This window comes from Ovis canadensis, chromosome 5 (assembly GCF_042477335.2).
Source record: "Ovis canadensis isolate MfBH-ARS-UI-01 breed Bighorn chromosome 5, ARS-UI_OviCan_v2, whole genome shotgun sequence".
NCBI classification, from domain to species: domain Eukaryota; kingdom Metazoa; phylum Chordata; class Mammalia; order Artiodactyla; family Bovidae; genus Ovis; species Ovis canadensis.
Genome location: NC_091249.1, coordinates 56,929,349 through 56,998,484, shown reverse-complemented (window position 1 = coordinate 56,998,484; position 69,136 = coordinate 56,929,349). Strand labels below are relative to the sequence as shown.

At 55.9% G+C, this 69,136-nt stretch overlaps 3 protein-coding genes across 11 annotated transcripts in view; 1 reads left to right on the top strand and 2 right to left on the bottom strand.

Moving 5' to 3' along the window:
* BTBD2 (BTB domain containing 2) overlaps nt 1-8,274 on the top strand; it is a 23,218-nt gene extending 14,944 nt beyond the window's left edge. Inside the window, exons 3-9 of the mRNA XM_069589770.1 lie at nt 2,249-2,405; nt 3,416-3,521; nt 3,606-3,803; nt 6,232-6,424; nt 6,535-6,622; nt 6,862-7,008; nt 7,276-8,274. Of these exons, the coding sequence (XP_069445871.1) occupies nt 2,249-2,405; nt 3,416-3,521; nt 3,606-3,803; nt 6,232-6,424; nt 6,535-6,622; nt 6,862-7,008; nt 7,276-7,437 (1,051 nt within the window). The 3' untranslated portion in view covers nt 7,438-8,274. The remainder of the gene's footprint in view (nt 1-2,248; nt 2,406-3,415; nt 3,522-3,605; nt 3,804-6,231; nt 6,425-6,534; nt 6,623-6,861; nt 7,009-7,275) is intronic.
* Nucleotides 8,275-20,445: 12,171 nt separating this feature from the next.
* Nucleotides 20,446-44,456, bottom strand: CSNK1G2 (casein kinase 1 gamma 2). 3 transcript variants are annotated; one of them, XM_069589768.1, is made up of 12 exons: nt 43,945-44,456; nt 29,129-29,560; nt 23,200-23,240; nt 23,005-23,074; nt 22,780-22,928; nt 22,450-22,684; nt 22,291-22,376; nt 22,121-22,205; nt 21,873-22,021; nt 21,687-21,770; nt 21,489-21,595; nt 20,446-21,360 (listed from the first exon to the last, which is right to left on the bottom strand). In XM_069589768.1, the coding sequence occupies exons 2-12, from the start codon at nt 29,310-29,312 to the stop codon at nt 21,306-21,308; spliced, it is 1,245 nt and encodes a 414-aa protein (XP_069445869.1). In that variant the 5' UTR covers nt 29,313-29,560; nt 43,945-44,456; the 3' UTR covers nt 20,446-21,305. The 3 variants fall into 3 exon arrangements, with proteins under 3 accessions (XP_069445869.1, XP_069445868.1, XP_069445870.1); XM_069589767.1 differs by having other exon boundaries at nt 21,873-22,039; nt 43,945-44,230; XM_069589769.1 differs by lacking the exon at nt 29,129-29,560 and having other exon boundaries at nt 43,945-44,220.
* A 6,026-nt stretch (nt 44,457-50,482) lies between these two features.
* LOC138440362 (secretory carrier-associated membrane protein 4) lies at nt 50,483-67,674 on the bottom strand. Of its 7 annotated transcripts, XM_069589763.1 has the most exons (8): nt 67,554-67,638; nt 62,590-63,064; nt 60,377-60,425; nt 58,679-58,807; nt 58,053-58,209; nt 56,678-56,779; nt 53,634-53,751; nt 50,483-52,013 (listed from the first exon to the last, which is right to left on the bottom strand). In XM_069589763.1, exons 3-8 carry the CDS (start codon nt 60,381-60,383, stop codon nt 51,834-51,836), a joined length of 693 nt encoding a protein of 230 aa, XP_069445864.1. In that variant the 5' UTR covers nt 60,384-60,425; nt 62,590-63,064; nt 67,554-67,638; the 3' UTR covers nt 50,483-51,833. The 7 variants fall into 7 exon arrangements, with proteins under 7 accessions (XP_069445864.1, XP_069445867.1, XP_069445860.1 ...); XM_069589766.1 differs by lacking the exon at nt 62,590-63,064 and having other exon boundaries at nt 67,554-67,674; XM_069589759.1 differs by lacking the exon at nt 67,554-67,638 and having other exon boundaries at nt 61,810-62,980.
* Nucleotides 67,675-69,136: the final 1,462 nt, after the last annotated feature.

The following is a 69,136-nucleotide window of genomic DNA, read 5'->3' as shown; positions in this document are numbered from 1 at the left end:
AACCTGGGCCCTCAGCAGTGGAAATGCAGAATCCTAACCTTTGGATGGCCAGGGAAGTTCTTTTCCCTTCTGATTATAAAAGTGGCATTGATTCACAGAAAGAGAGAGGGAGGGAGAGAAAGAGAAACGAAAAAGTGGAAGAAAATGGAGTGAACCTGTCCCTGCTCTGAGCACCACGGACAAGGCCTTGACTGGCTGGTCCCATTCATATCCAGTCCCATCTGTGTTGTGTGCTCCCAGCCCCCTGCCCCAACTGTGTCATCTTCTCCCCTCTGGTATCCACAGTTACCCTCGGATGTAAATCAGTTCCTGTTAGCTCCATCTAACCACGCTGAATTCTGTGGGCTGACACAAACACTTGGTGGAGTAATCTTACTTCCCTGTCTTTAGGCAGCTTTTCAGACCAGGGTCCACAGGCTGCCTGCGAGAAAGGGCAGAAGGTGCCGCTTCCAATGCTGCCTGCTGATCCTGCAGAAGCGGCCTGGAAGAATCTGTAAACTATAGACAGGGCTGAGTGCCAAGAAAAACTTATTTACAAACCAGGTGGTAAAATCACGGTGAACTGTCACTTCACACCCACCAGGATGGCTATTATCAATATTAAACAAGTTGTCTCAAGGACATGGAGAAATGGGGGCCCTGATGAACTTCTGGGGGAATGTGAAGTGGGGCAGCCACTGTGGGAACAGTCTGGAGGATCCTCAGAGTCTAAACATAGAGTCACCACGTGCTCAGGCAGTCCTCTGGGCACAGATCCAAAAGCAGGGGATGCAGGGACCTGAAGAGAGATTTGCACACCCACGTTCACAGCAGCAAATTCGCAACAGCCAGAAGGCGGAAACACCCCAGCTGTCGTGAACAGATGAGGGATGGATAAGGTGTGACCCATCCACATGCTGGAGTATTACTCGGCCTTTAAAAGGATTCTGACACTTGCTCCAACATAGATGGACCTTGAGGACATGATGCTCAGTGAAATAAGCCAGATGCAAAAGGACAGGTACCGTCTGATTCCACTAACAGGAGGAACTACAGGAGTCAGATCCAGAGACAGAAAGTGGATGGTGGGGCCAGGGGCTGGCGGAGGGGACGGGGAGTCAGTGTTTCATGGGGACAGAATTTCAGTTTGGGAAGTTGAGAAAGTTCTGGAGATGGATAGTGGGGATGAATGCACAATGATACGAATGTACCTAATGCTACTGATGGTCAAAATGGTAAATTTTATGTACATATTACCATAATTTTTAAAAATTAAAATAATGTCTATTTTTTTAAAAGACAAAAAAAGTGACAGATTGCAGTTAGCCAAACCCTCCCTTTAGTCTAAGCCTGGCGAGACATGGGGTGAAAGGCTGTTCTGTCTCGTCTCCATCTCTGTGTCTGTCTCGCTGTATATTTTTGCTGTTTCTCTTTCTGTCTCTGGGTTTTGATGACCGTGGCTGTTCCCGAGAGGGTGGACACTACCGCCGTTGGTATGTGAGGGGCTCTCCCATCTTCTCCCACATGTCCCGGTCTGTTCCCTTACAAGGTCCCGCTCAGCACTGCTGACACTGATGGTCATTTTGGCCCTGACCCCGCCAGATCCCCGCTGCTGCTGTGCAGGCTTCCAGTGCGTTCTGGGGGTGCTGAGTGCCAGGAGAGGGGGCACCTTCCAGGAACTTGCTCTTTGGGCTGTTCCCGGTTGGGTTGGGCTTCCACCCTTGCCCTCTTGTACTCCCGCTCTGTGCCTGTGGATGACACTCAGGTGGTTTCCTGTGCATTGTCCTGCTGTGAACACGCGTCATTTCTCCTGCACACCCAGGGCCACCCAGATGGGCCAAGGGCTGCTTTCTCACTCTCTCCCCGTGGTTTTGTAATCGACCCCACTTCTGACCCACACAAAGAGTTGGCCTGAGGACAGGTGGTCACCATGGCCACCATATCTGCAATTCCAGCTGGCACTTCCGGTCCCATCAGTGGTTGAGCTTGAGCTGGCTGTGGCTGGGCCAGAGGGTTGTTCAGAGGGTTTTGGCCCCAGGGCAAGTCCCATGCTGCCCACAGAGGAGTTGGACAGAGGCTGCCTGCTGTGTAGACACATTCCGTGGGTAACGTGTGGGTAGTTTGGCTCTGCTCCTTTTTCCTGGTAACTGCCTTTGAGGAGTCAAGTCCACAGGTCAGAGGGCAACTGGTGCTGGTTTGGATGGTTCCTTCGGCCAGTCTGGAGGGTGAGGGCAGGGAGGCTGTCCTCACCACCCCCCTCCGCCCCTAGGTTTCTTTACTCAGACGAAGTTCAGATCGGGCCCGAGACGGTCATGACCACGCTGTATACTGCCAAGAAGTACGCGGTGCCTGCTCTTGAGGCCCACTGTGTAGAGTTCCTGAAAAAGAACCTGCGGGCTGACAACGCATTCATGCTGCTGACACAGGTGCAGGGCTGGGGTGCAGGGGGCGGGGCTGTGGGGCAGGGTGAGGATGTGGGAGAGGGGAAGGCGTGGGACCCGCTGGGGCACAGGTGCGGAGTCTGGGCAGCGATATAGGTGGGTGAGGACGCCGCCGCCGGGGCTGGAGAGTTCGGGTTGGTGCATTTCTGAGTTTTAGGTGTCTGCTAAATCTTGTGGAAGGATACATTCCTCCCTCACTGTACCCTGCACCCTGCGGGTGAGTTTCCCTGGTTACTCTTGTGCTCCTTTGGACGTTTTGGTGCCCTTGTGCAGGGCTCAGGTGTGGGGAGAAAGGTATTCCGTTACTAAGTTTTCTAGAGGGGCACGTTTGAGGCTGTCTGGTCCCATTGACTGTGGCGGGGCTAGACCACTGAGAAGCCGGCTGGGATAGGGCAGCACCCAAGTGTAGTTGTGGCTCTGCAACCCCTCGCTGCTGTGGTATCTGGGCCCCAGCGCATCTGCTGAGTTGCTCTCGAGTGCTAGAGCCTGGGCTGTCATGTGGGGACTGTTCCCAACCATTTCCTGAGAGCTGCAGCCACGTGGGGCGTCCTGGCCTCCTAGCCCAGCCCTAGGCAGAGCATAATGCATAGGGGTGTGGGTTCAGGCTGCCCCACAGCTTCCCGGGCAGAAAGGAACCAGAATCTCCTCTGTCCCTGGGCCCCACCCTGTGCATGAGTTCTCGTATTAGGGGCGCATCTCTGCAGTGTCCTATGGGTCCTTCTCGGCCCTTTCCCCAAGGCTCCTGCCTGACCTGGGGAGGACTGGGCCCACCTCCAGCCTGAACCTGTTAGTGTCCTGACTTTTGAGGTGCAAGCCTGCCCTCCCCCCGCCCCCACCCCCAGACAGTGGTTACTGTGAGTCTGGGACCCTGGAGGATGATCATCTCTGGGCTGCTGCTCGGCTCCCAGGACTTGAAATCCATGCCCAGTGTGGAGCCAGGGTTCATGCAGCTGGGTGTTGACATGCTCTTCTCTTACTGCCCTCCCACTCTCCAGGCAAGACTTTTTGATGAACCACAGCTTGCCAGCCTATGTCTGGAGAACATTGACAAGAACACGGCTGACGCCATCACAGCTGAGGGCTTCACGGACATCGACCTAGGTGAGGCACACTGGTCGCCGCCCAGGGGCCATTAGACCTCATCCCCGAGGTGGGGCCGCACCTGCTGACAGCCCCTCCCTGCAGACACACTGGTGGCGGTGCTGGAACGGGACACGCTGGGCATCCGAGAGGTGCGCCTGTTCACAGCCGTCGTCCGTTGGTCCGAGGCTGAATGTCAGCGGCAGCAGCTGCAGGTGACGCCCGAGAACAAACGGAAGGTTTTGGGCAAGGCGCTGGCCCTCATCCGCTTCCCACTGATGACCATTGAGGAGTTTGCTGCAGGTAACAGGGGCACCGAGAAGGAGTGTGACCCTGAGTGTGAGTCCCATGACCCTCAGCCTGGCCACAGTGGGTCAGGCGCCAGCCATGTCCGTGTGAGAACAGGACTGGGCTCGAGACCCTGTTGTTGGAATGACCCCCAGAGGCCAACCATCCTGAGTCCCCACATCTCAGGTGTCTACACGCATGTGTCTTGAGTGTTGCAGATCCCCAACGGGGGCTCACGTCTGGGGGATGGGCTGTGGCGTCCAGGTCTTCCATGAGCTGTGAAGGGCTGAGAGGTGTCCGGAGCCATGCTGCAGGGCTTGGGTTGGCACTCAGGACCAGGCGGGGTTGGCCCTGACCCTGCCTCCCGCCCCGTGGGGACCCTCCAATCCTTTGGACCATGTGGCAGTAGCTGCCAACTTGGCACCCTCCCCCAGGAGGCTGGGCCTCCCCTTTGGGTCATTTTCGTGGCTGATGCCAGCCTTGGTCCTGGAGCCACACTGGCCTGGGAGGTTCTGGATGGGGCTCTAGCCGACAGCAGGTGCGCCACGTCCGGTCTTTCCCAGGTCCATGCTGCTCCTGTTCCTGCTCTGGTTCAGGGTTGCCAGATCGAACAGCGACAGCAGACAGATCGTTTTTCAGTGTGTCTGCCATGCAGTGGCCAGGAGACACTTCTTTTATGGGTCAGCTCTCTATGATCAGAGTTTGACTTGACCCGTGTTTTATCTGGCAGTCCCTGGTGGCACGGCAGAACTTGGGTACAGCCTCAGAGGCTATCTCCGGTGCTGTGGGGCTCACTTATCCATCAAATATTTAGCACTTCCTCATACCAGACCCTGGCAGCACCACAGTGATGGGGCCATCCTGGGCACTGTGGGGTGTGGAGCAGCCTCCCTAGCCCCACTCCCTCGATCCCAAGAGCCCCGCTTGTCTTTTTTTAAAATTTTAATTATTTGGCTGCGTTGTGTCTTAGTTGAGGGACATAGGATCTTGCATTTCGGAGCATGGACTCTGGTTGTGGTGCATAGGCTTGGTTGCCCTGTGGCATGTGGAACTTAGTTCCCTGACCAGGGATTGAACCAGAGTCCCCTGCGTTGCACGGTGGGTTCTTAACCATTGGGCTGCTAGGGAAGTCCCACCCTTATCTTGATGATCACGTATGTCACAAACATTGCCCAGTGTTCCCTGGGGAGCTGGGACCTCCAGGTGAGAGCCCTCAGCTGTAGTGTTGAGCTGTCCCAACCCAAGATGCCTATGTGAGCCTTGCAGGATCCCTCTTTCTCCAACCCCGCTTGTCATCCTGAAATAGCTCTCCTCCTGGTCCCTCAGCCCACCTGGTTGCCAGAGCCCCCCAGGGTCTCAGGTCTCCTGGAAGTACCACCCTCCAGCCTTCCTTGGCCCCCTTGCCCCTCCTCCCATGAGGGTCCCCGGGCTGGAGCACTCTCCCCCCACATGCAAGCTCTTGAGGGTATGTGCCAGATCTGGGCCTTGTCCTTCTGCTATGGGTGGGACCTCTGGGGCTTTGGCTGTTTGTCACTCAACTGTGTTTTGGAGAATTTTCCTGCCCCTTCTATTCCCCTTGAAAATGAAAGTAGAGAGAAGGTTGGGAAAAAGTCCCCCAAAGACTACCTTGGCTGTGTGTGTCAGGACTGAGGTCAGAGCTGGTTTTCGTTCTGTTTTCTGTGCAGAGATTTAAAGAGTGATTCCTGTCTGTGTTCAGTCTTGTGTCTTACTGATACAAGACATCTTATCATACACGGACATCTCTCCCCTGTTGCTGCAATCTGCGCACATGGGGCTACTGGGTCTGTGAGCCAGGCCATGGCTGACCTGCCCCAGAAACGAGCCCAAAGCTGGTGAATGAGCGATTCCTGTAAAGGAGGGCAGTGACTTCTAGGCCTGTCGCAGGCACCTTGTCCTGCCACAGGTGGTGGGCAGGGGCGGGTGTAATCCTCCTGCCCTGGGGCCCAGGTGACCCCAGCAGGGTGATCTTCCCCACCAGAAACTCCTCTGATCTCTTGGGTTGCTGCATCTAGGCTCCCACCTCCAGAGTCTTCCCCAGCTCCAGGCCTGTCTTGGGGCCAGCACCCCCGCATCTGTAGGTGCCTGGGGTGGACAGGCAGGGGCCCTGAGCTCTGTGGACCCATGGTGTTCCCCTAGGTGGTCCCTGAGGAAGTCAGGAGACCCGAGTAGCTGAAAGGGATTTTGCCCCGTTAGCCAGCAAATTGGAGCATTGGCCCCATGTCAACCTGGGACCGCTCCCCAAACGCTCTTGGAAGGGCCATTTCCCCCTCACTAACACCCACCCCCCACTCCCCCGCCCGGGGGCTGCTTGGACCCATGACAGTTTGCAGAGAAGAGAGGCTGGGTCTTATGTCTTGCCTTCTGGTGTCTTTGTGCGCTCACGGTTTGCCCCATCCTTCCCAACTCGCTCCTGTGCCCACAGGGCCCGCGCAGTCGGGGATCCTGGTGGACCGTGAGGTGGTCAGCCTCTTCCTGCACTTCACCGTCAACCCCAAGCCGCGTGTGGACTTCATTGATCGGCCGCGCTGCTGCCTCCGCGGGAAGGAATGCAGCATCAACCGCTTCCAGCAGGTGGAGAGCCGCTGGGGCTACAGCGGCACGAGCGACCGCATCAGGTGGGCGGGGCAAGTTGCAGGGACGGGGCCTGATTGGGGCCTCCCCATTGGGAGGGGCGGGGCCTGGTTGATCGAGGTCACTCAGCATCTCCTTCCTCCGATGCCCTCAGGTTCTCGGTCAACAAACGCATCTTCGTGGTCGGCTTCGGGCTCTACGGCTCTATCCACGGGCCCACAGATTACCAAGTGAACATCCAGGTCCTGCCCCTACCTCCGGGCCCTGTCCCTCCAGATCACCCCTTCCTCTCCTCTCCCCTTCTTCACATCCCACCCCTCTCCCCTAGCCAAGGGGGACCCAGGACCATGCCTCTCTACCCCCACCATTGGCCTCCTCCTTTCAGGTTAGCTCAGTCCTTGGATCTAGGCTCTGTGGGGTCCTGTGGGTGGGCACCAGGTTGTGGGCACCGGGGTGAGCTGTGCCCGGCTCTGGCCCTTAGATCATCCACACGGACAGTAACACAGTCCTGGGCCAGAACGACACGGGCTTCAGCTGTGATGGCTCTGCCAGCACCTTCAGAGTCATGTTCAAGGAGCCGGTGGAGGTGCTGCCCAACGTCAACTACACGGCCTGCGCCACACTCAAGGTGTGCCTGACCCCACCCCACCCAGGCCCCTGACCCCAGAAACCTACCCAGGACTCCAACCCTGAACCTGACCCCCAGCCCAGACTCAGGGTCTTTGAGCCCCACCCAGGACCTCGCCTCCCAGTTTACTGCCCACCTCGAAGGATGTAAGGCTGGGAGGGCACAACCTTGTGTCCTCCTTTGGAGGCCTGCTGCGCACACTGGGTGGGCCCTGAGCTTTGTTCTCATGCAGCACATCCTTGCTGACCTGCTGGGTCCTCCCTGCAGGGCCCGGACTCCCACTATGGCACCAAGGGCCTGCGCAAGGTGACCCACGAGTCGCCCACAACAGGGGCCAAGACCTGCTTCACCTTCTGCTATGCGGCCGGGAACAACAATGGCACGTCGGTGGAGGACGGCCAGATTCCAGAAGTCATCTTCTACACCTAGGCCACTGGCCTGGCGCCCCCCAGCCCAGGCAGGCCACCTGGCCCCCCTGCTGTGCCTGCCGCCCACGCCGCTGCCCCCTACAGGGCCAGGAGGGCTCCTCTCTGCGTGCGGTGAGCTGGCTGCCTATTCCAAGGTGATGGAGGGGTGGGCGGGGCGGCAGAGACAATCCCCCTCAGGACTTGGGAGGCAGGGTCAGCCTAACCCCGCCCTGAGCAGAGGGTCTGCCCGCCCACCACCCCTGCAGCCCCACTCAGGGTTGGTGCAGGGTGTTGGCTCCTGTTTGTTTCAGCTGCACATGGCAATGCATCCTGAATTCCCGGTTTCTCTGGTAGGAGAGCACGTGCGGGGCCCTAGCTGGGATGCGGGGCTTGTGTGCCTCTGCTCTGTTCACTGGGGAGGCTCAGGCCCCCCAGCCTGCCTGAGGATGAGGGCTCAAGCCCTCCCAAGGTCCTGCAGGCCGGCTTCCTGCCAGGCCCAGGCCCTGCCCCTGGGCCCAGTAAAGGACCATCTGTGTCCAGCCTCCCTGGATGCCCCTCCCCGCCCCTGCAGCTGTGGACGCAGGCGGCAGACTGGGTCTGCCTGGGAGGGGCGATGTTGTGGGCCAGCCATGGTGGCCACGTCCCCGCTGGCCCACCTGCCCACCCTGTAGCCCCACTCCCAGCCCCCAGCAAGTACTCTGCCCAAGGTGCTGGAGGGTGCAGCCCCCATCCCACCCCATGCTTCCGTCTGGAGCCTGTGTCCTCCCCGAAGCCATGGAAGGTGTGTCTGCACACCACACCCCAAATGTTTTTGTTTTTTTTTTTTTTTAAATAAAGGAAAGAAACGTATAAGCCCTGAGACATGTGTTGCTTCCAGTGTAATCGGGTCCTGGCAGTGGAGCCAGAGACTTCTCACCTTCAGCGCATCCAGATCACATGGGGGCTTGCCCTGGGCTCCTCCTGGAGCAGCCAAGAGTGTCAGGAGCCCCGCCCCGCACCAAGAATCTTGTTGGCAGGGATGCAACCCAGAATGGCCCTGCTGGCTCTGCCCAGGGGGGTGTCCTCCTGCTTCCACAACCCATCCTGGCCCCTCCTGTCCAGTGAGGACTCTTAGGGATGACCCGGACCCAGGACCGGGCTGGCTGCAGAGACTCCGAGCCCCTGAGCTCCAGCCCTTGGGCTCCTTGTCACTTCCTGAGACCTGCCACACTGTAGGCAGACCCCAAGTGAGGGGTCCATGGGGTGGGGGACCAGGCCTCCCACTGTAGCCCCCAGAGCAGCCTGTCCTGGGGTCACTACAGTTCAGGACAGAAGGACAGATGGTGTCAGCCTGGGGCACCCACAGGGTGTGGGCATGCCAGGAGTAAAGGCCAGGCAACAAGCCGGTGGGCTCATTAGAAGGGCTCCCGAGACGGCTGTGCCCCACTCCCAGAGCCTGCGGCTATTCAGGGTCCCAGTGAGCTGCTATGACTGTCTCCTGCCAATGGAACATGTGACCTGCCCTCTGGAGAAGGACAGCATTGCGAGCTTCCACCAGCATCATTACAGTATGCTACAGCAGTGCACAGATTATGAAGCAAGAGAGAAAACGAAACAGACAGATCTACATTTACTTCAGAAGCTGGAGTTATCAACATTCCTTGACATAATAAAGGCCATATATGACAAGTCCATTTCCTCTAAGATCAGGAACAAGACAAGGATTCCCTTATTCAAGAAGGTTTTGGAAGTCCTAGCCACAGCAATCAGAGAAGAAGAAATGAGAGGGATTCATATTGGAAAAGTGAAGTAAAACTATCACTATTTGCAGGTAACCTGACACTATGCATACATTACCAGAAAACTACTAAAGCTCATCAATGAATTTGGTAAAGTTGCAGGATACAAAATTATGAAAGCTGTTGCATTTCTCTAACAATGAAATATCATAAATTAAGGAAACAGTCCCATTTACCACTGCACCAAAGACAAAATACCTAGGAATAAACCTACCTAAGGAAGCAAAGACCTGTAGGCCAAAAATAATGAGATCCTGATGAAAGAAAATGAACACAGAAACATGCAAAAATATAGCATGTTCTTGGACTGGAATAATCAATAGTTAAAATGTCCATACCACCCAAGGCAACCTACAAATTCAGTGCAATCTCTTATCAAATAACCAATTGCATTTTTCATAGAACCAGAACAAAAAATGTTTAAATTCATATGGAAACAATCCTAAATAGCCAAAACAATCTTGAGAAAAAAGAACAGTAGAAGTTCAAACCCACTCATAACTTCACATCCTACTACAGAATACAGTCATCAAAACAGCACAGTACTGACACAAAAAGACATGGAGCAATAGAACAAGCTAGAAAGACCAGAGAGAAACCCATGCACTTACTGTCAATGAATCTATGAGGCAAATGGACTTCCTTGGCAGTCCAGTGGTTAAGACTCTACAATTCCACTGCAGAGGGTATGGATTCAATCCCTGGTTGGGGACCTAAGATCCTGGATGCCATGCAGTGAGACTAAAAAATAAAATATGCTTCCCAGGTGGATCTAGTGGTAAAGAACCTGCCTGCCAATGCAAGAGACTTAAAGAGACACGGGTTCAGTCCCCAGGTCAGGAAGATCCACTGGAGGAAGGCATGGCAACTCACTCTACTATTCTTGCCTGGAGAATCCCATGGACAGAGGAGCCTGGTGGGATACAGTCCATAGAGTTGCAAAGAATCAGATGTGACTGAAGCTACTTAGCATGGATGCATATATATATATATATATATGTATGTATATATATGTATGTAAGGCGAGGATATACAGTGGAGAAAAGACAGTCTCTTCACTAAGTAGTGATGCAAATACCTGACAGCTAAATTTAAAAGAGTGAAATTAGAACTTTCTCTAACATCATATACAAAATAAACTCAAAATGGATTAAAGACCTAAATGTAAGACTGGATACTATAAAATCCCTAGAGGAAAACATAGGAATAACACTGATATAAATTGCAGCAATAGCTCTTTTGGCTTCCCCTCTTAGAGTAATGGAAACAGAAGTAAAAATAAACAGATGGAAACTAAACTTAAAGGTTTAGAAAGAAAGTTAGTCACTCTGTCATGTCTGCCTCTTTGTGACCCCATAGTCTGTCCGTCTAGTCAAGGCTGTGATTTTGCCAGTAGCCACGTATGGATGTGAGAGTTGGACTATAAAGAAAGCTGAGTGCTGAAGAATTGATGCTTTGGAACTGTGGTGTTGGAGACGACTCTTGAGAGTCCCTTGGACAGCAAGGAGATCCAACCAGTCCATCCTAAAGGAAATGAGTCCTGAATATTCATTGGAAGGACTGATGCTGAAGCTGAAACTCCAATACTTTGGCCACCTGATGCAAAGAACTGACTCATTTGAAAAGACCCTGATGGTGGGAAAGACTGAGGGCAGGAGGAGAAGGGGCTGACAGAGGATGAGATGGTTGGATGGCATCACCAGCTCAATGGACATGAGTTTGAGTAAACTCCAGGAGTTGGTGATGGACAGGGAGGCCTGGCATGCTGCAATCCATTGAGTCACAAAGAGACATGACTGAACTGAAGTCTGTAGCCCACCAGGATCTTCTATCCATGGAATTCTCGAGGCAAGAATGCTGGAGTGGGTTGCCATTTCATTCTCCAGGTTAAAAGCTTTAGTATAGCAAAAGAAACCTTGAACAAAATGAATAGGCTGTCCAGCCTATGGATTGAGAGAAAACATTTGCAAACAAGTGACATATAGGGATTAATTTCAAAAATATGCAAACAGCTCATACAACTCAGTATAAAAGAAAAAAAAGGCCCAATTAAAAAATGGGCAGATTTAAATAGACATTTCTCCAAAGAAGACATACATATGGCAAAGGGCACATGAAAAGATGCTCAACATCACTAGTTATTAATACTAGGGAAATGAAGATCAAAACTATGAGGTATCACATCTCTGATCAGAATGGCCATCATCAAAAAGTCTACAAACAATAAATGCTGGAGGGTGTGGAGAAAAGGGAACCCTCCTACACTGTTGGTGGGAATGTAAACTGTTGCAGCCACTATGGAGAACAATATGGAGAGTCTTCAGAAAACTAAAAACAGACAATCCCACTCCTGGTCATCTATCCAGATAACACCATGCACCCCTCTGTTCATAGCAGCACTATTCACAATAGCCATATGTCCATCAACAGGTGAGTGGTTAAAGAAAACGTGGTACATGTATACAATGGAACATCACTCAGCCATAAGAATGAAATAATGTCACTTGCAGCAAGGATGGACCTAGAGATTATCATACTAAGTGAAGTAAGAAAGAAAGTCAAATATCATTTCACTTATATGTGAAATCTAAAAAATAAGACAAATGAACACATTTACAAAAGAGAAACAGACTCACAGATGTAGAGAACAAACTTATAGTTACCAAGGGTAAGGATGAGGGGTAGGGATAAATTGGGAGTATGGGATTACCTACTTAAAAGACAGGAAACTATCTAATATCTGTAATCTGTAATAAGAGAATAATCTGAAAAAGAACATAAATGTAACTGAATCACTTTGCTGTACATCTGAAACAATTACAACACTGTAAGTCAACTGTACTTCAAGAATAATTTATCTCCTGCAAAGCATGGTCTCTGGCTAAAGTGGAATCACACTGGAATCAATCACAGGATAGAAACAAGAAATCCCCAGATGTTTGTTAACCAACTCCTTGACATAAACATAGGCTGAAACAGAAACTATATGGAAATAAGGAGCTATTTTGAACTGAATGATACTGTGATTATAACATACCACAATTTGATGACCCCACTAAAGCAGAATTGAGAGGGACACTTGTACTTTATGCATAGACTGGAAAAGAAGGCTTATTGTTACTATTGTTGTTTGGTTGCACTGTGTTACCTGTAACTGTTGTTTGGTTGCACTGTGTTACCTGTAACGTCTCAGTTCCCTGACTAGGGACTGAAACCAGGCCCTGGTAGTGAGAGGGCTGAGTCCTGACCACTGAACCAACTGGGAACTCCCAAGAATAAAAGTTTAAAATTCACAGTCTAAGCTTTCATTTTAAGACACTAGAGAGTTAATAGCAAGTTCAATTCAAAACAGGAGAAATAACAAAATAATGAGACCGAAAATGAAGCAGAAAATGAATGAAATACAAACCATCAGTTGGTTCTTTGACAAAAACACAAGAAAATGTTTCTGTTTGTTCATTTGTTTAAAGAGAGACAACAACAAAAAATAAATAAAAAATAAAAACAAATAAAGAGAGACAACACATGACTAATATCAAGTGAGAAAGGGCCACCGTGACAGATCCTACAGACATTCAGTAGATAGTAGAAGGGGTTCAATTTCTGGACAGGATATAGACTGATGTGGCAGACCACAGCTTTAGCTGGTTATAAGAAAAGTAGAAAAAGAACAGATTCACTACAGGAATCATATATACATACAGCCACGGTGGAAAAAAGCATAGAGGTTCCTCAAAAAATTTGAAACAGAATTACATACTTTGGCCACCTGATGCGAAGAGCTGATTCATTGGAAAAGACCCTGATGCTGGGGAAGACTGAAGGCAAGAGGAGAAGGAGGTGACAGAGGATGAGATGGTTGGATGGCATAACTGACTCAATGGACATGAATTTGAACAAACTCTGGGAGATAGTGAAGGATAGGGGAGCCTGGTGTGCTGCAGTCCATGGGGTTGCAAAGAGTTGGACACGACTAAAGTGACTAAATACCAACCAGCAATCCCAATTCTGGGTATTTATCCAAAGGAAATAAAATCAGTTGTATTAAAGAGACACTTGCACCCCATGTTCACTGCAGCACTATTTATAACAGCCGAGACATGGAAACAACCTCAGAAACAAAGAAAATATGATATATATGTTGTGAATACATTATAATCACAACATTAGTTAGTTAGAAATCATTCTTAATTTGCATACAGTAGAAATACACAGATACACATTTTTCAGCCTTAAAAAGAAGGAAGTCTTGCAGTTTGCAACTTGGATGAACTTGGATGACATTGAGTGAAAACACAGAAAGATTAACTACCATCTGATCTCGCTTATGTGTGGGACATAATATTAAAGGTGAGATCACAGAGTTCAGTTCAGTTGCTCAGTCGTGTCCGACTCTGTGACCCCATGAACTGCAGCATGCCAGGCCTCCCTGTCTATCACCAATTCCCGGAGTTCACCCAAACCCATTTCCATCGAGTCAGTGATGCCATCCAGCCATCTCATCCTCTGTCAGCCCCTTCTCCTGCTCTCAATCTTTCAGGGTCTTTTCAAATGAGTCAGCTCTTCGCATGAGGTGGCCAAAGTACTGGAGTTTCAGCTTCAACATCAGTCCTTCCAATGAACACCCAGGCCTGATCTCCTTTAGAATGGACTGGTTGGATCTCCTTGCAGTCCAAGGGACTCTCAAGAGTCTTCTCCAACACCACAGTTCAAAAGCACCAATTCTTCAGCACTCAGCTTTCTTTACAGTCCAACTCTCACATCCATACATGACCACAGGAAAAACCATAGCCTTGACTAGACAGACCTTTGTTGGCAAAGTAATGGCTCTGCTTTTGAATATGCTGTCTAGGTTGGTCATAACTTTCCTTCAAAGCAGTAAGCGTCTTAATTTCATGGCTGCAGTCACCATCTGCAGTGATTTTGGAGCCCAGAGAAACAGCCACTGTTTCCACTGTTTCCCCATCTATTTGCCATGAAGTGATGGGACTGGATGCCATGATCTTCGTTTTCTGAATGTTGAGCTTTAAGCCAACTTCTTCATTCCTCTTTCACTTTCACAGAGGCAGACTGTAAAACAGTGATTGCCAAGGGCTGGGCTATGGAAGAGGGAGATGCCGGTCAAATGACACAAACTTTCAGTCATAAAATGAGTAAGTTCCAGGGATCTAAACTACAGCATGACAACTGCCGTTGATGATACTGTATTTTACACTTGAAATTGGCCCAGAAAGTAGATCTCTCATCACACACACACAAAAGTAACCATGTGAATTGGATGTGGTAATTACCTTGACTGTATGCGTCTGTATATTAGATCATCGCATTGTCTACCCTATATTATAATAATTACATATAACTTAAAATATATTGATGAAACATGGATGCTAAGAAATCAAGAGGGACTAGATTCCAGTGAGGAAAGAGCCCCTTCCAGGTGAGTAGCCCCCAGCAGCCTCGGAGGGACTGGGCACTGCTGGGGCCGCGTGGGCTGGCGGAACAGCCCAGACCCCAGAAGGGCTAGAAGCACCGCCCAGGTTGTCTCCTACGGGGATCTTGCCTTGCGCTGGGTGGGGAGTGCGTGGGGGTGAAGAGGCAGAGTGAAAAAAATGTTCTTTTCCTGCTATAATGCAGGCATCGCAGGTCAAGACAGTGAACTGACGTCAGGACGCCTGGACTAGAAACGGAGGCTAACGTGGGGAAATGCAGCCAGCCAGCCAGCTCGACTCCTGTAAGGGACCTGCCCCCTCTGCTGCTCTCTGGTGCAGGTCATCCTCTCACAGTGCATGGGATGTGATAAAAATTTAGATACACATGAAGAAGGAAAATGTTATCTGAGATGAAGAAGGAACAACAGCTGGTAGGAACAGACCTACAGGGGACCCAGATGTTGAAGTCAGTTGTCAGGGATTTTAAAAATTACTGTAATGAATCTGTTAAAGAATATAGAGGAAAACGGCAGGAGGTTGAAAAGATGGAGGATTTCAACAGAGAAATGGAAACTTAACAAAGAAAGAAACAAAAGGAGGTTCTGGGACTAGACAATACTTAAGATTTAGAGGATGTGGGCAGCATACAGGCAGACACAACAGAAGGGGGATGGATGTCTCTCAAGACAGGTCAAAATTACCCAAATGGAATCCCAGAGGGAAAAATCAGGGGAAACAGGCAGAGTGCAAGAGATCTGTGGGATCACATGAAAGTCCTACATATAGCCAACTGGATTACTGGCGGGGGTGGGGGGGGGGGTGGAAATAGAGAACATGAGCAAAACAAGTATCTGGTGAAATAATCACAGGAAATTTCCCCAAACTGATGAAAAATATCAACCCGCAGATCTAAGAAGCTCACCAAATGGTCAGAAGGATAAATAGAAAACTTGTCATACAGATCAATAAAAAGCACACAACCCAATACAAAAATGGGCAGGAAAAAAAGACCTATGACATTTCTCCAAAGACAACATACAGATGGTCAACAAGCACATGAAAAAATGCTCAAGATTTCTAAGCATTCAGTTCAGCTCAGTCGCTCAGTCATGTCCAACTCTGCGACCCCATGAATTGCAGCACACCAGGCCTCCCTGTCCATCACCAACTCCCAGAGTTCACTCAAACTCACGTCCATCGAGTTGGTGATGCCATCTAGCCATCTCATCCGCTGTCGTCCCCTTCTCCTCCTGCCCCCAATCCCTCCCAGCATCAGAGTCTTTCCCAATGAGTCAACTCTTCGCATGAGGTGGCCAAAGTACTGGAGTTTCAGCTTCAGCATCAGACCTTCCATTGAACACCCAGGACTGATCTCCTTGCAGTCCAAGGGACTCTAAGAGTCTTCTCTAACACCACAGTTCAAAAGCATCAGTTGTTCGGCACTCAGCTTTCTTCACAGTCCAACTGTCACATCCATACATGACCACAGGAAAAACCATAGCCTTGACTAGATGCACCTTTGTTGGCAAAGTAATGTCTCTGCTTTTGAATATGCTATCTAGGTTGGTCATAACTTTCCTTCCAAGGAGTAACTGTCTTTTAATTTCATGGCTGCACTCACCATCTGTAGTGATTTTGGAGCCCAGAAAAATAAACTCAACCACTGTTTCCACATCTATTTCCCATGAAGTGATGGGACCAGATGCCATGATCTTAGTTTTCTGAATGTTGAACTTTAAGCCAACTTTTTCACTCTTTCACTTTCATCAAGAGGCTTTTTAGTTCCTCTTCACTTTCTGCCTTAAAGGTGGTGTCATCTGCATATCTGAGGTGATTGATATTTCTCCCGACAATCTTGATACCAGCTTGTGCTTCCTCCAGCCCAGCGTTAATAAGCAGGGTGACAATATACAGCCTTGACATACTCCTTTTCCTATTTGAACCAGTCTGTTGGTTCCATGTCCAGTTCTAACTGTTGCTTCCTGACCTGCATACAGGTTTCTCAAGAGGCAGGTCAGGTGGTCCGGTATTCCCATCTCTTTCAGAATTCTCCACAGTTTATTATGATCCACACAGTCAAAGGCTTTGGCATAGTCAATAAAGCAGAAATAGATGTTTTTCTGGAACTCTCTTGCTTTTTCGATGATCTAGCAGACGTTGGCAATTTGATCTCTAGAGAAACCCAAATCAAAACTACAATGAGGTACCATCTCATACTAGTCAGAATAACTATCATGGAAATGTCTACAAATAACAAATGATAAAAAGGGTGTGGGAACCCTCCTATACTGTTTCTGGGAATGCACATTGGTGCAGCCACTGTGGAGAGCAGTTTGGAAGTTTCTTAAAAAGAGAACTTCCCTGGCTGTCTAGTGGTTGGGAATCTACACACCAGTGCAGGGGACACTGGTTCGATCCCTGGGAGGATCAAACATGCCAAGGGGCAGCTAAGCCCAAGCACCACAAGTACCAAGTTCAAGCTCGAGAGCCCATGCTCTACAACCAGAGAGTCCACTGCACCACAACCAGAGAGCAGCGCCCACTCCCACAGCTAGAGACACATGCGCAGCCCCACACGGCCAATTAAAACCTGAGACAGGAGCTGCCATTAGATCCAGCAAGTCCACTGCTGGGCATACATCCAGACAAAACTCCAATCTGAAAGGGTACATGTACCCCAGTGATCATAGCAGAACTATATAATAGCCAAGCCATGGAAGCAACCTAAACATCCACTGAGAGAGCAACGGATAAATAAGATGTGGTACAACTGGCTGTACCTGAATACAAAAAAGTTTTTTGTGTTAAAAAAAATAAAGAATAAAGATGCTATAAAAATAAAGATGTGGTACATACATATAGTGGAATACTACTCAGCCATAAAAAGGAATGAAATAATGCCATTTGCAGCAATATGGGTAGACCTAGAGATTATCATAATAATTGAAATAAGTCAGAGAAAGACAAATACTGTAAGATATTACATATACGTGGAATCTAAAATATGACACTGATGAACTTATTTATAAAACAGAAATAGACTCAGAAAACAAACTATGGTCATCAAAGGGGATGGAGACTGATGGAGAAATAAATTAGGAATTTAGGATTAACAGATACACAGTGGTATATATGAAATAGATAACAAGGACCTACAGTATAACACAGGCAACTATATTCAGTATCTTGTAGTAAACTATAATGGAAAAGAATCTGAAAAAGAATACTTATGTTTATATATATATATATATATATATATACACACACATACATATAACTGAATCACTTTGCTGTACATCTGAAACTAACACTAAATCAACTATTCTTTAATAAAAAATAAAACAACAAACCTTACATCTGAATCAAATAAATTTAAAACTAAGATAAAACGCACAAAGGACAAGAAAGGACACATTCCTTTGAAGGAGACAGCGCCCACTCAACTCTCATTGGGAACGATGGAGCAGTATTTTCAAAACGCTGAGGCAACAAAGTCACACCCAAGCCACTTGGCGACCCAAAGTTCCACTCCCACCAAAAATACCTTCTGCTGATGCAGGTGAAATAAAGGTATTATCAGGCCACCAAAAGGTGGGAGAATTTGCTGCCAATGAACTCACACCATGGGCGTTTTATAGGAAGCTCTTCAGGATCTCAGACAGAACCTCTGATAGATCTGCAGGAAGACTGACCATGTGGGTAAACACACAAAACTCTAAAAAATGTGACTGAAAGACTTGACCATATAAAGCAAGTATGACAACAGGGGAATCATGGGCTTATATGTCAGAAGTACAATAAATGGCAAACAGCACAGATACACAGTGGTATATATGAAAGTGGGTGTAAGTGGGAATGGGCCAGCAGCATACAGGTGGTCCTCTGTTCTGCACTTGTTCCCTGTTTATAACAAAAACTGCCCTGTGAACCAATGCCTCTAGGGCTCCACCACCACAGGGCTGGGCTGGCCTCCTCTGCCTGCCCTCCCGACAGCACCATTTCCACTTCCCCATGACACAGATGGCCTCCATCACCCCACTCCCCCATGCCTGGTCCGGCAGAGCTGACCTTCTGAGGCCTCAGGGCTGAAGAGACGCCTAGGACACATGTGGAAGCCTCGGCTCAGGGTTGTTTCACCAGCTTCCAAAAAGGCTGCAATGCCAGATCTTCCGGCCTAGACGATGCTACCACTTTGCCCTCAGGCATGACTAGTCATCACCTTTAAAACCCAGCTGTCTTGCGAGGACATGTCTTGTGGGTGAGTGTCCTCTAACTCACGGTGGAGACTCCAGGCTCTACCTGGAAAAGTTCCCTTCAGCAGCAGTTTTTTTAATTCATTTTTATTTTCAGCGGTCTTGGGTCTTCACTGCCTTGCGAGGGCTTTCTATAGCTGCGGTGCATGGGTGCTTTGCAGCGCAGTGTCTTCTCTTTTGTTGCGGAGCGTGAGCTCCAGGGCGCATAGGCTTCAGCAGTCCCGGCTCCTGGGCTCTAGAGCGCAGGCTTAGTAAGTGTGCTTAGTTTGCAGCACACAGGCTTAGTTGCTCCAGGGCATGTGGGATCTTCCTGGAGCAGGTATGGAACCTGAGTCCCCTGCATTGGCAGGCAGTTTTCTAACCACTGGACAGCCAGGGAAGTGCCAGCAGCAGCTTTAAGTTCCTACTCTGACATTTTTCGCTGACTCTGGTCCAACACTGCCCCCACTGCCATCTCCTGTATCCGTCTCTGGCTACTCACCGCCAGCATTGCCTCTTCACGCCCTGTTCTCCCCAAGCCTTTTCTCTGATCTTCCTTGGAGCCTCACGCACCTTAACAGTTTACTCTTCGTTTCTAAATAAAAATTTCACTTATTTTTACCTTTGCTTCCCAAATCTGATTGGCTGGCTCTGGGTCCGGTTTTTGAGTCTGTCCTTCATGTTTGAATTTCTGATCCCAGGTGGTTTCACACCTTCCACTGCTGGGAGAGTCTCGTCCGTTTCAGGGCCCATGTTACATTCTGGGGAGTCTAGGCCTCCTGGCTGTGGGGTTGGGGGACCTCTACCCACCTTGGCTGGCTGCCCCCAAGGCCCAGCAGGGGTGGGCGGGAGCCAGGCTCCTGGAGGAGCTGCGCACATTATTTCATGGGCAGGACACTGCATGCTGCAGGCCTTCCTCTTGCTGTCAGTGACTTGGGGTCCCTGTGAAGCTGCTCCAGGAGCCACTACGATCTTGGTCAGGCCAGAGTCAGAGGGCAGCATGGCCGGATCCTAGTGAGGGCCCACCTCCTGGCCTGCAGATGGCCGCCTTCCTGTTGCGTTCTCCAGAGCAGTGGTCACTCTTCCTCTCTGTATAGGGACCCTGGCCCCATCCTGGGGGCCCAATCTCGTAAGACCGACCCAACTGAGGGTTTGGCGCAAACTCTAGGCCCCCAGGAAGGCATTTCCTCAGCCATTCCAGGGCTCCTTGCTTTGCTGTGGGGTTCACTCGAGACCCAGCCATCCAGACACAGCTGAGGCCCTTCTGCTCCTGGAAGGGAATCCGTCTGAGTGGGGGTTTCAAGTGGACTTGCGTAAACTGGGGCAAAGTTCCCCATCCTTTACGTTTGTATTTGTGGCTCCTCTGTTCTCACTGTGATGTAGTTAACTGATTTTCCACTTGCCCCCAATAAACCAACCCGGTTATCTCACTGCAGTTCTCTTACCTTCTTTCCCACCTCCACTTCTCCTGAGCAGGGGGTTGCTACTCCCTGGCTCCCTCCCCACGGCGTGTGCCTCCCTTCCAGACCCCCAGTGGTGCGTGTCCTTTCCCAGACACACCCCTTTGACAGACTGGACACCACGCTGGGAATTGGTTTCATTTTTCTTTATTTTTTTTAAAAAAGCCCCTAAGTTCTATGGCTTCCAGGAAGCATCAGAGAAACGGAAGTGCCATTTCTGTACACTTTGTAAAGCCAGACCTAGACGCACGCACCGCGAAGACGCCCAAGCTGCTCTGCCCGCAGCTCGCAGCCCCAGGGGACCACTGGGACGGCACTGACGGGGCTGCCCGCTCCACACACACCTGCGGGGCTCGGACGGGCTTTAAGGCGCTTGTCTCCAGGCTCGGCCGGCAGCGCGGAGCGACACAAAAAGCCCGCACACGCGCCGCCCACGGGCCTCGAGGTGGCTGCCCCCAGCCCAAGTTGAGGCCGGCGGCTCCACCGACAGGTGCCAGGACCCCTGAGGGCCGCGCCTGCCAGCCCAGGCTTTGGTGCAGCATTTTGGTTGGGGGCCGCCCCCACCCCGCCTTCCCCTCCAGTCTGGGGAGGCCCAGGGTGGGCTCACCCCCGGCAGCAACGCCCCGCAGCGCCCCCTCGAGAAAACGGCCTTTGGATCGAGGGAGACAAGCTGGACTTTATGACACTAACGGGCGGGCGGTGGTGCCGGCGGCCGCTCTACTCACTCAGCAGACGCGGGCGGGGGCGCAGGGCAGGGCAGCCGCTGTGGTTTCTCTTTTCCTTGTTTTAAATAGTTAATGCTCTCGGAGGGGAGGACTAGACACAGGTGTAGAAATCTCGGCCCAAGTCTTATGTGAGGGTCGTGACCCCGCGCGGGGGGCGGCAGCGCTGCCGGCCTGCAGTCTGCGTCCGGCTGTGGCCAACGAGGCCGTGGACAAGCTGGCCCCGGGGGGCTGCAGCGGGAGGATTCGGGGATCACTGCCCTGGGGGGTCACTTGTGTCGCTGTAGCGATTTTCTCTTTCTCCTTTTGAAGAAACAGCAGCACCTGGAAGGGGGACGCAAGCTGAAAGGGGGCACAAGCTGCGGAAGGGGTGAGGGTGGAGGAGGTGGAGCAAGGGTACGAGGGGGCAGACCCAGGACATCCCTGCTTCCCGACCCAGCTGCGGGCCTTACTTTGTGTCGTCAGCCACCTCCACCTCTGCAGGGGCTGTGATGGGGGCGTTGGAGTGCCCGGCGGTGGGGTCGTCGGCATTCAGCTCCCCGTTGGTGGAGTTAAGTGCCTGCGGGGGGCGGGGGCGGGGAGTCAGGTGGGCCCCGCCTGACACCCCCCCAACACACACACTTTGGTGCGGTCCTTGGCCTGGCACTCACCTGGTTTTTGCTGTAGAGCAAGGCTTTCTCTCGAACCTGAGGCTGCGCGGGCAGGTCAGAGTGAGCCGTGCCGATGGGCGTGGGCTGCAAGGGAGCGAGAGGCAGCTTAGGCTCAGCTGGGGGCCCCTGCCAGCCACCCTCACCTACCAGGGGCCCCTCCCGTGCCAGCCCCCTCCCTCCACGTACCAGGGGCTTCCCGGCCCAGTCGTACTCGTAGTCAAACACGAAGCCGCTGCGGTCAAAGAGATCGGTGAAGAGCTTGCGCAGGTAGTCGTAGTCCGGCTTCTCAAAGAAGTCTAGGCGCCGCACGTAGCGCAGATAGGTGGCCATCTCCTCTGCAGACACCAACAGGGCTAGTGGAGGCTCGGGGCAAGGGCACTGGGCAGGGGTATGCAGAGCAAGGGGGCGGGGGTACATGGGGAGACGACTCTCACCTGGGAAGCTCTCACAAAGCACCTCGATGGGCGTGGCCCGCTTGGTGTCCCCGATCTTCTGGTAGCGTTCCTTGAGCGTGTCGGCCTGCAGGGGAGTGGAGTCAGCACTTTGGCCGGCCTGCCCACCCGCGGGAGACCTCCGGCCTGCCCACTCGGCCTGGCCCACCCACCTTGAGCCCCTGCCAGGGCAGGCTGCCGCGCAGAAAGTACATGAACATGTGGCCCAGCGCCTCCAGGTCATCACGGCGACTCTGCTCTGCGGGGGACAGCAGGTCAGCACAGCCCTCCCAACCACCATCCCCTGCCCGGCCCACACACCACTCACTCACCCTTGCCCAGGTGCGTGTTGATGCTCATGTAGCGTGCCGTGCCTGTCAGGCTCTTGTGCTCGCGGTACGGGATGTGCTTCTTGGTCTCGGGGTCGATGTACTCCTTGGCCAAGCCGAAGTCGATGATGTGGATGGCGTGCTGCCGCTTCGTGCCCGGCCGCCCCACTAGGAAGTTCTCCGGCTTCACATCGCGATAGATGAGGCTCTTGGTGTGCACATACTCCATGCGCGTGATCTGCCGGTGCGCGGGCGGTAGGTAGGCCTCAGCCCGCTCTCTGCGCCTCCCACTTCCGCCCCACCCCGCCCCTTCCGCCCCAGCCCGGCCCGCACCAGCTGGATGGCTATCATGAGCACCGTCTTGAGCGTGAACGTGCGGTCGCACAAGTCGAACAGGTCCTCTAGGCTAGGCCCGAGCAGCTCCAGCACCATGGCGTTGTACTTCCCACACGGGCCAAAGTAGTAGACCTGAGGGACGCCCTCTGCGGATGGAGGACACAGACTAGCGCGGTGCCCAGGCGGGCTCCCCCAGCTCCCCCACGCCCGGCCCTGGGGTACCTGCGGCGCTGAGCTGCTTGTAGAAGCGGTACTCCAGGTGCAGCTGCGGTGCCCGGGACTTGATGGGCTCCTGGGAGGGACGAGAGGACGCGTGGGCGGCACGCAGGGTGCAGTCCTGCCCTCCTCCCGCCCCGACCCTGGCCAAGCCCATCGGGACAGCTGCCGCTTGGGGCTAGGGGCAGGTTTTGGACTCACCAATTTGATAGCTACGTATTCATTTGTATAGAGATTCTTTCCTGTGGGAGAAGCAGCACATCAGGCCCGTGGGACTTCCAGCCCATGAGCCCGCGCATCTCCTGTTCCCCTCACAGCCCCCCTTGCGCTGGTCCCCTCCTTCCCAGTCTGGGAGGGAAAAGGATGCCCGCAAGGGGCTCCCCCCGGCTGTGAGCACCCTCACCCATCACCATCCCTAGGCCAACCCTGCCTCCGCCCACTGGGGGCTGCTCCCCTGTCCTCAGCGGGATCCTTCCCGCCAGCACGCCCATGCACTCCAATTTCTCCCACCTAGAAGAGTGAACACAGAACAGAGTCCTGGTGACCCCAAGGCCCTTCTTCAGCTCCGGAGACCTGGAGGAGACATCCACACCACCCTACAACCCGTCTCTGTCCCCAGATGCTCTCTGAGCCCCCATCCATCAAGCCATTTGACCAGCACTCTCCCCTCTCAGTTCTAGGGACCCTCGAGGGAGGCCCCCAACCCACGCCCTGCCTGTAAGTCCAGACAGTTAAGTTGTGAACATCTGCTGGACAAGGCCCACCCCCCCACCCCAACCCCCCCTATCCCCTGCGGTGGAGTAAGGGCCCCAGGGCCAAGAGCCCCTTCCCCAGCCTGAGGCTTCCTGCACAAAGCCCATCGGGAGGAAAGTAAACCTGCATCCTAGGCTTAGAAACTGACATGCCTGGGGCAAGAGGTCTCCCCTAGCCCCTCACCAGCCACCTGGACCTCCAGGTGTGCATTGAGAACCAGCTATACTGCTCAACCTCATAAAACTGCAAACACAAAAGCTCCAGAACCCCTGCCCAGGCCAGCTTTTCACCTGCTAGTTCCCACCCTTGGCTGAACCCCAGATAGCACCCGGGGGTGGTGGCCTGTGTGCATACCCAGCAAGCTGCTGCACCCTCTCTGCCCCTCCCAGCACCACCCGGCCACCCTCTGGGGCCTGAGTGCCAGCAGGCCCCATGGTGTGCTGTGCTCCTAGAAGACCTCATGCTGAATCACCCCGCTGCTCCATCTTGCTTCTGAGAGGGTCCAGCATGGGAAGAGGCCTCAGCTAACCCTCCATCCCCCTGCAGTGGGACAGTATGAATGCCCAAGGTGCTGGGCCCACTTGCCCCACCCATGGGATGGCTGAGACACCAGTGTGTAGAACCACACAGGCGGAGGCCAGGGCCCACATGCCTGTCAGTCAGCTCCCTCCTCCCTCAATCCTGGGTCTCTCATCACTGTGGCCCCCGCCTGGGGTCTTCAGCTCAGCCCCTGCTCCTCCAGGGCCTCTGTTTCCCCTGTGGTGCACAGTCAGCTGGTCAATTTCCCCAGAGACCTGACAACATGGCCCCCAGTTCTGCAGAGGAATCGCGTGTTGGGAATTAACTTCACAAACGCAGGACTCTGTTCTGCGTTTAGTGCTCAGCGTAGTGCGCATACCACCTTCCTTAGGTTTATCCTGGAGGCACCTGGAGGGTAGATTTTTAAATGTTTCTTTTCCAACTGTTGCTCCAACGGAGAAATACAGCTGATTCACGCTGGTACACCCAGCAGCCTTACTAAACTCACTCCCTCCTGTTTACTGAGCAGCTACTCTGGCCTCCGCACATGGACAGTCAGGCTGTCTGGACGGGTCACGGCGTGTTTCTTCCTGTCCCATCTTTCCACATTTGGTCCGTTCACTGCCGCTGTCAGGAAAGGGTACCCTCTGGGACCCCTCCTGCAGCCTCTATTCTTCCATTCTGATAAGTAAAAGACACCCATGGGCAAGGAGAGAAAGCCTCCATCTAGTCCTGGTTGTTAGGTTTTGAGTAAAAAACAGGCAGGCCTCATGTCCCCCAACATTTTATTATGAAAGCTTCAGATACAGCGAACGGGAGAGCTGGGTGCACAAACCCTGCGCCCTCGCCGCCAGGCGCGACAGCTCGCGGTCTGCTCCGCTCTGCCGCCCAGATGCACGGTTGTCACCTGTTCTCTCAGATTTGTCTCAAAGTTGTAGACCTCAGTCCCCTGTTCCCTAAGTACTCCACCCTACAGACCACCTTTAGTCTGTACTTAGTCCCTGTCTTTCCCTTGGGAAGCGATTTATCATTGAAGAGCCCTGCATCTGATAAGCTCTGTGCCACCCCACCCCGTGAGGACAGAGCGCATCCCACTCACCTCCCAGAAGAGGCCTTCCTTCAGCAGCGCATCACTTCCTGGCCAGGTCTGCTGGCTTGCCCTGCCCTCCACACCCCCAGTCGCCTGGCCGCTGGCTCCTGCGAGGTGTCTGTCTGGATCTCTCGCCCGGTTTTAATCACACCGCCTGTCTTCTGACTGAGCTATACCCTTTTCCTGTGCTGCGGACACTGGCATCTTGTCCAGGGGTGCTCTGCAAACAGTACCTCCCAGTATGCAGCTCACCTGCTCCTGCTCTTAATAACACTTCTGGATGTTTAAACTTCGATGATGTCTAACTGGTCCCTTCCAGTAAATGGTGATCTTACTCTATGTCTTGTGGTAGAAACCTCATGTTTTGCCATTTGCGAGCTCTGGGGTTCAGCTGAGTTGAAGGTGAATGTGTGGTCCGTGCACACGCACACGTGCATGCGGGCATCTAAAGTCCGTGGTTAGAGTCTCCTCGTGGACCTCAGGTGTTCTGGGCTCGGCAGAGGGTGTGAAGAGCAACAGTCTGCGAGGCATGGTGAAGAACAACTCAGGGGGGACACTGTGAGCAGAAGGGAGATGCCAGGGGCTGCCCAGGGCAGGAACGGTACAGGCACTGCATCCAGGGCATGGAGACTCCCAGAGCTCCCCTGCATTCGGCGGGAAACCCAGAGCACCCATATATTGGGAGGGGGTGACTCCAGCCCCTAAATAATGTCTGCTCTTGGGCCAGCCTATCAAAGTTGCAAGGCAGCCCCTCATGGGTTCAAGATGAGTCCCTAGGATGAAGCATAATCCAGACCTCACGGGTGCTACCCACACTGTCCAACACATCAAACATCAGTACACATGTGAAAAACGGAACAGAACCGTAAGAAGGAAAAACAGAATCAAAGGGACCATAGACCCTGGCGTTTAAAATAGACACTGCAGACGGGAACCTCCTACACTGCTGGTGGAAATGGAAGGTCGCGCGGCTACTGTGGAGAGCAGTATGCAGGTTCTTCAGAAATCTAAAAACAGAGCTGCCATATGATCCTCCAATTGGGCGTATGTCTGGTGAAAACTCTAAATTCAAAAAGACACATGCACCCCAATGTTCACAGTGGCACTGTTCACAGTAGCCGTGACAGGACATGGAAGCAACCTAAATGTCCACAGACAGATGAGTGGATACAGATGTGGTACATGGATACAGTGGAATACTATTCAGCCATAGAAAAGAATGGAATAATGTCATTTCCTGGCGGTACAGTCAATAAAAATCCACCTGCCAATGCAGGGAACACCAGTTCCATCCCCGAGCCACAGCTACGGAAACCATCCGCAATGAGACGCCACCACAATGAGAAGCCGGTGCACCGCCAAGAAGAGCCCCTGCTAGCCTCAACCAGAGAAAGCCTGAGCACAGCAAGAAGACCCCACAGAGCCAAAAATAGATTTTTTAAAAAGATGAAAAAAAAAAGGTCTATATATGTGTAACTAAATCACTCTGCTGTATGGTAGAAATTAACACAACATTATAAATCAACTATACGCCAATTAAAAAATGGCTACTTTAAGTATATTCAAGAATTAAAGGAAAAGATGGGCAAAATTAACAAACAGATGGAAAAATCTCAACAGAAAAAATAAGAGGAATCAAATGGAAGTGAAAAATACCATTGTATGAAATGAAAATGTCAGTGGATGCGCCTATTATAGATGCTGCAGAAGAGAAAAAAAAAGGGTGACCATACAATAAAGAAATGCAAGCTCTCCAGATTGAAGAAAGAAAACAGGCTGGGAAAAAACTTGAACTTGAGGGACCTGTGGGCTAGCATCAAACACTCCTGACAGGCTTCTCAGGTGGCTCAGTGGTAAAGAATCTGCCTGCCAATGCAGACCCCTGGTCCAGGAGGGTCCCACATGCCACAGAGCAACTGAGCTGAAACCCCAACTGCTGAAAAGCGTGCACCCTGGAGCCCGTGCTCTGCAATAGGAGAAGCCGCTCAAAGAGAAGCTCACACACCGCAACCAGAGTGTAGTCCCAACTCAGGACAGATACAGAAAAGCCCACACCGCAAGAAGACCCAACACAACCAAAAAGAAACAAACACCACACCACCACCACCACCACCCTCCTGACCATGTGTGACTGGAGTATGAGAACGAGAAGAGACTAAACAAAGGTAGAAAAAATATTTGGGGAAATAATGGCAATCCTTTCTCAAATTTAATGAAGAAGTGTGCAGATCCTACAAACTCAATGAACCCCAAGCAGGATAAACAGAAGACCATACCCAAACAAGGCAGAATCAAAACCGGAAGCCAAAGATGAAAAGAAATCTTTGCAGGCGTCCCTGGTGGTCCCTGGGGATTCCACTCTGCAATGCCGGGGATACCAGTAGATCCCTGGTCAGGGAAGATCCCACATGCCATGGGGCGACTAAACCTATGTGCCACAACCACTGAACCCACGATCTCAAGCCTGAGAGTTGCAAATTCTGAACCCTGCACACTCTAGAGCTTGTGCTCTGCAACAAGAAGTCACTGCAACGAGATGCCCATGCACTGCAACTAGAGTAGCCCCTGGTGCAGGAAGAGAGGGCCTGTGCCCAGCTTTCTGAACACCCAGCGCAGCACCCCGAAAAAAGAAGAAAAATCTTTGAAAACAACCAGAAAACAAGACAAACGATACACAGAACAAGGCTCGACATTAGTCATTGCAGAAAAGCAAATAAATTCCACATTAGGCACCATTTCACACCCACCGACACGCTAGGCAACCCGAAGTGCAGGGGCGGCTGCAGGACAGCCAGCGCCCTCCCCGCGCAGCCTGCAGGGTTTAAACAGGTTCCCCGGCTCCGGAAACCAGTCTGGTGGTCCCTCATAAGCACTTACACTCTAGAAGAGCGCCCCGGGGCGGTTTTATTCATAATAGGACGAAAGAAGAGAGGAACCCAGAGTCAATTAGGCAGGCGCAGGCAACCACGTGACTGAGCAGCAGGGGCGGGCGGGGGTGGGCCCGGGAGCAGCATCGACAGGGCTGGTGCTCCAGTCCCGACCAAGCTTTACACACGAATGGTGCAACACCCAACACAGCGGTGTTCTGTATCTGGGTTTCGGAGCAACAACCGAACCTGGATTCTTAAAAGGCATTTTCTGCTGAAATGACCCAGACCTGTGAGATTCAGGCTGCCGCCCCAAATGCCAAGGGCAGGAGCCGGGGATGCGAGTGCGTGCGCGTGTCCGTGAGAGCAGGAGCAGACGCTTAACTGGGCAGCAGGGCTGGGTTTCAGCCCCTGACGGGCAGTGGGCAGTGCAGGCCAGGCTGGAGGGAACCCAAAGGAAGGGAGGGTCTGTGTCTCCCGCCCACACCCCTGCCATCAGCAGCCTGGCCCCGCCCTTGAACCTGGAGCCCTAGAGCCTGGCGGCGAGGCGCCGGCCCCACTCCAGTGCCCTCGCAATCTGCCAAGGTGCAGACTCTGGCCGGGCCTCTCCACCCAGTCCCATGGGCCGCCGGACACATTTGACACTGGCAACAACAGCCACGAGCTGGGCAATGACCACCAGACAGGGACTCGGGATCGCCCAGAGCTCAACCACCAACGGCTGTGTAGGATATGCCCCTTATCCTCCGCTCTGCCCCGTCGGGTACCATGGGGCCAGGAGCCCCCAGCACAACTGCTCCTTCCCCGGGTCGGGGGGCAGAAGCCCCACGCACTTACCTGTGTCCCGTCCCTACGACTCCCACCGCCCCCGGGGCCCCAGACGTGATCGCGCGGGGCTCACCTAGCCGGAGCTCCCCGAAGTTGCCACAGCCTATCTTCTTCCCGACCCGGAAGTTGGGGCCCACCATCAGGACCCCCGAGCTGGTCCCCGAGCTGCGGACGCTGTGGCTGGCCCGACCGGCGGCCTTGGACATTCTCCGGCCCTCCTCCGACTCCCCTTTCCCTCCTTTCTTGTCAAAATCCATAAGTTTGTGGTACCCTGGCCTCTCCACGGTGACTCAGCTGCCGTGCAAATCCGGCTCCACGGAGACCTGCGGTCGCGGCGGCTCTTCGGGGCTAAAACCCCATGGCGCCCAGCGCGCTCCGGCTAGTGGGACACGGGCGCGCGCGAGGGCCCGGCCGCAGCGCTCATCTCGGTGGCCTCCGGGTCACACACGGGGGGAGGACTCATGCTGCTGACGGGTCCCGGGGGCTCAAATCTCGTGGCTCTCGGCTGGAGGAGAAACAGAGGCCCGGGTTAGGAGGACACGCGCCTCCCCGCCACGCATCCCGAGGTCCAGAGCACAGCCTGGCCGGACCTGGGACTGGGCGTTCACTGCTGGTGGAACCTCCTTCTGGAAAGATCTCTGACGCACTGGTGCAACCTGGAGCCTTCTGGGGGCTGAGGGATGGGAGGTTCAGGCCTCTTGAGAATCCCCCGTGTTGCCTGCTGCCTGCCCCCTGCCCCGCCAAGGGCTGTAGGATGGCTGTACCGGCAGGGGAGATGCCCAAACGAGTGACCAAGGCGCCGCGCCCCCCCCCCCGCCCCACCCGTGGCACTGAGCCCTAAGAAGAGGACAGATGCAGAACAGTACATGCAGAGGCCTCAGAGACAGGCCCCACCACTGACATGGGGTCTCCAGAGACGCCCCTCCCTTCCCCACCCAATGTCCAGGGGACATCGAGGTCCCTGGGTCTCGTTCCAGGAGCTCGTGACCCTGTGGTTAGGTGAGTGACCCGCTGCTGCGGGACAGAAAGCAGGCAAGGAGGGGCTACAGAAGCCAACACCAGCCTGGCTTCATTTGGCCCAGCAGCCCCCTGCCTTGACAGGGCTGGCTGGGCAGTTGTAGCTGGGGTGAGTCCGGCCTGGCCTCGCCAGTACAAAGCTGGGGTTGTGGGTGGGATGGCAGGCACCCCCAAAGTCCCCCAGGTTGCAGGAGAAGCAGCCCAAGCCAGGGGGTGCGGACACACAGGGCAGGTGCCCTGAAGCAACCCAGGCTGTGTCTGTGGTGTGGGCTCCTACCTTCCCCACCCCTCCCTACACCCTGTGCAGACCAGTCACCCTGTGTCTCAAGAGGAGGGTCTCCCCTGCCAGCCATCCTCTTTTCTCAGCCACAGTAACTGCACCCTCCAACAGGCCCTCACCGCCTCCTGTTCTCTCACACCAAAGTCACAAGAATCTCTCCAGAAAGAAAACACTAGCATCCTCTTCTAACACCTCCCTAGCCCGCCTCGGCCCAGACTGGCCACTGTGAGGCTGACACCTGTGCCCCTCCCTACCAGGCACTCAAGGGCTGGCACCTGGTGAAGGCCACGCCCGCTTAACAGCCAAGGGGAGGGGAGGCGAGGCCAGAGCGTACCAACACCAGGGCCCTAAGGCTTCAGCAGGATCAGCTCTGTAGAGCCTGGTGCCCCAGCCCCTAAATGGGTGTTCACACAGCCTCCAGCACTGATGGACGGAAGGGCCAGGCAGCCCCATTGTGTCACTGATGGCACAGGTGCCAAGAACAGGCCCCAAAGAGGGGACCCCCTGGCTACGTGCCCAAAGGCAGGACCACAAGCTGGTAGGACTGAAGCTGGGGTGCTCACACACACGTGTACACACCAGTCCCCACTCGGGCACAGCCCAGGAGAGTCCCAGACAGGCAGGAGCCCGGGCTTCAGGCCAAACCTCACTGCTTACAGACGGCAGCGCCCACGCTTCCCAAACACATGAACGGCGTGTACAGACAATCCGACCCCAGCCAAGACCCGCGCACCCAACTCCACCGCTGCTGGGGTTCCTGGCGGCCACATCCACCCCCGTGCTAGGGCCCAGCCTGGGGCCGTGTGAATGCGGCTCTTACCAGCAGCAGCAAGTGCCCCCGCCTGAGACCAGCGCCCTGGCACCTGTAGACAACACACCCATCACTGGGCTCAGGGGTGCTGGCCTGGCCAAGTAGCTGCTGCTCCGCCTTGACCTCCCATCTCCATTGGTTGCTCTTGTGGGAGACTGGCCGGAACCACTGCGAAGCCAAGGGGGCACCAGACAGCCCGGCAGGAGTGACCGGAGGGAGGGAGGAGCCTGACCGAGGAGTTGGGGCCTCAGGACAGAGCAGGCTGCCCACCCCCCTGCTCCATGGGCTGGCCTCCACCTCCAGGGGCCACGCTGAGCCCCATCTGCCCACAGTTCTCTGTGGGGGAGGCTGTTCAACCTCAAGGATTTGGGAGTTAACTGTGAACAGCTGCTACAAATTTACAAGGAAATAACTATATTAAAAACATTAATATGTAATAGAGAGCAAATGACTAATAGGGACCTACAGTAGAGCACAGAGAACTCTACTCAATACTCTTCAATGACCTATATGGGAAAAGAATCTGAAGAAGAGCGGATATGTGTAAACCTGTAAGCGGTTCACTTTACCATATACCTAAAACTAACACAACATTGTCGATCAACTCTACTCCAATACAATTTAAAAGCAGACAAAACAGCCAGCAAGCCTACTGGGGTGGAGACTGCATGCCTGGTTCTGAGCCCCTGGGACATCTTTATTCACATCTGGAGAGATGACCACAGGGCTTACAACCCCTTCCAGAGAGGAAGATCAAAGGCTCCTACTAGACCTTGGTTTATGCTTGCAAAGTTGTGCTACAATCACCTCTGGTTCCAGAATGTTCCATCCCCCAAAAGCGAAGCCTGTTCCCATCAGCAGTCACCTGCCTCAGCCCCTGACAACCAGGAACCCACTCTCTGTGTCCGTGGATCAGCCTGTTCTGGACGTTTCCCACCAGTGGAATCACACCCCGCATGTCCTGTGTCTGGTTCTCTCCTGAGCATCGTGTTCTCAGGGTCTGGCCCCATGGTAGCGAGTGTCAGGGCTTCTCTTCTTTCCATGGCTGAGGGATGCTCCTGCGTGTGGAGGGACACACTCACCCACGGAAGGACACCCAGCTGTGTCCACTCTTGGGACCCGGTGAACAAAGTGTCTACAGTGCTTCTGCACTGTCCCCCTCCCGGGCACTACCCACGGCTAGAATGGCAGGGCTGAGGGAGGCTCTAGCTTAACTGCTGGAGGAACTGGAGGCTGCCTCCCATCAACTGGCCCGCTCCTGGAGCCCCCCGCTGCCTCGGGGGGGTTCTGACCTGCATTTCCCCAATGGTCTCGCTCCACCTCCAGACACACGCCTTTCCTACACACACTCCCTACACACTTTCCTACTTTCCTACACACTCCCTCCCTGCACCCAGCACCAGACACACTCCTGTGAATCACTCACTGCCTGTGGGAACAGCACCCACAGGGGATGCGCCGAAGGGCTGAGGGTCTTCACAGGGAGGCAGGACAAGGGCCTTCCCACCTTGGGAGGAGGTGAGCCCGGAGCCAGAGTGCAGCCTGGCTCAGAGCAGCTGGACACCTGACTTCATGGGAGTTTGTGGCCCATGACTCAGTAACACGCCAGTGTGGGATTCCTGCAGAGCGAGCCCATGCCCTGCAAACACCTGGGTACCTCCTGCTCCCAGACAACACACCTGCACAGGTGACCCTCCTTTCTCTGAAATCCTGCCAGATTCCACAACAAGTGGATACCGAAAGCCCCTTACCCCCAGATGGACACTCATGGTTTCCTGCCAGATTTTCTTTCCTGTCAGAAATTAACTAAAACACAGGTCCGTGCATGCAACCCCACCCACAAAGGTGCACCAGAGGGGGCGGTAGAGCCCACGGGAAGCTCAGAGACAGCAAGGAGACGCCGGCATTCTCCTGTCTCCTTGCCCGAGGACACTGTGGGCACTGCCGCCAGGTGCCCCTGCCCACAAGCGGCAGAGGGGAGCGTACAGCCGGGGCAGGACACTGCAGGCCCTCACCCAGGGGACGGAGGAGCCATGCAGGGAGGTCTGGAGGGACAGCGGCCCAACCAGGAAGACCAAACATGGGAACAAAGTAGGGGAAGGGACGGCTGGACATTGGGCTTGACTTCCTGGCAAACAAGATATGGGTGCGTCCACATCGATGGAGGAATGCTGGGCAGGGGCCTTGCAGTTCCCCATGCCGCTGCTATGACCTACTCATCCCACACAGGCAGGGACTGAGGTCTGGGTCCCACTTTGTGCAAACAGCTTTTATGGGGCAGCATCACCAAAAATCACTCTGCCCCAACAACACACACAAGGAACCCTCCAGGAGACCTCACTTCCCTGTACTCCAACCCCCAACTCTCCCGGAGGCCCTCCCCAGTCAGCAGCACAGGGCGCCCACCCCCGGGGTCCTGCCCTGACTCCATTCTGAGCCATGACCCCTGCTCTCAGCCCCATCCCGAGATCCACAGCAGCCTCGTCACCTGTCTGGCCTCCAGCTGCAAACCTTTCTGAGCCCGCAGAGCTGCCTTCTGAAAGCCGCAAAGCCAGGAGACTTGCACCCTCCAGCTGGCTGGGAGGTCACCAGGGTGCAGGATGTGAGGCCCAGGGTGGGAACTCTACCCCCGCAGCCCCTCCTCCAGCGCTGCCTCTGGGTAATGCCCAGTGCCTACTCTAAGTGAGCCTTTGCGCCAGGAGCGCCATGCTGGCCCCAATGCCGTGTCCCTGGGGTCCTGGTGTGCAGCACAGGGACAGCAACCAGGCCTGAAACTAGAAGCTGTGGCGGGTGTGCTGCCCCTGCCCGGCCCCCCAGCCCACATGGCCCTGACGAGACACCAGAGGCCCGCCTCATCCGTCAGCCCCTGGACAACAAGGCAAGCGTATGGCCACCATGAGGTCACCGCCTGCAGGGGACAGTGGACACCAGGAGATGGGTGAGGAGTCCAGACCCTGACCCTCCAGCGATAGGACGCCAGTGCCCACTCACCCCACGAACAGCAGCTACCACCCGCCATGCCACAGGGGTCTTCCTGGGTCCTCTCTTGGGACCTCAGAGGGGGGCAGCCAGAGCGAGTCACCCACTGGCCTGTGGGGCGCAGGAACGAGACAGTGGACACAGGACTAAAAGCAGAGCAAACGCTGCCAGGAGCTGGAAGCTACCAGGTGCCCCGGCCCACCTGGTAAACCAGGGAGCGGGTATGTGTAATGTCAGCACAGGCGCTAAAACTCATGGGGGATGGAGGGACCCAGCCCTACACCCGACCCGAAAGCAAGCCAGTCTCACCCCACCAGCATGGCCCCCAGTTCCTCCCAAGGGCACCCAGACTCACTCCTCACTCAGGGAAGGCCCCCCAGGGACACCTGACTCTGCTCAGGCCCTCGTGGTCAACTTAAGCCCCAGGCAGGCAGGGCTCCCAGCCCACCCCCAACCCCCCCAGTGACCCCTGGCCTGCCTTCTAGCTCAGGGGGCTTACCTGCTGCGTTCTCCTGGGGGTCCTCCATCTTGTCAGGGCCAGGGCCAGGCCCCCTGCCAGGGGCCCCAGGAACCCCCTTCTCTGACCGTCTCCACCCAGTGATGTCACAGTCCCCGCTGACATCACGGGCACAGCCCTGGGCCAGAGTCAGGATGCATCTGGAGGGGTGGCAGCAGCTTCCCTCCTGGGGGTGGCCCCACCACACACTGCAGGCTCTGCCGGGGAAGCCACCTGGGAAGCGCAGGGCTCTAGGGTGATTCTGGCCACAGCCCCCCTCAGGCACCTCCAGACACACACGTCCCCCTCTTCAGGCTGAGCCTACTGACTTGTGTAGGCAGGGCCTCCCTCCAGGAGTCACCCAGGTCCTGGGCTCCAGCAGCCACGGGTACCCCACGTGCCAGGTCGTGGCATCTACGCACCACTCCCTGAAAGGGACCCAGGCTCTGGAGATGCGCCAGCCCAGGGGCCGCAGCCTGGAAGCCTGAGGTCACCGACAGGTAGTGTTACAGCAGAGAGAAAGGGAGTGGGCCGAGAACGGGGACCAGACCCCAGGACGAGGCCAGCGTCCAAACGATATCAAGCAGAAACAGCTCACGATACAGGGATTTACAGACAGCGGAACACAAGCCTGGATGAATGGGAAAGGAGGGGGCATCGCTGGGCAGGGGCTGCAGCAACCCTGAGGGAAAGGCCCTGTTCGAGGACATGCAGGGTTCATTGAGAAAGGCAAGGAAGACGGTCAGAGCTCACACTCGGGGTCATGAAGGTGTGGGCAGATGCGCAGGTTCAGCCAAGTTACAGATGAGCCCAGAAGGATGTGGGACGCAGCACTTTCCCTGCAGCTTTCCACGGACTTAAACACATGCATGACAAACCCCTCGGCCCCAGCCTAGCACGCAGCAGGTGCTTCCATGGGGTGGGGGGGTTTGCTGGATATCAGGAATGGGTGGGGTCAGGCCATGGGCTTGCTGGAGTGACCACCCGCTCACTCCCTGGGCACACTTGAAAACCCCACGACTGAGAGCTAAGAGAGAGATGCAGAGAAGAGGGATCAGGGAGGGACACAAAAGGTGTTCAAACCCCACATAACGCCTGGTGAGAAGGGACAACTGAAGGCACGGAGCCGGGGCTAGGCGGCCACACTGGCCACAGGTGAGAAGGCAGGTACACATACAGAAATGGCTGTACCCCCACAGGAGAGCCGGGACTGGCAGAGCCCGGGGGCCTGGGGCAGAGAGGATGGGGGAAGCACCGGCCCTGGCTGAGGACGATGCACCAGCACCGGCCCATCAGCTGCGACACGAGCGACACTCAACTGAGGTGTGACCCACAGGGACCCCAAACTGATCCACAGACTCGCTATAAGCCTAACACCGCTCTGAAACAAGAGTCTATTTAAAAAAACAACCCCCACCACCTCTGGCAGCACCCCCTCAGACCCCCTCTCCCTCTACATGGTGCCAGGTGGGCACACTCCTGCCCAGGACCTTTGCACCTGCAGCCCAGCACCCGCCCAGCCCCTCGGCCTCCACCACAGCACTCGCCATGCCGCCAGTCCAGCAAGCACCCGTCCCAGGGACACAGTGGGCGCCAGGCAGAAGCACGGCTGCTCCTTGGGGTCCACAATCCCCAGAGCAGAGCAGGGAGGCCAGGCGAGGCCCTGGCCAGTCAGAGAGAAAGATGGAGCCCCAGCTGAGCACGGGGCAGGGGCACGAGCCCTGAAAATGATGGAAACATGGGCTCTGGGGCCAGATGAGGGGGAGAAGCCTGATGACCTGCAGGGCAGCCTCCACGGTGCCCTGTGCCTGCCCCATGCCCACTGGAATCCTGGCTGGCCTCTGCTAGCAGGTGCATACTCTCCTAAGCTCAGAACAGTGCGGAGGGGGATGGAGAGCTGGGCCGCACCACCCTCCAGGGTGTGTGGCCTCAGCCCAGGGCAAGGGGCTGTGCGGGCAGACACGTGAAAGACATTAACGGGCCAGAGCACCTGCGGACCCACCAGAAAACCACATGCCCTGCCTCCCTGTCTTACTGGAGCTGGCCGAGCATCACTCACCCACCAGCTCCCCTGCTGGGGGAGATGCCTGCTTTAGTCTGGACGGGTCCTCAGAGATTGGCACATCCTAGACAAGGACCCAGCCCCTCTGCTCGAGACTGGCGGTGGGGGGAGGACTAGCACCCGCCCACCACGTGGGATCCCGTGTCCCAACTGGAGCCTCCCCAGACCTGGTGCAGCAGCGGGAGGGCCAGGCCAAGGCACAGGAGCACATGCCCCCGGGAGGATGGCTTCACTCCTGTAGGCGCAGCTGGAATGGTCTCTCTCCCCAAGAAAGAGGAGACCCACAGCCATTCCCAAGGGGGAGCGGAGTGGAGCACAGCGAGCAGCCAGACCTGCGTGTAACACACCCATGGTGTGTGGGGGTTTGGAAGTACGTCACTGATGCGTGAACAGTGCCCACCGCCTAGATTCTGAGTGAGTTCTCAAAACTTTCCCACGCTTGGCCAAAACACCCATTTTCCTCAATGTGTGCGTGTCTTTTGCCCCTGAAAAACACCTACGACAGGATGGGATCTACGGCAACACGCGGCCAAGGCACCTGGCCTGTGGGGCTGCAGTCCCTCCCGGCACCCAACACACCTGCTCAGAGAGGCACCAGGATGGAAGACCACGGGCCGGCCTGAGGGTCCGAGACATCAAGGGGCAGGGCCACCCTGGCCCATGTCCTCTGAAGGGCTGGCGCTCCAGAAAGTGCAGGGCAGCGGGAAGACGGTCTTCCAGAAAACGGCCAGGGTTCCCAGGCTCGGAGGAGGCAGAGACACCGCGACCCAGGGTCAGACCCTAACCCAGGACAGGACACAGAACCTGGAGAGGGAGCCTGCGAGGACAGAGATCAACAGGACCCTCCTCCACAGGGCACAGAAGATGAAGCAACCACCATGGAAAACGGCAATTCCTCACAAGAGTCACCACTCGATCTACTCAGTATACACCCGGGAGAACTGAGAACACATCCACACAGACCCGTGTGCCCAGCACACAGGCATCCACAGCTGCTAGACTCATGACGGCTACGAGGCCCACACAACCCAGGGAACACACGTGTCCCTCTACACGGGAGTGTCCTTCAACCAAGAAAAGGGGTGAAGCCCTGACACTCATTACCACGTGGAGGGACCCTGAGAACATGATGCTCAGTGAGAGCGGCAGACACAGAAGGACCCACAGGGTGTGATTCCGCTGACGGGAAACGTCCAGAACAGGCCGAGGGGCTGTGGTTCTTGAATTGATTTTGGTGATAGTTGCACAATTTGTGAATATACTAAAACCACCGAGGTCTCCTCTCCAGTGAACTTTATGGTCGGTGAAGTGTATCTTAATTAAAGCCAGTGTAGTGTGTGGCATCACAATAAAGCTGTTAGGAAGGGCGTGGGGCTGGGCGGGCGGCCCAAAGGAGGGCTCCTCTGTCCAGTTGTGGGTCAAAGTCCCACCCCCAGGCCAGAGCCACACCTCCCACTCCTGTGACAGATGCAGTAACCATTTCAGACAGGAATCAAGAGGTGTGCACCCACAGGAAGAGAAGCCAGGGAGAAGGCGGGGAGGGGAGGAAAGAGAGCTTGGTCTTCCCCAGCAGCGCTGGCCCAGGCTGAGGGGACACAGAACTCACCCACTGCTCGCCCCGCGCTCTTCAAACCAGCCAGGGCGGCCACCCGGCTCATGCTTACCCGCACCACCCTGGGCTGCCCTCCCCACCCGAGCCACCCGGCTGGCCTCTGGCCTGTCTCTATCCATGAGCTGGCAGCACTCCAACCTTGGTCCCCCAGATTGGCCATGAGCTGGGGAAAAACCCCTGGTCGAGAGGCTGCATCACAATCACCAGGTGCCCCACCTGCCCCCAGATGCTGGCTGGAAGGACCACCACCTGATCGCAGAGGTTCCACTCCAACCCGCCAGCGCCAGTGCGGCCCTGAGCCCCAGACGGACGGGAAGAGGACGCCAGCCGGGGGTGGCCAGACGCACATTAACCACCAGACGCCCAGCAGACAACAGAAGGTCAGATAAGCAACGAGTTAACCTTTACTGCAAGTGTGTCCCACACACCACCCGAGGCACGTTTATGCCAGGCAACTTTTGACCGTTTGTAGGAACTACAATTGCGCCTGGCGCCCCACGCTTTATCAGCAATATCTGGCTACGCCTGACAGCAGCACCGACCTCCCGGCAGGACTCAGTCCCCAGGGCCCTGATGTTTTTCTACTCAAGCTCTGTATTTGTTAAAATAGAGTGTTTCCAATGAAAACTTAAGCTTCCAAATGGTGATAAGCCACACACCCCCAAATGTGAAGGATGTAAACTATCTCAACAGTAACCTCTCACACCAACTATGTGTTTGGCTGTATCTCAGATACCCCAAACTAAAGGAGATAAACCTGTTTCTTTCTGCTCTCTCACCAGTACACTGTCCACCATCCATGTAGCTCTCATCCTGTCCGTATCGGGGGCAGGGGCTGTGGGTCTTGACAGATATGTGTGCCCCCAAAAGACTCGGAAACACTTGCCCCCAGGGCACCAGCATGACCATTTCTGACTGGGAAGTCGAGGCCAGGGCGTGAGGCGCCAGGCATGCCCTACAGCCTGCCTGGGTTGGGGGCACAAGTCGGGAGCACAAGCCAGGGGCATGTGGGGACTAGCCAGGCTGGAGCTTTTGGGCCAAGGGTCTCATCATAGACTCTCCCTGGGCTGGCCACACAGGAAGCGCCAAAAGCCCAGCCACAGCCTGGAGACCAGAAAGAAACCAGGAGGGATCCTGCGGGTCACCCTTGGATCCACCGGAGAGCGGCCTGAGGCAAGAACGGGGGACACTGCCCTGTGGGGGGACCTCAGCCACCACATCCGGTCCACAGGAGCAGTGTCCCTTCTGACCTGCTTCCACAGACTTCCTGCTCCCGAGGGCGAAGGCAGGGGGCCTGTGGAAGCCCAGAGACAGGCGCAGGGAGGCCCTGAAATGGGTACCTGCAAGCCCCCCAGCTGCAGCTCACTGTGCACAGCAGGCTGGTGGGAAACCCCAAGGTGGGCACTCACTGGACCCGACTGCCTTGACACCGGGCAATGCCTGGACATTGTCCCGATGTGGTGGCCCTAAAGAATGACCTGCTCCAGCGCCCACAGGGCGGAGGGGACAGACCCGGCCTAGAGAGCATGTCCCTGCCTATAGCTTCAGAGGAAACAAGCCCATGTCCCGGGGCTGGCAGGTAGAGGGAGGACTAGGCCTGGGCAAAGAGCCCCACAACTGCTCCCTGCTGGTGTGAGAGCAGAGGCCGAGGCAGCGCACTGATGGAGGGCACAAGGGGTCCTGGAATCTGCCAGTGCCGCAGGTGAAGCCAAACAAGCAAAGGGCTGCCAGTGGGTCTCTGTGGGCGACTCCTGGGAAGGTGTGGCCTAGTACACGGTGTGATCTGGTTCCTAAAAGATGCCAGGCTCCCAGTGTGGGCCCTGGAAGGGAGCCCTCAGGGCTCTGCACTCTAGGCACCAACCCCATCCCTCTGTTGCACCCTTCTTCTCTCTCAAAGCCCTTGGTCTTCCCAGCATTATCTCCCTTGGATTCTTCATCTCAGCCTACTCCCCATCCAGCTGCCCCGCACGCAGCCCCACATGCAGCCCCACTGGGTCACCCACCAGGCTCCCAGAGAGCCCTGCCACGTGCCCATCAGCTGGGCCCTGGGACTGCAGTGAGCACGAGGGTTACTGCAAACACTCATCAAGGTCCCATGGAAGCTGCAGGTCCCACAGTGAGCGACGCTGCCCTGCAACCTGGGGTGGGGACAGCCGGACCTCCAAAATGGGGATCATGCTGGAGCACACCGGGGGTGATGTTTTAAGTACAACTTTTTAACATTCTGAGGTGTGTCATGAACCAACATGAAGTCGTGACGCATGAGGTGTATCTGTCCTTTGAACAGTGATGCCGTGACCCAGGATGACACAGGACACGGTCTGCACCCGGGCGCCCCTGGCTGCCACCTGCAGGAGAGGCTTCTGTTGCCTTTTCGCTCCTGCAGAGGCACTGCGGGCGGGGGCGCTGGCGAGAGCAGCCCTGCCTGTGGCTTAGGCGCAGGGACACCTGGCTGGCGCCCCGACGCATGCACTCACGCACACACGTGCACATGTGTTCTGCAGGCTGGATCTGTGCAGCGAGGGGAAGGGCTCGCCCTCCTTAAACTACCTGGCTTCTGCCACTCACTGAAAGGGACTTACAGGAAAGCTCCAGACAGCTGGGCAAGCCAGATCAGTGGACCATCCTGGGTGCTGAGGGGACACGCAGGGTTCTGAGAAGGAAACGCCGCCATAACCCCTGCCTGAGAGTCCCACCGGCCATCTGTATGGACCCCCATATCACAAGGGGATGTAGGTTCTGCCAGGGGCTTGGCGGAAAATGGGCTGGACCGAGGGGCCGAGGCCAGAGGAGCCGGTCTTCCCACCCCCAGCCTCCTGCTCAGGCTGCATCCAGTGGGCAGAGATGGTCCTGAGGAGCACCTTAGCAGAGTGAAGGTCCTCCTCCTGGAGGTCACTTGGGCCTCGCTTACTCATATGTAGAAAGGGAGCTTGGGGACTTGCACAACAAGCCCCCGAAGTGCCCAAACAGGGTGGGGCAGGTGCAGAACTGCTCAAGGTTGGACTTTCTGCACCACCAGGCCTCGTTCCCTGACCAGGCAACAGAAAGAATCCTGACTTGTGGCTAGAGCCCACCTGCTGCCTAGATCACAACAGCAAGGGCCCCATTCAGGTATGACAACCCCAGAAAACACCAGACACTGACGATGACCACGACCCAACCCACATACGCATCTCCTTTACAAAAGCCCTTTCCAGGGAAACCAAAAGTGCCCCCCACCACACTGACCTGCCCAACGCCCCCCAGCCCTGCTGCCAGCTCCCTCCCCAGACTAAAAGCTTGTAAAGCCTCCCTGTAAGGCCTCTGTGGTCCTGGGGGGTGAAGGGGGGAGGTCTAGAAATTTTTTAAGACAGAGACCAAGCCCCACAACAGCCCTGGAGAGAAACACTGCACCTCTGAGGCAGCCATGCCAAGCCCATCCGACGAGGCTTTCCTGGTGTCCCAGGCTGTCCAGGGGACATACCCTGTCCCCAGGCACTGCCTTGTGGGGGCTGGGCCCTCCCTGAGCGCTACCCACCAGTAAATCCCCAAGGCTCAGGCGGCCCCGCGGCTGTCCGGAACACCTCTCAGCTGGCTGGCTTCCCCGGAGCTGGGATGAGCAGATAGGACGCTTTCAGTTTATTAAAAAAAAAAAAAAAAAAAAAACCTCACCTACTTCCTCTTGCAACCCAGAGGTAATTACTAGGTAGTCAGGAGGAGGAGGAGGTTCAGATGGAATCAGAAGCCACAGTTCAGAGGAGTCTGTGCTCATAGGACCTGCTGTCACAGTTCAGAGCCAGATGATTAGATGTCTGTCCCCAACCCACCTCAGAGAAATGAGAGGGACCCAGAATCAGATGAGAAGGCCTGACAGCAGTGGGGTAAAAAACCAGAGGCTTGCAACACCCGCTGCAGACCTTGGGGTCTTGCCTATAGCTGGGGTGGAGGTCCAGCCAGCTCCTTCCAGATCTCCTTCCCTCTCTCCACTGCCAGATGCAGCAGACACAACTGGCCCCCAAATCTGGGAGCTGCCCCCACCAGCTAGATTCCCGGCCCACACTCACCACCCCCATTCCATTCCTCAGAGGCTGGGCCCCAGATACCACCGCAGGGGTTGAACTAAACATCTGGGGCTCCAGAGACAATAAGATGGGCCAGTAAAGTCTTGTCTAGCCCTGTGTGTGCTGCTGAGGGTGCTACAGTCAGCCTGCCCTCGCACCCCGACCCCAACCTCTGCCTGCAGAGCCCAGAGCAGGCCACAATTCGGTTGAAACACAGCAGACAAAAACAAACTCCTGTTAACAACCACAAACTTCCCCCAGCAGCTCAGTCTGTTCCCTTTGGGGGCCACATCCAGCCCCCCAGCGGCCACCCCCTTCCCTATCAGAGCCATCCTCCCCTTCAGATTCGTGTTTCCCCACTCATCTCTCACACCCTGAGCCAAAGGAGCCCCTGGGGGGTCAGGAAACACCTATGTCCCTCAGGGCAGGGACGAAGGTGCCCAGAAACCCCTCAGGATGGACGTGTGGACACCCCGGGAGCTCCAGACACTGGCCCAGCCTGGGGCTCCCTATGGAGGGGGCTGGGGAGAGAATGCTAGACTCCACCTACGTGCACGGAACCCTCCAGGCCGTTTCCTGCAAACAATGCCATCCGGAGGCCAAGGGAATAACCCAGCTGCCCAAAGCCGGCCCAGGACGACGCCCCGGACGTCAGGGCAGGGCTTTCTCTCAGGCCCCCAGCCCGGTCCTGAACGCCTCCCCTGAGAAAACTGGGGCAGAGGGAGCAGGGGAAGCGCAGGACAGGGAGGGGGTGGTGTGGCTGCCGGGCACGCAGACGACGGCCCCCCTCCTTCATCTGAAGTGTTTCCGGAAAACAAAGCCGGTGGCGAGGGCGGAAGGGGGAGGCGCAGCCCGGCGAGCGCCGGGAGTTCCTGAGCGCCCCACAACAGGTCCCCCAGCCCAGACCCCTCCTGCTGTTCCCCTTTCCTGACCCCAGCTCCCCCGACAAATCTGCAGGGCTACAAAGGGGCGAGTGTGCGCGCCAGCGTGGGGAGGAGCGACGGGCCTAGCGGAGAGGGCTGGAGGGGTGGGAGGCCAGGGGGAGTGGGCAGTGGGCTTGAGCACTGGGGGTGGGGGTGGGGGCAGTGAAGGAGGGAGGTGGGGTGGGGCTGAGGGACGGACAGGCCAGCAGTCAGGAGTGACGAATCCGTGGAGAACACTGAGGTCTGGAGTGAGGGAACAGTAGGGTCTGGAGTGAGAAACGGAGGAGGGGAATAGTGAGGTCAGTAGTGTGAGGATCTGTAGGGAGTGAGAACTGGCAGGACCTGAGTTTGGGAGTCACTGGCAACGACAAGGTCTGGAGTGCAAGGGGGTGGGAATGAAGAGCTGCGTTGACAGTGTGGGGGTCACTGGGTTGTAGGGGCAGTTGGGGTCGCCGTGAGGGGTGCAGTCGGGAGTGCAGGGCGTCACAGGAGCAGGTCCACACTGTGGGCGTCTGCGAGGTCCAGGGGTCCGAACTGCGAGGTGTAGGAGGTGCGGGGTCTGAGGAGTCTTCGAGACATATGAGTAGAGGGTCTGGGGGTTCGTGGGGGTGGGGCAGCAGGGCCAGGACGCGCGTCCGCCGCCGCGAGCGAGGGCGCGCGCGTCGTTACCTGACAGCCTCCGCCGCGGCCGTGGCCCCGCGGCCGGACTGGGCGGCTCGGGCTCCCTCAGCAGCGCTGCGCGGACCCCCGCTCCGGACCCTGTTCGCGCTCCGGCTCTGGCTCCGGCGCCCGCTTGGGTCCCCGCTCCCGCTCCCGCGCCGCCGCCGGCCTCCGCATGTTGGGCGCGGGCCGTCCCCGCCGCGCGGGCGCCCGGCTCGCCCCGGTCTCGCAGCGTCGCCCGCGGCCCGCGCTTACGCCGCCAGCGTCGCGGGGGAGGGCCCGGCGCCCACTGCGCAGCCGCGGGCGGCCTTGGGGCGCGCACGAGACGTCACCGAGGGCGGGGCCGGGGCGGAGCGCCCGCCGCTTTGCGGCAGCGGGTGACGCCGCGCGACAACCGCCGCGCTTTGCGGCCGCTCCAGGGTGGCCGGGCCACAGCCCGCGTGACTACCGGAGGCCCGCGGCTGTGAGGACACCCAGGGGCTGGGAATGAACCGGGCCCGAGAAAGACCCGAACCGAGTCCACCCTCCCGGGGTGCGGGGCTCCCGCCGCCGACCCTGGCCCACCCCGCCGTTGCCATGGCGACGCGTGGCCGGTCGCCCCGACACCGCCCCACCGCGCTTCTGTGACGTCAAGGTCTCGCCACTTGACGTCACGGCCGGGCGGCTCCGCGGGGCGTGATCAGCGCGTGGACCCGCCGACTTCCGGGGCGGGCGGCTGGAGTCGGGTTGGGTGGGGCTGGGAGCAGTGAGGGCTGTAGGTGATGGGCGGGCGGCGGGGCGGCGCTTCTCTGCGTCGTAAGAAGCGGTGACATCAATGAGGAGCCAAGGAGGGGGTCACCCAAGGTACTGGTTCAGCTGGGCCTTCCGGCCGAGCTAGGGCCCTGGCACGCAAGCTGGCACTCAACAAGTGTGGTCTGCAGAGTGCTAGCTCATGCACCATGTCAGTCGGGGGTGACTGGCAAGGGGCCCGCAGTGAGACCCTGCTCCACCTGGAGGCTCTTCCTGCGGGGAATTTTTACGGTGGAGGGAGACTCATCCACTCTAGTCTTTATTAAGTGCCTGCTAGCGGCTCTGAGAATAGAATGGTGAACTAGACTGTTGCCTTGGCTTCCCAGCGAGAACTCAGTCCTGAGCCCGGGGGATAGACAGGACAGAGACTAAATAGACAGGACAGTTTCAGGTGGTGTTATAAGGTGGCTTGGAGCAGAATGACCGAAGGGCAGACCCTAAAGCCAAAAGCTAGATGTGGCACATGGAAGGAAGATTTCCGTGGTCTCTGATTATCGTCCTGCTGTCCAGCAGCCAAAAACGGGGAAGAAGTAAACCTGAGGGGAAAGGCGGAATGGCAGAGCTTTAGAGCTGGTTCTGCCGCACTTCTCTTCAGCCCCCTTGTAATTGACACCTCCAGGAAGCCCAAGGCACGTGCCCGTGTTGTCCTTTCTCAATTGCTTCTCACCCTCTCCAACCTGACCCTTACCTTCGTTTCAAATCCACCTCCTCTACCAGCCATGCCAGACCAGGGACCAGATTTCTTGCTCACTGCTGTGCCCACACACAGTATAAACTCAGTCTGTGTGGTCACCATGTGTGGTTCATTTGTTATGAATGAAACAACCGACGACTCTAAGGTCCTTCCAGATTCTGGAGAGCTGGGAATTGTATTTCCTCAGACTTCCTGGCCCCATCTGTCCTCTTCACACTTGACGTTCAAAAAAAAAAAAAAAAATCTGCTCTCCAGTGCTCAACTCCCAGAAGAGTAGGGGGCATGGTAGCCTCTCCTCCAGAGGTGTTTGAGCCTTAAACTTGAGCGCCAGCCTTGCCTCTGTAAAATACAGGGTGGCTGGTGCAGATGAAAGACTGCAGAAAAAGCCACAACTGGGGTTGGGCCAGCCAGAGGCTATCTGACTATGGGTAGGTAACTGACCCCTTCTGGTCCTCTGCATCTTCCTTTGTAAATTGTAACTAATGATACCCCATGCCGGTACATCATGGGAATCCATGGGTTAGTGAATAAAGAATTCCCAGCATAGGACCTTCTGCCTCACATGGACATATTTCTAATCACCTAGGATCTGTGAAAAAGCAAACAGGTTTCAAAGCTTCCTCTTTTTTTAACCTGCTTCAAATGCAGCCCACATGTTCCTGCTTCGTTTCAGCTTTGATCATGGACACCATTTGGGAAAGTTGGGATAGGGAAAAAAAAAATACCCTTAGGGGCTCTGACAAAATAATAACATTGTAAAGAGGACGAGCTTGTCTCCCCATTGCCCCCATCCATCAAGGGTAAGTCAAACAACATCCCGGCTTTCTAATAAATCCTGAACAGCTGCTGATTTCAGCAAGAAACAAACAGGAAGTACTCTCTTCTGTTCCTTTTACTCATGAAAGAGGCAGGTCCATGGAAACCTCCCAGGACAGGTTCAGGGCTGCATCCTGGTTGTCCAGCTCCAGCACACAAACACAAGTTGGGGGGCCATGTGCTTTTGTTGAACTGAATGGAAATACCTCTCCCTATGGCCAGGTTTTTCCCCCAATGGGGCAGGGACTTGGACACAGATATTCTCATTGTTGAAATGTGGAAAGTGAGGCTTACGGAGCCCAGGTAAAGTGCCCAGTGTCTCCCAGAACTGACCTCCAATTCAGCTGCCCTCCAGCAGAGGGTAGAGGGTGGGCCCAGCACCGCAACCCCAATCCCAGTGGCTGCAGGCGCGGTTTGGCAACATAAGCTAACCAGTGATTGGTATTGTGAGCCACGTAGCACAAAGCAAGGTCAGAAGACAAGAGGCTGTGTGGAGCAGCCATGAAAACTCTGTGCTTCCACTGCAGGGGGCACTGTTCTGCCCCTGGTCAGGGAATGCTGCATGGTGCAGCCAAAAAAAGAGAAAAACCAAGGCCTCAAGGATACAGAAGCTCCTGGGGCACTTCACTCCAGGGGTCTACCCATCATCCTCTGAGAACAGCCCCAAGCAATCAGGTCTGTACCATGTGACTGCCCCACCATATCTGATTGGCTCATGAGCCAATCAGCGTCTCCTCTAGGAACTGGTCAGGAAATGGAGGCCAACGGATCTGATTTGTGTGAAATATGTCCCAGACAATGGCCTTTTGCCACTGCAGGGTCGCCATTGTTGAGATACAGTGTAGGCTGACCAAGCATCTCAACTTCCCTGGGTCTCCTGGGACCCTGACTTCTCATTGCTAAGACCTGAAATCCCACCAAACTAGAACTGTTTAGTCCCCTGAGCACAGGATATACAGTGTCCTACTTGTCCCCAAGGAGTCCCCATGAGGAACTCCTTTGCCCCACTCTTAGGAGCCGAGGTCTGGGCAGATAAAGGCTTGAATTTATTGTTTAGTCGCTAAGTCATGCCCGACCCATTTTAGCACCCCCAAAATTCATATTCCACCTGAAACCTCAGAAGGTGACTTTGCTTGGAAATAGTGTTTGCTGATGTCATCAGTTAAGATGAGGTCATGTTGGATCATGCCTCTTGATGAGGGTCAAAGAGAAAAGTGAAAAAGCTGACTTAAAACTCATTCAAAAAACTAAGATCATGGCATCCAATCCCATCACTTAATGGCAAATAGATGAAGAAAAGGTGGAAACAGTCACAGATTTTATTTTCTTGGGCTCCAAAATCACTGCAGATGGTGACTGCAGCCATGAAATTAAAAGATGCTTGCTCCCTGGAAGAAAAGCTATGACAAACCTAGATAGCATATTAAAAAGCAGAGACGTTACTTTGCTAACAAAGGTCGGTCTAATAAAAACTACGGTTTTTCCAGTAGTCCTGTACGGATATAAGAGTTGAACCATAAAGAAGGCTGAGCCCCAAAGAACTGATGCTTTCAAATTGTGGTGCTGGAGAAGGCTGTTGAGAGTCCCTTGGACAGCAAGATGAAATAGTCAGTCCTAAAGGAAATTAACCCTGAATATTCATTGGAAGAACTCATGCTGAAGCTTCAATACTTTGGCCACCTGATGTGAAGAACTGACTCACTGGAAAAGACTGATGTTGGGAAAGATTGAGGGCAGGAGAAGGGGGCGGCAGAGGATAGCATCATTAACTCAATGGACAGGAGTTTGAGCAAACTCAGAGATCGTGAAGGACAGAGAAGCCTGGCATGCTGCAGTCCACGGGGTCACAAAGACACCTGAGGCCAGCTCACTCCAGGGGCCAGGCTGTGGTCCTGCCCTCTCACCACGCAGGATGCTTCAGAAGATAGTGTCCTGTTAGTATCTCTTGGTCCTTACAGCAACCTTCACTCACACCTGAACAGGGTCTGACTCATGGTCCCCAGTCACCCACCAATGCCACGGGCGTCAGCCAAGTTTCCGCAAATGAATTTACTCTGAAGAATCAACTCCAGTGACCTCCTGGCTGCCTCAAGAGAGGCGCCCAGCTGACCCACTGGGTGAGCAGAAGCCATGAGGCAGTGGGGAAGACATTTTGGGTCTGGTTGGCGATAGCTTAGGTCATAGGAACAGAGATGAAGACTGACCAGGCGAGCAGGCGTGTCTAGGGGTGGCCAGAACAAAGCACCCTGAATGGATGGCTTCAACAACAGAGATTTACTCTCCCCTTTTTCTGGAAGCCAGAAGTTCAAGGTTGAGGCGTCTCAGTGGTGTTCCCTCTGAAGGCGGGAATGAAGGCCCTTTGAGCATCTGATAGTTCTCTGACCCTGGCTGCATCACCCCCTCTCGAGCAGCGTTCTCCCAGCCTCGGTGTCTGGGTTCACATTTCCCCTTGGATAAGAACACCAGCCATCCATCCTGTGTTGGGGCCATCCCACCCCAGTCCCATCTGAACTAACCCCATGTGCACTCAAGGTGACCTGTCCACATCCTGGTCAAGGGCAGCCCCTCCCCTCAGGGGTCCTGCTGACGATGCTCTTAGCACAGCCTCCCCTGTGGGAAGCCCTTCCTCCCCAATGGTGTCCACCACCATCATGAACATGGCTCTCATCCACCCAGGGCCCTGTCCCCCATGGCCTGACCCCTCACTGCAGCCTCAACTCTTCCTGCTCTGAAAGTCGGGGTTTTCCTGGACAGGCTGAGCAGTGGCCCCACATCCTAAAACCTGGGACCTTCCCTGGAATCAGGGTCTTTTCAGACATATTAAAGCTGATGCAGCTGAGGTCGTGCTGCTGTGGGGTGCACCCCAAATCCAAGGATGGTTATAAGGTAAATAAAAACCACTTTTATTTTTTCTGGCCATGCTAATCTTATTTCCCTAACTACAGACCAAACCTGTATTCCCTGTACCCCTGCAATGGACTTCCCACCAGGGAAGTCCCCAGGGATAGTGTCCTTGTAAGAGAGAGAAGTTTGTGAGGACGGGCAAAGCCTGGAGCCACTGGGGGCTGGGAAAGGCTGGAAGGCTGCTGCCCTGGGGCCCGAAATGCAGCTGGCCACACCTGGATCCAGAACCAGGAGGGATCAATCCTTCATTTAGGCCCCAGGTCAGTAGTCCCACCCCAGCAGACAAGCTACCTTCTCGACCTGGCCTCCATCCCCTCACCTCCACGCCATCCTGTGGCTCCTATATCACCTCTGAGTTCAGGTTGCAGATCCCCTCCCCTGGGCCCACCTGGGCCACCCATCCTATCTCCAGCAGACACTGTTCATCCTCCAGGTGCTCCTGCCCACCAACCTGTGTCCCCCACAGCCTCCTTGTCTCACTTGTGGATACTCAGGGCAGCTGTGACGGAGCATGGCGGACTACACCCACCCGTGTATCCCCTCCAGTTTGGGAGGGCAGAGGCTGCGATCTTGTGTCCCAGGCTGGCTCTTGCCAAGGGACCACCTGCCAACCTGCAGCTTTTGGAGATCGCAGCCAACCTGGGCTTATAGAGGCCTCACCCCAATTCTTCCTCCACTTTAATGCAGCCCCTCCCCACATGTCTGTGTCCAAACATCCCCCCTTGTGAGGCCCAGTCCTGCTGTGTCAGGATCACCTGCTCCCGCACGATGCTCCCTTAACTAACCAGGCAAGTCCTGCTCTGACATGTAGGGTCAGAACCTCACATGAACTTTGGTTTCAGGATGCAAAAGCCCCTATCACTTACTTTGGGTCCTCTCTCTCGGCGTCCACTGCCCTCCCCCAGTGTTTGCGGAGTGACAGACGCACTGCCTCTGTCTTGCGTCTACATGGGGTGTCCACTCTGCCACCAGGGCCCCCCGAGAGTCAGGTGAGGGCCCCTGCAGACCAAGCTGCTCCTACTCCAGCCACTTCTGTCCTTGTGTCTTCTTCACAGCAAGTGGTGCTGGTATTTCATTTTCTGCAAATTTCCTTTTTCAAGTGAAAGCTGTTGACCGTGAAGAGAACATGACTGAAAGCAAACAAGGGAATGACCCCAAGGTGCAAGGATATGGCCGCCAGCTTCTCTGTGGTGGGTCAGGGCAGGGTCCCCAGGCAGGGCGGCTGGCAGCATGGATGGGACTCGGCCTAGGTGCACAGCATGGTCCTGGTTTATCCCTCTCGAGGCCACAGGCACCAGGATCCATGGGAGGAAGGCCCTCAGAAAGCTCTCTTGGAGGCTCACCTGATGCACAAAGCATGTCTTTATTTCCCGGATAGTTTCACGTAACAAAAACCACAATGCACAATGAGGAGCGGGGGTGGGGTGGGTGATGTGGGTGCAACCTACTACCTGCTCAGCGCCCATCAAGAGAAGCACCCCAGACACGGGAGGCTTGGCCCCACCGGGAGCGCGATGCTTGCCTCATCACAGGAAGTGGCCTTGGGGACGTGAGGGGACCTGGTTTCCCATCTGGGCCCCAGACCCTGGTGCTCTCGCAGCCGTGGCCACTTTCAGGCACCACAGGGCATTCAGCAGGAGCAGCCAAGCAAGCAGGCATAGGGGGCGGCCTCAGGGAGAGACCTGGTGGCCAGTGGGACAGGAAATACAGCTTGTCCTGAGCGGCCAGGCGGCTGGGAGCCAAGGGGCAGTGTCAGGGCACCTGAAGCCTAGCCCACGAGGGCCGAGAGGACACTGGGAGGCGTCTCTGCCCCTTCCCCTCACAGAAGTGCTGGCTGCTTATGTGGGAAGGAGGGCAGGGATTCAGATTCCTAATAAGGCACAGACTTATTGAGTCTCCCTCGTTCTTGTCCTTCAGGTTGGCGACTCCAGCTCCTACCCCACAGCAGGGGAAGGGCTCCTCTCTCAAGATGCACCTGTGTGCCATCTGTTTCCAGTGAGGCGGGCTGGCGGCTCCCTCCCCCTCCACCGCAGGCTCTAATGAGGCTCTGCCTGAAGGTCCCAGTTCTGAGACCCCTCCATGGGACAAGCGTGGCCCCAGACAGGGAGGCTGGAGGCAAGCTGCCAATGGACAACAGACAGACAGAAGGGGAGCAGTAGTTCCTATCATGAGACGGAGGAGGTGAATCAGCCTCTGGGCCTCCCCGTGGGCTTGCCCACTAGAGGAACAGCCACCACCCAGGCTCTCAGCCTCCCACCAGACACAGAACCCTGGTGCCTGAACAGTTTCCCTCTTCAAGTCACTGGGCCAGGAGTGACTGCCTGGAAGGAGGCTGTGGGGGTGGACCTGGGCTGGGCCCTTCTCCACGTCATCAGTTCTGAGAGGGGCAGCCCGGTCAGCCCTCCACAACCCCGAGGGAGAGGGTGCGGCTGCAGCACAGTGGATGTCGCCATGACAAACGGCGCTCCAGACTATGGGGGGCGTCCTGCCGGATGGCAGTGGCCAGACAGCTTCCGGGCAGAGCTGCCGAGGAGCCCTGCCTCAAGAGTGAGATGAATGTGGGCTCGGGCTGCCAAGAGCCCCTGAGCTGCCCTCTCAGCTGCGGGGGGGGCCTCACCAAACCCAAGGTGGTGGGAGTGGACGGTGAGGGCCAGGTGGGCCAGCAGCCAGTTGGCAGCAGGGCTGCTGGCTCCCTCTAAGGCCACTGGCCACCACTGGCCGGGTAACTGGGCACGGTAGGGTACTCGGGCAGGCTGTTCCCTGAGAAGTTGTTGAACTGGGCCTCCCTGGACGGTGGGTTCCTCCAGGTGCCCGTGCTCCACTCCGTCTGTGCCTTCTGGAAGCTCCCACCAGCCCCTCGGTAGATGCTGTGCACCTGCAGGGGTGAGGATGATGGTGGGGAGGACACTCAGCTTGCGTGCAAGGAGGGGCTTTTCTTAACCGATCGTGACTAACATGACAACACTTGCAAGAACTTTAGAAAACGTGCAGAAGCTGAGGCGGTGGGGCTCTGAGGGCCATGCCTACACCGTGACTGCTGCCGGCTTGTCCCCAAGGGTCTCCACTGTCCCAGCCAAGCCCAAAACTCGGCCAAATGCTGCTTCCAGGGGAGGGGCTCTTCTGGGGCAGGTCTGAGGCCTGGCCACCGCCTGGTGACTCCTCCCTCAGCCATGTCAGACCCGGGACCCCCAGGTCACCAAGGGGGTGACATCATTCTCTTCAATGATGTCCTCAGTAGAGGCCTAGGTGGATAGGCCACTGCCCCTGCACCGTCCAGGAAGGCCAGGCTCCTCAGATGTGGGGCTAGGCTGTTTCTGGAAGTCTGGCAAATCCCATAACTGAATTCATTTAACTTGAGGCTCCTGACCAGCAAAGCTGACAGTACTGTCCTTTCCCACCAGAATGTCTTTCTTTCTTCCCAGTGAACTCCCAAACCTGGGGTGGTGCAAGGGACCCCAATGGGGTGGCCCTACTCTGGGGGGCTTGCTTGGCTTGAAAGCCCCTCCCTTCTGCCGTGACACGTCCCTGCCGAAACCACAGCCACCCTGTGTGGTCTTCATCCTGGCCTCTGGCCAAGTCTTTCAGGGTCTGTTCTGCATGGGTTATCCCCCAACCCCCTTCACATCGTCCACACAGTCAGGGGGCTTTGGAGGCAAACATAGGGGGAGCAAGTACCCCTCTGTCCTCCCAGACAGTCCCAGGACCAGCTGAACAGCCCAGGCCTGGAAACCTGAGAAACAGCTGGGACCCTGCAACAAGGAGGCTGGACGGACCCGAAACCCAGGCTTCAGGAGTTGCTAGCCAGGCTGCAGCACAGGGCAGGTCCAGCCTCACCAAGCAGGCTACCGGGCACATGGCCAAGAAGGTCACCTCAGGAAGGCCGGGCAGGTGCACTGTCAGCCATCAGTCTGTATGTGGTCCCAGGACAACCCTCGTGTGGCCAATGCCCCAGACTACCGTGCACACGTTCCCACTGGTGCCTCAAGGCACCTGGAGCAGGGCCAGGGAGTGGCCATGATGGTGGAGACAGTCGGGGCCAGCCTTTCAAAGCCTGAGCGCTCAGTACGAGGGCAAGTGCGATGGATGTGAATTTTCAGTTTTAGGTAATTTTACTTAATTTGGGTTTAACTGTAACTAGCAGCACATGGCCGGTGGTGGCTGAATCAGCAGTGTGAACAACCCTCCGGGACACACATGCCGGGGACTCCAGCAAACACCCAACCGCCCCAGTGTGGAAGTGGTCACCCTTGGCCACACGGCGCTGTCTGCCCTCCTCCCTGGAAGGCTACGTGGGCAGGAAGGAAGGCAGTCAAAGGCCCAGATCGCAGAAAGTCTGCCCTGCTGTCAGCACTCACTTCACTTGCCAGCGCTCACTTCACTTGCCAGCGCTTGGCCTCTTGCTCCTAAAACGAGCCAGGACGAGTCCCAGGGCTGGGAGATCAGAGAACAGGATATGAAGGAGGAAATGGAACATCCTGGGAGCTGGAGGACTCACCTTCATGATCATGATGGCCATCATGGCAGCCGACATGGAGAACATGATGGCCGGGAGCAGCATGACCACAGCCGCCCCGACGCTGGTCTGGAAGAAGCCAATGGCTGCCAGCCAACCACTGCAAGAGACAAGAACATGTGTGGGAGCCAGCAGGACCGTCAGACGGGCCCACTACCTCTCATATGTAAAGAGCTCCAGCAAATCAATAAGAAAAAGGTAACCCGCCAGCAGAGACATGGGATTCCCATGAGGACTACCACAGGGCCAGTATACTTAGGGAGTGATGCTCAACCCCACCCACGAAGATGTGCAAGTCAGACAGAGTTGTCGTTCTCACACCACTTTTCTGACACATGTTGTGCAGAGGACAGAGAAACAAACCCTACTCTGTCAGTTTGGGCTGTGCCTTTTCTGGAGCACAATGGGGTCTGACCCATAACAAGGCTTAAACATTCATTTCCTTCTCGCCCAACTGTTTCACTCATCCAGTGTCTGTAATGAGGACAATCTGAGGATGATCTAAACATCCATTGGTTGGGCAAAGCATGAACGTCAGTTATACTAAGGAGATGTGAAAACAAGAAAAAGTTGAAGATCTGGGATAGACCCTGAGCCTGCACGTGGAAGAACATGAATCTGGTGTCCAGGCAGACCAGGGGTGGGGTGGGGGGGAGGCAGGAAATAGGGTACTTTTGAGAATGTTTTTTCTTAGTGAGTAACAAAACCACACAGTTCAGGAAGCTTAGAAAAACACATAATAGACGCCTCTCTCCTGTCAATGCCACTCCCCAGCCCAGAGGGAACTGGAATCCCTCATCTGCTAGCTCACTTCCAGAGAGAGTTGACAGAAACGTGTGCAGGGGATTCCCTGGGTTCGAGGGGTTAGGACTCTGTGCTCTCACTACCAGGACCCAGGTTCAATCCCCTGTTGAGGAACTAAGATCACACCAGTCACACAGCAAAAAAAAGATAAAGTATGTGTGTGTACGCACACATGTGCACAGGCATACAACCTGCTAGACACGCACACACACATACACGTGGACAGGCCTCACCCCTCTGTGAAGCCAGGAGGGACATCCTCGCGTACAAATGCACACTGCTCTGCACTTTGAAGGAGTGTAAGCCCACCTGGGGATCTGGGAAGATGACAGACCTGGAGATAAGGGGGATGGGATGCGGGTATAAGGTGTTCCCCCAGGGCCACTCAGCCAGGAGCTCAAGGGGGCCAGAGCCAGGGAGATGGGGATGCAGCCTGCAAAGGCCAGGGGAGGGTCTGGCAGCTCTGATGAAGGTTCAAGAGTTACCACGTGGCCCAGAAATTCCACAGCCAGGCATCCACCAGAGAGAACTGAGAACACTTGTCTGTTTGGACATGTGTACACAATGCACAGAAGAACTACCAGCAACAGCAGAAGAGCAGAGAGCCCAAGAGTCCACCCATGACAAATGACACACACACCGCATCCCACCAACTCGGCCACCAGAAGGGGCAAAGCCCTGACACTCGCTACCATGTGGACAGACCCTAACAATCCACTTGCTCAGTGAGAGAAGCAGACACAGGACACACAGGGTGTGATTCCACTGATGGCAAACGTCCAGAACAGGCCGATCCACACACACAGAGAGCGGGTTCCTGGGTGTTAGTGGATGGGCAAGGGACTGCTCACGGGGGTGGGGCTTCACTTTGGGGTGGTGGGATGTTCTGAAACTGGAGAGAGTGATGAACCTCCACCCTTGTAAACACACAGAACCACTGAGTTGTGCACCTAAGTGGCTGCCTTTCTGGGCTGGGAAGGCACCTCAAGGAAGCCCCAACTGTGGAAAGGACAGGCGGTGGGGGCCCCAGTCACGGAGGGTGCACACCCCACCCCACCTGGAGTCCAATGTGGACCAACCACAAAGGCCAACTGTTAACAAGCCGCAGGGACCCCAAGGGGAAGGCCTGACATGGTAGTGCTGTGGGTGAGGGCATTGTGCCCACCACATCCGGTGGAGGCGAGGGCGTCAGACAGGTAGGGAGGCAGCTCAGGGTGGACGCTCTACCCCAGATCCACAAACCGCGAAGAAGACCCATGTGAAAAGGTCACAAGCCAGCAGGGCGGACAGGTCTGAGCCTCTGTGGTCACTGTTGCTTCCTAGTGTGAAGCAGCACTGTGGTCTTTTACACATAAGACGTCTCACAGGTTTTAAAAGGCCTTCTGAATGGACTGACAGGGAAGCGTTCATCCAGCGGATGGTGAAAGTCTGGGGCCAGCAGGGAGGGATGGATACCCAGGGCCCAGGACTGGCCAGGTGTCCCTGTAGCTCCACAGCAACCGTGGACCCCCCATGCTGTCCACTGCCCCCTGGAGGGGACTTCTGGGACTGCAGCCAGCCAGACTGGAGCAGGTGGCTCTCTGGAAGGACCAGCCCTGCCAACCTGTGGGTTACATGAATTCTGACCCCCGGGACTTAAAATGAAAAGTTTGTTTCAAATCACTGAACATTAATAATTCACTATAGCAGCAGCAGACACCTCATGTGTTAACGAGTGCTAAGTCACTTCAGTCATGTCTCTTTGTGACCCTATGGACTGCAGCCACCAGGCTCCCCCATCCATGGCATTCTCCAGGCAAGGATACTGGAGTGGGTTTCCATGTCTTCCTCCAGGGGATCTTCCCAACCCGGGGTTCGAATCCACCTCTTTTATGTCTCCTGCATGGGCAGACAGGTTCTTTACCACTAGCTCCACCTAGGAAGTAATGGAAAATGCCTCTCCCAGACGGTGGGGCATGGCCCTCCCAGTTGCTCTCTGACCCCGGGGACACACAGCTGGACATGCCTGCCAGGTTCTCTGGGGGGCCAGGTGACTGGCAGGAGAACCACTGTGCACAGGCTGCCAACCTGGCACCTCCCAGGGTAGGGGGTTTACAAGAGCGAGGAGCAGACTTCACTCTCGTCCAGCCATTGGCATTTTGGTGTCCTGGCCAGTGTTCAGCCTGAGCTCATGTCTGTCCTGCACGTGACACATGTCCCCATGGCTGACCCCGCAAGCTTACCACGCACCCCATCCCGAGAACCCGACGGCCTGGATGACGGTCAAAATGAACTGGGCTCCGAAGATGAAGAAAAACGCCATGAAGTTGAAGGAGCTGTCGGATCTGGAGGGAAGCCAACAGCTTTGTTACCAATGCTGGAGGACAGGGCGGGGTGGAGGCAGTGAAGAGGCAGAGCCGAGGAAGGGCCTGGGCCAACTGGGCAGGACAGCCCTGACCCACCGCACCTCCAGTTCCCGCCCCAGGAGGAGGACAACCCTGACACGCTCCTCACTGGAAGGGGATTTAGGAGGCCCCACTACACCCAAGGACCTGCCGGTACCCTAAGGTCAATTTGATAGGTTCCTGGTGGGTTTGCGATGCCCTGCTGCCCTGGATAAAAGAGGCTGCAAGGGGCTCACATAGGGCAAGCAAGGAGAGACCCGGAATGGAGGAGGGGCAGGGACCTCGAGGCACAGGGCTGCTCCCGGGCTGCCCCCGAAGCTCTTAGGGGAGAGGGTCCCCATTCTTGCACACAGTTGCTGGAATCAGCTTGGGACCTGAAGCCACAGCGCCCCTTTTGCTTCAGCACAAGTGGACAGGTTTCTGGTTCTTGTCTCCAAAGGGCCCCAGGTGCCCCACCTGACTCCCACTGAGGGTCTGGGATTAGGGGCCACATGCAGCAGACATAGCACCCGCCTGAGTGCAGAGGGCAGGTTTGGGGTGAAAGCCACAGAGCAAGATTCACAGTAGCCACAAGGGGGCAGCAACACCAACGCCATCCACAGATGATGGAGAAATACCACTTGGTTCCTGCACACATGGGAGCATCACTCAGACACCCAAAGGGATGAAGCCCTGACACTCGCTACCACGTGGGTAGGCCCTGAGAACATGATGCTCAGTGAGAGAAGCAGACACAGAAGGACATGTAGGGTGTGATCCCACTGATGGGAAACGTCCAGAAGAGGCAGATCCACAGACACAGAGAGTGGGTTCCTGGTTGTCAGGGGCTAAGGGGGCAGGATGGTGCTAATGGGGATGGGGTTTCCTGTTGGTTTGTTCTGGAACTAGACATGCTGGCTGTCCAGCCTTGTATAAACACTAGAAACACCGAGCTGTTAAGCAGGTGAGCTGAGTGGTATGTACAGTATATCAACAAAGTCATTAACAAAACAGGGAGAGATGGATGTGGCTTGTGGACCCCAGTACACAGTGTCATCCAAACACGAGAGAGAGGCAGGCTCACACCTGGGCCAGGCGGCAGCTGCAGATCAGGGTGCACCCCTCTCAGGACTTGGCCCGGAACGGGGCGTGCACCTGCTCTTGTTTCTGAGCCGACTGTCAACCCCAGACACTTCCCAAGGGGCCCTGGAGGGTGGGGGCCACCCCAACTCACCGGAAAGCCTTGTAGGCGGGCCGGAACCAGCACACGTAGCTGCAGGGCGAGAAGAGGAGCAGCCAGAGCAGGGCCAGGCCAAAGTTAGCGCCTGAGCCACCCGCGATCCACCAGGCCAGGCAGGCAATGAGGTTGATGCCCAGGGTGGCACAGTAAACTAAGGGAGGGGAGAAGAAAGAGGGCGCTGAGTGGGACATCCCCTACTGCTGGGGTGTGGCTCCCATGAGCACAGGGACCTTGGGGCCAGAGAAGGGCCTGGGGGGCCTGGCTCTGTGCAGCTGCCTACCTGCTCCTTCCACTCCAGATAGGAGCTCATCAGTGTGTGTACTCAGTTATATCTGACTCTTTGCAACTCTATGGACTATAGTCCGCCAGGCTCCTCTGTCCATGGGATTCTCCAGGTAAGGACACTGGAGTGGGTTGACATGCCCTCCTCCAGGGGCTCTTCCCAGACCAGGCCCACATCTCCTGTGGCTTCCGCACTGGCAGGCGGATTCTCTACCACTGAGCCATGAGAGAAGTTCGTCGGAAAGCTTTATTATATTACTAAACCCTCAGGCTCCCACCCACCAAGCTCAAGACAAGTCCGGGGCCGGGCCTGGGTGGTGCACCCCTCCCCGACTCACACAGCCACAGGCGGTAGATCCTCTTCACCAGGACCTGGTGCTCAATAGGGATTTCATCAGAGAAGTTCTGGTAGAAGCAGGGCTTCAGGGGGATGAACTTGGGCAACGGGGGGAAGTTGTTCTCCTTTCCTGCAGGCACGGGGGTGCGGAAAAAGACTCACATTGCAGTCAGCTTGTAGTGGCCCTAGGGCTGTGCCCATCTGCTCCTGGGACCTGTGGATACATCACCTCATGGGGCAGAGGGGACTTTGCCAGAGGGATTAAGCTAAGGCCCCTGAGACGGGATGATCCTGGATTCCCTAGGGAGCCCAGTGCCATCACAGGGTCCTTATGAAAGGGAAGGGGGAGGGTCAGAGGCAGAGAGACAGGAGACCCCGAGCCGTTGGCTACGAGGAGGGAGGGGCCGCGAGTCAGGGATGCGGCTCCTCTAGAAGCTGGAAAAGGGGGAGCCGGTGCTCCCTGGGAGCCTCCAGAGGGACCAGCCCTGCCCACACCTGGATTTAGCCCTGTGGTACCCATGTGGGACTCCTGACCTCAGGACTGTCAAAGAACAAATTCTATTTACCTACTTATTTATGGACTTAGTTTCTGACCACGCCACACAGCATGCAGGATCTTAGTTCCTCCACCTAGGATTGAACTCGCACCCTCAGCACTGAAAGCATGGAGTCCTAACCACTGGACCTCCAGGGAAGCCCCAGAACAAATTTAATTCAAGTATCTGAGTCTGTGGCGATTTCTTACAACAGTCACAGGGATACGTGAAGATTCAACAGCAGGGTCCACACATATCCACACTGTTGACTTCAGGGCAGGTTGTGGCACTTGGGACGTGGGAGTACCCTGGGGTTGCCATTACAAAGGACCACAGGCTGGGCAGCCTGACTGGACAGACGTCTGTCCCAGTTCCATTCTAGAGGCTGGACAATCAGATCCAGTGTCACAGGGCCATGCTTCCCCCAGATGCTCTGGGCACCCCAGGGTTGTGAACCCGTCCCTCCAGCCTCTGCCCCATCCTTCCTGCTTCCCTGTGTCTGTGCCCATGTCTCCTCCATCTTAGGATGTCAGTCCCACTGTTATCTCAGGCCCACCCTGCTCCAACATGACTTCATCTCATAGCCACACCTGCCATTTGGTCCTCTTCCTGGAGTCTGGACTCCATGGGGTTTTGGTTTTTGTTTTCTTGGCCTCACTGTGAGGCTTGTAAGATCTTAGTTCCCTGACCAGGGATGAACCCAGGCCCCCAGCAGTGAAAGCTCAGAGTCTTAACCACTGGACAACCAGGGAAGTCCTGGGACTTCCTGTTTTCCAACATGGAACAATTTCGTCTTACATGTCTCCAAGGCCCAGGGGCCGAGCTCGTCTCTGTATGGTCCCTCTTTAGCACCTGTGCCACCTGGTGGGCGGTGGACAGACCTCATAGCACAGTAACAAAGTGCCGGGAGCTGCCCACTTCAGCTCCACAACCGAGCAACTCCATGGGTGCCCCCTGGGCTTTGCTGGCTGGGCCAGATGCTCACTGCGCAGACTCGTCACCCTGTTGTCCAGTCCAGTGGCCAGAGCAACCCCGACTCCCATTCTGGGAGGAGAGCGAGGCTGTGCCCCTCCTGGGGTCACAGTGTGCCCAGCCACCCGGGGAACTTTCTAGACAGCCAGAGAAGCCAGGACCCCCCACTGCGGGGCGCGGGTGGGACTCACCTGACATTTCCGCTGTGAAGACAGGGTGGGAGTGGAGGGCTGCAGCCACCTGGAGAGGAGACAGGCACAGTCAGGGGGTCCCTACGGCTGCAGGGCGACCCCAACACCACCTGTGGATCCAGGGGCCACTGCAGTTACTGCCCTAACCACCAGAGCATCCACAGGGGTCTCTGGGCTCTTGGCTCAAGGCCAACCCAGCCCCACATGTGTGACCCCAGTCACCACCTCATGTCAGAGCCCCCCCACCCCCACCCCGGGCAGCTTGCTACTGATGTGCAGGAGGCATCTGGGAGGAGGGTCCCAGTGACCCACCACTACTGCCCTCCTGCCTCATCCTCCCCCAACTCCCCCACAAAAGTGAAAGTGTTAGTCACCCAGCCCGCAAACTTTCCCTTTATCCATGGATGGCTCTGCACACTTCCTATGGCCACAAAGTCTCTGAGTCACTGAAAACTGAGTCCATGCTCATTGCTGTGTGACCTCAGGCAAGTTACACAACCTCTCTGGTCCATGGTTTTTGCCCCTATGAGCTTTGCAAGGCCAAGGATCCCACTGCAACCCAACTGAAATGCCTGGGGACAAGCCAGGCATCCAGAGGCCCTGCCCAGGAGAAGCCCAGAAGCCTGTCATGGAGCAGCCCCTCAGAGGAGGGACCACAGAGGCGCCAACTGCACAAGGACCTACGAGACAGACATTACCTTCTCCAGGAAGTGGGCCAGGCAACATGGCCACACCTGGTACCCAACCACCGCAGCTGAGCCTGAACGGCCCCCAGCGCTGGGCACTGGAGCAGGTGCAGAGCCCCACATGGAGGGGGTCCAAGGGAAGGATCCAATGACCAAGAGTCCCCGAGTCCACCCCCGGCCCCCAGCTCAGAGAGGGCCTCCCCTGGAACCCGGAGCCTGGCCCAGCCCAGCCCTCCTGTCACAGGCCCCACCAGCCATCCACTGCTCTGGCTCCAGCAGACCCTCCACCTGCCCAGCCCCCATGGGCAAGGAGTAGCCCTGGGACGGGGGCTCAAGGCATGTCTCAGGGGCCTGCAGCACATACGTTTGCTGCTCAGAGTCCTGCACACATGGGTTCCAGGGCTAACCACTCCAGGGCAGGCAGACCGCCCCCGGCCCCTGGGAAGGATGGGAAACTGACTCAGTCAGCAACAACCAGGCTAGTGGGCCCTCTCCTTCGGCTCTAGCCATACCCATCCAGACTCTGAGGCCCCTCCCTGCCTACACTCCACTCAGCAGCTCACCTCCTGGTGCAAATCCAGGTGTCAGAGAAAATGGCCACCCTGACCCAGGGACTCTCGGCTACCAGGGCCTCACGCCGTTGTTAACAGACACCAACCTGGTTTAAGTTGTTTATTTTCACATGTCAAAGCTGTTCCCTGACACCTGAGAAAAGGGGACACAACGCTGGTGACCCCAGGGGCCCACCTGGGTCTGAAGGTGCCCAGCCACTTGGTCAGCTGGACCCCCACTCCACCCAACTCTGAGGAAGACCTTCTCCAGAAAGGGACGCCCCTCATGTGCCAACAGAAACAGCATAAGTGTCCATGAGCTGAGACAAGGCAAAAGCCCCTGGAGATGTGAGGAAAGCCAAGGAGGGTCTAGGCCAGCGCCTATGCCTCAGCGTCTAGCCCGTCGGGGTCCAGTCGGCGACACTGGGCCTCCAGGACACCGCGGAAGGCCTGGAAGCGGTGATTGAGGTCAGGCCGGGCGTGCAGGCGGAAGTGGGTGCCCAGCGCGCCGTCAGGCGAGGGAGCCCCATAAAAGACACGCCGCACTCGAGAGTGGACCAGGGCCATGGCGCACATGGTGCAGGGCTCGCGGGTGATGTACAGGTCGTAGCCGGTGCACACATAGGGCAGCCCGTCCTCGTCCTCATCCAGCTTGCGCACAGAGCCGGCGCGGACAGCCGGCGCGAAGGAGCAGGCAGGGTGGGGCGCCAGGTTGTAGGCACCGCAGCCCTGGCCTCGTGCTACCAGGTCAATGCACACCATGGCAGCGTGCAGCAGGGGGCTGGTGGCAGTGCTGCAGTCGTGGCCTGTGGCCAGAACGCGGCCTGAGGCCGGATCCACCACCACCGCGCCCACGGCCCTCAAGCCCCTCGAGGCTGCCTGCTGCGCGGCCCACACGGCCCGCTCCATGTGGGCCTGCATTGCAGCCCGCTCCTGTGCCGAGAAGAGGCATCCAGCCAGGGCTCGGGTCACCTGCCTGTCCTCGTGAAAAGTCGTGGGCCAGTGAGTGCGCGCCTCCTCGAACTGGCTCCTGGTCAGGGGCGGCCGCACAGGCACAGGCACCAGGAAGGGCTGCCCCAAGCCACGGGTGTCCACATCCGGGCGCGGGAGGAGCTCGGCCAGTGATCGTGAGTCCCGGGCCGGCCCCGCCAGGCACAGCAGTATTTCCAGCGAGTGCGGGCAGCTGGGGTCAGGGCTGGGCCGCACCCTCTTGAGGTGAGGCTGCGCAGGCAGCGGGTGGACTGCTGACACCTCCTTGAGGAGGCGTGAGGTCTGGCTCTTGTCCAGGATGGGCGCAGCATAGGCCAGCACCAGCTCCACAGCCCCAGACTGCTGCTCTGACAGAACCGGGAGGGCTTGCCATGGCGGTTCTTGCTCAGGACTCCCGGCCTTTACATCTCTGCGCAGCTCCATGACGCTCGGGGCGGGGTCCATCCTCAGTGGGGCTCTGACTGTGGGAGACAGAGACCGGAGCAGGGCATCATCCTGGGCCGTGGGGGGGCCTGGCGAGCTGGAGGGGTCGTCCCAGGAGCGTGCCAAGTCTGCAGGCTCGTCCCACCGAGCAAAAGGCACCAGCAGTCGTGCTCTCACATCTTACTAACGCCGTGTCTGCACAGAGTTTAAATCGCCCTTGTCTGGGTGTCTTTTCTCTCCCCCCTTTTTTTACTGAGAAGTGCCATGAGCAAAAATGCACACTGGGTCCCAGAGACTTAATACAAAAGAGAAAACGTAACTGTCTCATTAAGTCTCTTTCTGTATTCCACGGACACAGAAGACCGACTCACTACACCACTTTATTCAAAGGCCTTGAGATCCTTGGATCGTCTTATCCTTGGTGGCCCTGGACCCAGTTCCCCATGGATGCCGAGGGATGGCTGTGTTGACTACATGGCTGAAGCGGGAATACTCTACGTGTCTCAGGTTAAATAAACGTATGATTAAGGTTAAGTTCAATCGTTCCTTTGTAGTTTCCCAAAACGTGGCTTCTACACACTTCATGTCATGTACACGTCTCGCGTTATATTCCTACTGGTCAGGGCTGCCCTAGATGAGAGCAGAAATGGGCCACAGATGACCTTCACGTGGCTCCAGGGGAGCTCTGTGCCATGGCTGCAGAGCCCGGTGCCCTGGCAGTATCTGGGATTGGACCAACCCCTCCCACCTCTTTCCCATGGACGAGGTGTGCTGAGACCGTGTCACAGCCTGGCCCTTACTGCTTCAACGCAGCCTACTCATCACTCCTCAGCCCACAGGCCCTGCAGCGGGCACGGGAGGTCCTCACCAACCACTCCAGCAAACACACAGCGTGGCTGGGGGCCCCTGGGGTACCCAGGACGCCAGGGCCAGGTCAGGCCCTGAGGAGGGTCTTGGGCGTGCTGGCTGTAAATCTGCTCCCAGCACACACCATGCCCAATGCAAAACGGCCCCCACAGCCTGCTCCAGGCCACAAAAGGCCCCACTGTGTCCTGGGCAAGACAGACACAGTCCTGTTTGTCCCTCCAAGACTGCAACCTCTGTCTGACAGAAACAAAACAAGTAACAGAGACAGGAGGCTGGCCTCGGACTGCTGCTGCTGGGGCTGCCATCCTCCAGGGAGGAAATAAAAACCACCAGGAGGCTACCATCTGGCCCAGTGACCCCACTCCCAGGTGCAGGCCCAGGAGAACTGAAACACACGTCCACACAGCCATCTACACACACGTGTTCACAGCAGCACAACTCACAACAGCAAAAGGTGGCTGCCAGCCCATGTGTTCACTGAAAGATAAACACATAGACACCAGGTGGTTCCTCCGCACACGGGAGCGTCCCTCAGCCATGGAGAGGAGAGAAGCCCTGACACTCACTGCCACATGAACAGATCCCGAGAACACGATGCTCAGTGAGAGAAGAAGACAAAGGACACACAGGGTGTGATTCCACTGGTAGGAAACGTCCAGGATAGGCCGACCCACAGACACAGAGAGTGGGTTCCTGGTTGTCAGAGGCTGGGAGGTGGGGAGATGGGGGGTCTGCTCCTGGGGACAGGCTTCCTATTGGAAGACAGAATGTTCCGGAACTAGACAAAGGTAATGGTCATGTAATAAACTAAATAAACTAAAACACACTAAAAAGTATGCTTTATGTGGGTGATCCCAACACTACGTGAACCGTATCTCAGTAAAGCTGCTGCTCTTTGTGGCGGCGGTGGGGAAATCTGGTGGTCACCAGGGCGTGCATGCTTGCTTAGTTAATCAGTCATGCTGGACTTTTTGTGACCCCAAGGAATGTAGCCCACCAGACTCCTCTGTCCAGGGGATTTCCCAGACAAGAATACTAGAGTGGGTTGCCGTGTCCTTCTCCAGGGGATCTTCCCAACCCAGGGATCGAATGGGCATCTCCTGCACTGGCAGGTGGATTCTTTACCAGAGCCACCAGGGTGACAGCACACCTCGAACAAGGCCCAGACCTCGTAACTGCTGCCAGTGCTAAACCTGCTGCCTGTCTCCACTCCTGCAAATCGGGTCCCCAACTCCCCTCATGACCCGGATGGAGGCTGTGGGGCTGGTCCCTTTCCAGAGGTGAAGGGACTTGCCCAGGGACATGTGCCTGGGAGGGCAGAGCTGCGGCTGGGTGGCCAACAGCTCCCAACTCTTGCCTTCTGAGCCCCGTGGTAGGGGACGGGCTTTACAGATGGGTCACAGGTTCCTCCAGGGTGACACACCCAGACTGGGAGCTGCAGCCCACCTAGGAATGGCCCCCATGCCCAGAGATTTGCTTAAATGAACCCCGGGGACCTCAGCATGCTGGGTGGCTGATCTGTTCCTCTCTTCCTCCTCAAAACCACATGTCCACCCCAGCTGTGGGCGCCCCCTCATCCACCCCAGCTCTGGGCACCCCACTGCCCCACCCTGGCCAAGTGCCCTGCATGCGCACCCCTACACACACACTGCTCCACACCCTCCTGCTGTGCACTTGGCTGCTCCACCCAGCTCAGGCCCTTCCCTGGCTGTGTCTACCTCCCACTGTCCACAGCTAGGGTACCTCCTAAAGGTTCCTGTGCTCCAGTGGGGTGGAGGCCAACCCCCTCCACAATTGTTTATATTTATGGTTGGAGCCTCTGTGGCTGGCACCCACTGTCAGGGCCGTGGAAGGCTCAATGGTGTGGGGAAGGTCCAGGAGGGTTCAGGAGACCAGGGAGCTGGGATCCCCCCAACAGCCAGTCCCCTTACTGGGTGCCGGGGCCTGAAGCCCAGAAGGCATCAAAAACATGGGGCTTATTCAATGAGCTGAGGCAGCCTCTGCAACCAGAGGTAGGGGCCTCATCTCACCCCTGGGTGTGTCCGGGCCCTGCCCCCGATCTCCTGGCAGAGGCCAGGCCTTAGGCCCAGGACAAGCTTCCCCCTCGGTAAAATGGGATCCACCACCATGCTGGCTGGGACAGAAAGTGAGAAAATCCATGAGGCTGGGCCTGCCCCAGGGCACAGCTCTTCTCAGGAGCCAGTGCCCTGCGAAGAGTAGATTCCAGGAAGGCTCCTCCGAGGCCGTGACCCACAGCTGGACCTGGAAAGCAGGTGAAGCAGGGTGGGGAGCCCTGAGCAGAAGTAACACCCAGTGTTGGAGTCTTGGACTCTTGTTGAACAGTCAAGGTGGCGATGGCTCCAAATATGGTATCCAGAATTTGGCCCCGTGGAAGGCGGAAGGTGCATTAATGTCCACATCCGACAAGCTCCCCAACAAAGCAGGGTCCCTAGATAACATGCAGCACACCCCGCTAAGTGTGAACCCACATGAGCAGATGATTTAACATAAATGTGTCCAATGGAACCTTTGCAATACTCTTATACTAATACATATATATGTGCATATATTTGTTGTTGACACAAAATTCTAATTTAATGGGGCAACCTGCCTGGTTATTCGCAAAACCTAGCCACCCTACAAGCAGGCCTTTGTGCATGAAAAATCGAGAACCATGTGCATGTGGGGTGTGGCAGACCCAAGGCCAGAATTTTAAAAGGCCTTAAAAACTCACACTTCCCCTAAGTATCAGCTGCTGCTGCTGCTAAGTCGCTTCAGTCGTGTCCAACTCTGTGAGACCCCAGAGACGGCAGCCCACCAGGCTCCCCCGTCCCTGGGACTGGAGTGGGTTGCCATTTCCTTCTCCAACGCATGAAAGTGAAAAGTGAAAGTGAAGTTGCTCAGTCGTGTCCGACTCTTAGCGATCCCATGGACTGCAGCCTACCAGGCTCCTCCGTCCATGGGATTTTCCAGACAAGAGTACTGGAGTGGGGTGCCATTGCCTTCTCCGAAGTATCAGCAAAGAATATCAATTTTTAGGGCTTCCCAAGTGGTTCAGCGGTAAACAATCCGCCTATCAACGCAGGAGATGCGGGTTTGATCCCTGCGTCGGGAAACTCTCTTAGAGAAGGAAATGGCAACCCATTCAAGTATCCTAGCCTGGGAAATCCCATGGAGAGAGGAACCTGAGGGCCACAATCCATGGGGTCGAAGAGTGGGACACAACTGAGACACTGAGCACGCGCACAAACAAGACGTACAGAAAGACTGGGCGTTTTCGCCCAAAGCGGGCGGAAAGCTTGTAAACCGACAACACGGAGCTTGAAGGCTGACCAAGACGACCCGCGGCCTGAGCACAGCGGAAGCAGTTAGGGCACGGGGTCTCCACACCGGACGGCAGGGGCGAGCGCACGCGCAGAAGGACGACGGGCGCCGAAAGAGGGGTCCCGAAACCTGGCCGCTCCGCGCGCAGGCGCACATGCGCCCCTCCCCCCCCGTTCACCCGATGCGCGCGCGCGCGCACGAGCCCGGTCCAGTTGGCCCCCCTCGCTCCCTGCGCGGCCGGAGCCCCTCCGCAGGCGCGCCCCCTGCCCTCGCCCTCCTCGCCTTCCGCGAGAGCCTGGGTCATAAAAGCCCGAGACCCCGGGGCCGTGTGCTTACCTGAGGAGAAGGGCGGAAGCGCTGCGCTTCACCAAGTCTTAGCAACCAGCCCGCCTGCTCCGCCTCCGCCACCGCCTGGAACCTCGGGGCACGACGGGAGCGTAGTTCCAGGGGCGGAGTCGGCGCGAGGCGGAGGCGAGGCCGGGACTACAATCCCCACAAGGCCGCGCGCACCAGCGACTCATTCCGCTCCTTTCTTCAGCGCGGCTGCTGTGACCCGCAGGAGAGTGAGGCGAGCTCTGAGTTAAGGGTTCGAGACCCAGCAGGGTGGCAGGAAAAGCTGGACCCTGGGAGTCTTTTGGGAAATCAGCAGAATGAAGAAACAGGCAGAGGGGTTCAGGCCACGTGCTTCAGTCACTCCCAGAGTGCAGTTTGCTGCTGCCACGTGGCTCCAGAGATCCTGACCCCACAGACCTGGTTAAGGTCGGCTTCCAGTTCTGGTTTGGGGTCCCAGCCGACCCTGGCCTTATTTTCTCGTCTCTGCGGTAGACGAAGAGGATCTGTTGACGCTCCCAGGCAAAACTTGCTAATTTTATGAGCAAATCCAGTTATTCATTCTAATTAGAGTAAAACGAGAGCGTCTCAACCAGGGGCAGTTTGTCCCTCCACTCCCAGGGGTGGTTACCTGGTGGCTACGCCGGGGGTGAGGGTGGGGGTCCTCCTCGCATCAAAACCTAGGATGTCGCTGAACAAGTGAAAGTGGCTCAGTCGTGTCCTACTCTTTGTGACCCCATAGACAGCAGCCCACCAGGCTCCCCCGTCCCTGGGATTCTCCAGGCAAGAATACTGGAGTGGGTTGCTATTTCCGTCTCCAGGATGCCCCCAAATCAGCTTCGCCAATTGTCCACAATGCAGGCTTTGGAAGACCTTGGTTTAACCCCACTGCTAAACAAGGAAAAAGATGTGGGTCTTAAAAAAAGGATCCTGAAGAGGGGAATTTTCAATCTTTCCATTTTTTTCCCCTGCTCCCCTCCTTCAAAATCCAAGGAATCAAAAAACAAACAAGGAATCCTCTGGCAAGATACGCCCAATGTCTGGAAGCTGGTGGCTGGAGGAGAGAACCCTCCTCCTGGAGTCTCCACCGCACCCCAGCTCCGCAACCCTACAGGGCCCTGAGAGTCCATCCTCTGTGTTTCTCCTCTTAATTTGCAAAGCATCGCCTAGTGTCCCGCTCTATACCTGCGTGAAACAGCATCGGGGGAAACCATTCTACTTGAAGCTAGTCACTCTCTCTTTTTCTTTTCTCAATTAAAACTTAGATTGATGTGTGCTTTTAACTTAAAAACAAACAAACAAAAAAAGACGTCATTCCATCCCTGGATGGCCCACTCAAGCTAGCCAAAAGTTCCTGTCTAGCTTTTTCTTTTTTTGGCCACAACAGGCAGCTTGTGGGATCTCTTAGTTCCCCAACCAGGGATTGAACCTGGACCATTGACAGTAAAAGTGGGAGTCCTAACCAGTGAATCTAGGGAATTCCTTGCTGATTTTTTTAAATTGCTCTTTAATTAGTGTTTCGTTAAAAGCAATGCCTAGAGTTTTTGCATCTAAAAAGTGGATCTCTTCAACCTATTTTTCTGCTTGTT

Excerpts from the sequence above, each read along its gene's own strand:
- LOC138440362 (XM_069589758.1), bottom strand. The coding sequence starts at position 63,047 with ATGGACCCCGCCCCGAGCGTCATGGAGCTGCGCAGAGATGTAAAGGCC. Across the intron at positions 60,426-62,589 it reads ACGACTTTTCACGAGGACAG|GTGGCTGCAGCCCTCCACTC; the intron begins GCAGGTGACCCG and ends TCTCCTCTCCAG. Across the intron at positions 52,014-53,633 it reads TGGCCATCATGATCATGAAG|GTGCACAGCATCTACCGAGG; the intron begins GTGAGTCCTCCA and ends TCACCCCTGCAG.
- CSNK1G2 (XM_069589767.1), bottom strand. The coding sequence starts at position 29,312 with ATGGATTTTGACAAGAAAGGAGGGAAAGGGGAGTCGGAGGAGGGCCGG. Across the intron at positions 22,685-22,779 it reads TCATGATAGCCATCCAGCTG|ATCACGCGCATGGAGTATGT; the intron begins GTGCGGGCCGGG and ends GCGCACCGGCAG. Across the intron at positions 21,596-21,686 it reads TGCTCTACAGCAAAAACCAG|GCACTTAACTCCACCAACGG; the intron begins GTGAGTGCCAGG and ends CGCCCCCCGCAG.